Source organism: Aplidium turbinatum, chromosome 11 (assembly GCF_918807975.1).
Source record: "Aplidium turbinatum chromosome 11, kaAplTurb1.1, whole genome shotgun sequence".
NCBI lineage: Eukaryota > Metazoa > Chordata > Ascidiacea > Aplousobranchia > Polyclinidae > Aplidium > Aplidium turbinatum.
In genome coordinates this window covers 4,669,311-4,734,876 of record NC_137482.1, presented here as the reverse complement: position 1 = coordinate 4,734,876, position 65,566 = coordinate 4,669,311, and the positions used below count along the sequence as shown (strand labels likewise).

General features: G+C 38.1%; 1 protein-coding gene across 1 annotated transcript; it reads right to left on the bottom strand.

The window, feature by feature from the left end:
- Positions 1-7,419: 7,419 nt before the first annotated feature.
- On the bottom strand, positions 7,420-29,734 carry LOC145779740 (uncharacterized). The gene is made up of 5 exons (XM_082591379.1): positions 29,683-29,734; positions 28,911-28,979; positions 20,611-20,870; positions 17,364-17,549; positions 7,420-8,207 (listed from the first exon to the last, which is right to left on the bottom strand). Exons 1-5 carry the CDS (start codon positions 29,732-29,734, stop codon positions 8,142-8,144), a joined length of 633 nt encoding a protein of 210 aa, XP_082447505.1. The 3' UTR covers positions 7,420-8,141.
- Between the last annotated feature and the right edge of the window lie 35,832 nt (positions 29,735-65,566).

Sequence of the window (65,566 nt, the reverse complement as noted above, 5' to 3'; positions counted from 1 at the left end):
ATGAAAAGAAATTTAATGTGTGAATTCAAAAGGGCCCTCCAGTTTTTTTTCATTACACTATTTGTGCTTTCCAATTTCTTTCAATATCTTCTAAATGATATGCTTCTTACCAGTATGTTTAAGAATATAATCATTATTGAAGTTTCAACACAAAAGTAAATGACCAAAATAATTAAAACGGTTGTGAAAAAACACTTTGTGGCAAGTGGGCCCTTCTTGAATTCATATATTCAATTGCATCCCACCTGTTATATGTTAAATACATTTCTGCAGATCATGTTACTAATGTTATCGCATTTTAACTTTCTGTTAAGATAGTAATGGTGTTTTTAGAGATGTTTCAGTGTAGTAAGGGCCCAAATTTGAGATGTTTTAGTTTAATAAGACCTAAATCATCTTTTAAATGGATGAGTACACGCAGTAAACTTTAGCAGCTAAAAGCAACTTTACTGAAACGCAAAAGTCTATTATTTGTGGGCCCCCTGGGCCCGGGCCCCCCCCCCCTTAACACAGCACTGTGTGTGAAACGTAAGCAATATTACAAGCATAAGGTATAAGTAGGCCTACCATATTTTCATCATCAAAAAAGAGGACATGTTTTCTAAGCAAGTAATATACAAGTAGAACTTTGCGTTTAAACAATTTTTAGCCTACATCTTCTTGAATGATTAGGCTATCCAACGGTGTTCAACCTGCGGCCGTCGATGAATACGCGGACGTTAACACGTGATTTAATAAGCATGTGCTCATTGTGCTGGCATGCATTAATGGTTGTTAGGCTATCCTCAATGCAGATTGAGAAATTTTTACGACTTTAGGGAATGCAGTTAAATCAGTCAGCTAAGCTCTTTCGCTACATTCTCAGTGAACAAATTTCTCATGTTCGCTAAAATAAGTTGATTTCATTGATTGATTGATGCAAAAAGAAATCAGTGCAGAAGATGTGTAGGCCTAACAATCTGAGTGATGATGTCGCATAAAGATAAATTAGGAATTGATGATACATAATTAACGGCTGAGCAGGCATGTGTTATGCGAGTTGTGAATAGGATTTTTTATTTTTCCAGTTTCTCTTTTGTTACATTGCCGTTCATAACATGTTCGCGCCATCAATCAAAAATATAATTGAAAAGAAATTAAAAAAGTAAAAAATTTCCTGAACTGTTTATTTTGATAGTCTTCAAAGACATTTTGAAAATGAATTGTGATGTCACCAAAGACTTCGCAAGGTAAAAGATTACAGGAAACTGGCTCAGTGTGACCGCACGACTTTAAAAAAAAAGAAAGATAAAAACAAAGATACAATTGAGCACAATAAAGTACAAGGTAATTAGTGAATAATAGCCTATCTGTAATTGATGTACTTTTTATTCAAACAAACTTTGATCATTCAATTTCAGTAAACAATGGTATTAAAACAAATGAATTAAGTTAGGTTAAAATACCAACCAATTTAAAATAATATGCAGCTTTGAAAAGAAAATGCTGCCTGTTGTAGTTAATGGATCAAGTAGCCTAATTAAGAGATCAATTACTGTAAAATAAGAAAGCAAAATAGAAAAACAAGTATCTTTATCGATTTCAAAGATTTTGTGACTGAAATGACCACAATTAAATTCCTTTCTTAAATTTGTCTAAATTTAGCTCGTCTAGAAAAGAAAATTAAAGAAAAATTAAAATTGCAAAAAAGAGGACATTTGAGCATTTTCAAGAGTCCTCGGAGGACAATTCATTTTTTATGAAAAAAGAGGACAAATTCTCCTAAAAGAGGACATATGGTAGCCCTAGTATAAGTAATACCTGAAAATCTCCCTGGAATAATTTACAAGTGAAATATGACAACGATTTAATTTTGTTGTGCACAATCGTGTTGTGGCTTAGCATTTCTGAATTTCATTGTGCTCACATGAGTCACAAGTTACCTAATGTAATCAAGTATTTTCACTTTGGTGTATTGCAGTGGCGGCTGGTGGCCTCCTGAATTGGGGGGGCTGCAAGGCAGCATATCCAAGAATTGTTGGAGGGCGATATCAGGCGAACCTTGCGGGCGTGTCGCCGAAGGCGACACCCACGGCGGGGGGTCTGGGGGGCCTCCCCCAGAAAATTTTTTACAATTACATTTAATTTGGTGCATTTTGAGAGCATTTTCAAAAGAAATTTGGGAGTGGAATAACAGTCAAAAATGCTGCTGTAGAGCTTGAAAAATACTAATATTTCAAATTTTTATATTCAAAATCAGTGCTAAATACAAATCAAACTATGTTCTATGCACTTCGTCGTTTTCTCAATAGTTCGCTCAGTTTGTTGTCTGCAAATATTTATTGTCGATCGCCGGCATCGGACACGATTGTCCACATACGATCCACACAAAAAAATACACAGAAACAAAAGACAAACAGAAGTACATTCACAGGAATGACGCTGAAGTAAGCAATAAATTTATTAATCAATCGTCCATTTCAGATCATGCGATCCATATACACAAATTAAACATGCGAAACAAAAATCAATATTCAAAATGAAATATCATACTTAATCTGTTCAAACACCCAACTATAAAAAGAAATTTAAACTTTATCAATCGATGAATGTTGATATCACTGCTGTGCCATAGCAGCCATCAAGGCTAGGTAACGGCATAGCCTACATAGTGGTATTATAATGAAGGAGGTAGTTTGAGTTACGATAGCAGTCATACCTTATCAGGGAATCAACAATAGAGTTTGACGATGATTCACATTACCCAACAAAAAAAAGGCCCTTTTTCGTTGTAATGCATCAAATGTTATATGACATACAATGTTACACAAGACTTGATGTTCACGTAGCCTACGCTATAATGTTTGGGCAAATGGTGAATAATTCTAAATGCATTATTGAATGCAACACGCAAGCGATTAATTCACGTTGGTGATAATTTTCCCATGGTGACATGCATACATTGGGGTACAATATGAACGGAAGAGAACATTTTTAACTTCACTGGAGCTCTTGTAAAATTTTAATTTATTGGTAAAACAGTATAATGATCGTACTTGTCGGTTTATATCCTTGTCATCACACATTGCCGTGTCAAGAAATACACCCAAGTATCTGACGCTATCTACAGATTTGATTTGACTTCCGTTGAGCCGTGAAATTGGATTTAAATTTAAGTTTAAGTGATTAGTTAGAAAATACATAGCAAACGACTTTTTGCAGTTAAAAACGATCTCATTACAAAGTACATAATCTTCGCACACACACAGTATATTGCAGTATACATGTAGTATAACCGTAGCTACATCTTTTTTGGAGCACCCTGCATGTATGCACCCACTGCTCCAGAACTAAAAATGCTTGGAAGTTAACATTTTTTATTCTTTCCTACAAAAATTATCTTTTGCCAGCTGAAGCCAGCTAGCAACCCTGCATGTATCACAATACAGAAGGACAAAGACAAAATCTCAATTCTATCACAAGTATAAATGCCCACTGGATGGCAAGTATAATTCAGTTCAATTCAAATTATTTTTCTTTGACAGAATGCAAAAAAAATGATATTGTAAAAAAGAAATACAGTAACAAAACCAACAAAAGGAAAAGGTGGCAAAACCTTAATGGTTTAAGACGTGCATGAAAGGATCTAATATTGCGGTATATGCATCGATAAATATAGTTAAGCACGGCCACCAAACCTGACACTTTAAAACAAGTAGATGAATTAGTTAAGAATCAGTCGCCTCCTCATTCCAGAAACAATTGGAGCGCCAATTCTTAAAGCAATGAGAACACGACTGAACCTAACATTACAAAAACAAACAAATACACACACACATATTGTAATTATAACCATTGATCTCGCTCAAGCCATAGGTGCCACATTTACTCTTTGCTACACATTACTGAGCATCACATAAAAAGGACAGCGGACCTTTATTTATAGATGAATTCCATTCGGCGACTTTTTGCCATGGCAAAATGGTCAATTACCCTCTCGTTGAAATCTTTGGTTTCAGTTATTAAGCGATTTTCTATTGACACCATGGCTAATGCAGAAAGTCTTTCAGTACACATGGTGCTGCGGGAAAAGGTTTTAATCCTTTTCAGTGATGAAAAGCAACGTTCTGGTTCTGCTGTTGACATTGGAGTGGTAAGTAGAATTTTAGCTAGCTTTATTACTTCAGAAAAAGTTGATTGCATTCCTTCCAGGTTTAGCAACGAAAGCAGCTGCACAAGTCCACTCACTGAATGCATGTCATTTCTAGAATAGAGAACAGACAGCTCCGGTTTGAGCTTGTCTTTGATTAACATAGGGTATGCTTCACAACATTTTTCTAAAGCTTTTTCTGGAAACTGTCTTGCATATTGTGAAGCATTTTTCAAATTAAATAAAGTGCTTGCTTCAAGATGATTGGTGAACTTGAACCTTTCTTGACACTGCATTAAGACAACATCACATACTTCTTTAGCATCAATGATTTTGGATTCAGGCATTCTCCGTGCGGGTGAAGGTGACTCATTGTCTGCAGCAATGCCTTCCCTTATTCTTTGTATTGCTGACAGAAAATTATCCAGAGAGCACTGCACTTTGAATGACTCAAGCTCCACAGACTGCAGCTGAGCAAACAGTATGTCAACATGAGGCATGATTTTCGAAAAGAAATCTAACCAAAACACAAATTTTGGATCTATGAGCATTCGTTTTATACCAGCAGCAGCAAAGCCAGTCACCGAAGAGTTGCTTTGTTCCAAAGTTGAGCAGCATTCTATAAGTGCGTCTTTTACCTCCGATACAGCATTCACCGTCCTGCTTTTAAAATTCCATCGTGTTGCTGATGGGCGAGGAATACGCCTTTGAGCAACTTGGTCCAAAGCAGCCATTCTTTGAGGAGATTTGGAGAAAAAACTTGGGATTCCCGAAAGACTGTTAAAAAAGACCCTGACACTGGTATTCTGCGAAGTGGCTTTTTGTATAACCAAGTTTAGCTGGTGTGCATAACAATGGACAAAGTGTGCATTGCTATATACTTGCTTGATTCTTGATTGCACACCATTTCTTGCACCACTCATAGCAGCAGCACCATCATAAGTTTGTGCTACAAGTTTGGATGTATTGCTCCCAAGCAAAACTTTAAGTTCCTGAAATAGGATTGAAGACAGAGCTTCTGCTGTCTGGTTAGCAGGATTAAAAAAAAACCAAAATCTTTCAACAGGCTTCCCATGACTTTCATACCGTAGTACAATCACCATCTGTGTCTTCTCTGAGATGTCAGTAGTTTCATCACACATGATTGCTACAAATTCAGACTGTGATATTTCTTCTTTAATTTTGCTTTTGCAAAGCTCAAGAATCGTTTCCAAAAGCTCATTTTGAATAGTTTTGGATGTACCTTTGAATACCTTTGCAGAATTAAAATGATTTTGGAAGCGTGAGTCAAGATTGGAAGCAAAATCAATTAACCCCATGAACACACCAGGATTTTTTGAGCCTTGACTTTCATCATGTCCCCTTAATGGCAATTCAAATCTGCCACAAAATTTTATACAATCTATAATCTTTGACAATACTGTTCTGTTCTTCGTTACTTCTTCATTATGTTTAGTAATGGAGAGTTGATATCCAGAATCTATAAGTGTAGCAATATTAACTCTGCCAAGCACTGAAAGACTCAAAGTATTGTTCATGTGGAAAGTTGATCTACTATGCTTCTCTGTCTTTCTACTGAGATGTTTCAGGTCTTTCACACCTACTTTGGTCCAGGAATGTTCTTGATCTCCACCAAACAGTAAACAGGGAAAGCAAAAGAAAGCATTTTCACTGTTGCAGCCACACAGCCAGTCATGATCATCATACACATTTCTGTTAAACTTCCTTGCATAAGGGTTACCTCTACTGGTGGATGATTGGGAAATGTCAAGGTTTGGAGTGGGTCTTCCTTGTGCTTTGATGCTAAGTTTTTCTTGCAGAGACAACTGGGAAAACCTAATTTTTTTCAATGACATTACAGAATTATCCATTGTATATAAATTGCAAAATGTTCCAATTAAAGTGTAAATTATTATAGCATAAACCTGTTAAGACAAATGAAATCATTGTCAATTTTTTTAAATGAAGGTAGATTCAGAGTCAAAATAAGAGTATCCATATATATATGATATTTTTTTTTTATTTATTTGCATCAGACTCAAGATGAAAGTAGAAACAAAGCAGATACTTAACTCCGAAGAGCTGAGTCGTAATGTACCAAATACAAAGATTGAGTGTAACAGTCTGTTCGCATTAGTTCATATATCCATTGGTTGGAAGACAAGTTACAGCGGGTTACAAACTGATATAATTTTTTACAAATGAAAGCTTGAAAAATGGTGGTATTGTTATCAACGAATGCAGAGGTGATGCTGCATCGTCTCTGCAGATTAAACAACATTCTGTAACAATTATTGTATCCAACACGTAAGCGATTACTACTGGATAGAAGATAGTTACACCATAGTTGACAGGCATATAAAGGCATACAATAGGAACGAAACAACACATTTTTAACAGCAATCAAACGTTTGGAAAACCTTGCTTTTAACATGTTTTCAGAACAATACAATGACCGTAATTGTCGTTTCATGTCTTTATCATCAGGTAGAAGCGTTAATTATTACTCCAATATATTTCAAGGGTCTCAAAGCAGATACGATTTTTATTTAAATACCGTATTATATATGATCGGATTATAGCCAAATTTCAACATCTAGGCTTTATATAAAACACCAACAGTTTTGTTGCAATTAAATATAATGTCATGAGAAACTACATACATTTGACAAACATTGATGAGTTTCTGGAGTCCCTTGACACTTGATGCAAAACAACACAAGCCTTCAGCATACATTAAATGATTGAAGACAGGAGTTGCCAATGCAGCAGCCAACAGAAAGACCGTTTAATTCAGAAGATAAATCATTCATGTAGATGCACTTCTGCAGCATACCGGTACTAGACCTAGAGGGCAGACACTAGTGAAGCACCTAACTTAACTATCTATCACTCCTGACGGATCACTGAGTGGAAACAATTATCGTTCCTTGCCCTAGAAAATACTATACCAACCCTCAGCAGCATGGAGTCACATGCAAAGATCAAAACTGGGCAAAGATCAAAACCCTAACCTTATTCCTAACTCTAACCCTTACCTTAATTAACCCTACCTAACTTTAATCCTAACTCTGGCAACACCTGATTGTAACTATGGCAACAAGTGTGTAAAAATAGCCACTTTGTAATAACAATAATAGGATGGATAAAGAAAACCGGACATAAAAGAAACCCATCCTCAGGCAAAAGCAGGTTTCGATGTGGCCCAGGAGAGCAGGTGTTGAGCTCTTTTTATGGTCAGACTGCACATCACAGTCACACAGTAGCCTAAGACGATTGAGGTTCGAGATCCAGTGTAAGTTATTGTTTCTTGTCCTAGCACTATTGTTTCTTGTCCTAGCACTGTTGTTTTCTTGCCCTAGTACCGGTACATCCTATAACCTGTTGAATACCCTAATCCTACAGCTATCACATTTACAGTCATGTCTCATCGCTACTCTGCGAAACAAAACTTAACTTTAAAAAGTCTGTAGAATTATTCGGTTAGGGGGGGGGGGCTGTTTTCCATGCAGCCCCAACAGATTCAAAAATTGCTGTTATGTATTCTGTAAAATACCAAAAGAGGTGGAGCTTCAAGGATATTTTTTAGCCAATCAGAGCACTTGAAATCCAAAATCTGGGGCTGCAAAGAATGTTGTCCCAAAGCCATGTTTCCAAACAAATTTTTAAATATTTTAATTTTCAATCCGCAATCCATAAGTGAAAAAAGTAATCGGGTCGGACAAACACAGAGGAAAACATATCTTCCCTTTTTTCTCTTTCTTTCAGGGGGGGCTGCAGCCCTGCAGCCCCATGGCATGAGCCGCCACTGGTGTATTGTTGTATCTTCAGAACAATCAATTCGACCCAACAAAGTCACTAGTTATTCAAGTATAAAGTCAAATAAAAGAATGGCAAAATTTGTTATCGATGATCCCTGTGCTTGAGAATTTGTTTTGATTGTTCCACGATTATTTATGAATCAAATTAAAGACATCATCATTCATCAGTTATCAACGCCAGATTCGTAGGATTATGATTCCTTTGCAGCATCCTTGTGTGTGAGGGGAGGTTCGTAATCAACCAAGAGTTTCAAGTTCTGTGAGCAGCAAGGCAAATTATTAAACTCAATGAAGTAAAATACTTGAAAATTTTACCTTTTTTAGTCACCTGGTTTGATTATAAATAAAGGCACATCAGTTCTAATTTACATAAACATTTCCATATTTTTTATATTACAAATGACAAACAGTTTTTTGAAATATCCCTGTTTGCCCAATAGGCTAGTTGCAAATCCAATGAAATTAAATTTCCAAAACGTTTTTGAGTTGTAAACTTACTAGGCTATATAACAACTTAATGAGTAACCTAATTTTACTGCTACTTTGTATACATAGGACATTGTCTTTGCATTTCGATTATAAGCAAACTGAAACAAATTTTAATAGCCTACCAATAATAAGATTGCATGTGAGGGCATTAGGGAGCATTTTTGTCACACATTTCAATGATCGCTTGTCGCATTGTTGTACATGAGTATGATGAGTACATGACATTTGAAAACCATTCACCAAATCTGAAGCTAATCAACGTTGGTTTTGCCTAGTTTTGCCTACTACCGACTTTTGGACTGAAAATTGACACTTGACGCCATTTTATGAAACTACAATGAAGGAAGATACCTTATCATCTACGCCAGGGTTTCCCAAACTTTTTTGGGCCACGGACCACTATTTGTGAATCTGTTTATTCGCAGACCCCAATACAAAGGTAAAAATGAATAAAACCAAATTTTGTTTATTTAAAAAACTGACAACATCAATGGGACGGATGGGATTGCTTCTTATTACATAAGTCATCAATTATATCTCGGAGTTATTTGTGAAAGGCAAACTCGTAAGTCAGGGTCCACGGTAAGTCTGGACCTATATTTTATCTTCATGTTGACAAAAGCTGAAAATGCTGTCTCACACATGTAGGTCGTGGCAAAAATTAATCAAATTTTAGTTGCCTTTTGCGATAGCAATGGGTATTCCTCCACAACACTCAACCAGAAAGATGCAATAGCTGTTTGATTGAAACTAAGCATTAAAGTTCGATCAGATGATAATTCGGCTAATTCTTCTTCTTCGCGTCCTGACAGATCAGTCTTTGAAACAACAAAAGGGTTTAAAATCCAGTCAAAATTCCCATATTTCTCTTTTAAAAAGTACTTCTTGAAATGTGTAGAAAGCAATTCCAAATGTTGTGTAACGTCAGAGAAAATCAACTCTGTATTAATTAAGGATTTGTTGGTAATGTAGTCACACAGAACAAGAAACATATCAACAACATTATCATTTATCCTTGTTTTCCATATGTTGAGTTTCTTTATGAATGCTGATATTTTGCTTTGAGTAAGTAAAATGTTCGCATCTCTTCCCCGAATTAACAAGTTCATTTGGTTTAGAAGGTTAAAAATGCCTGCCAGGTAGGTATGCAAGTTTCTTAAGCCAAATTTCATCGGCTACTAGTGAAGCCAAGTCAGCATTGTGCGCTTGCAGGAAAACTAAAAGCTCCTCTCGCAGTTCAAATACGCCTTTTACAAGTTTTACTAGTAGTCCAGTTTTAATCCGGTGATGTCCCAGTTACCGAGGGTGGTCGGATTCACCTCCAAGTGCCGCAATCGCTTTCACACCCTGCCTCCACATCAATCTGTCTAACGCGTCCTCTCTTGTCAAGCCCACCTTGCTGTTTTCTTCCTCAACTTGCCTTTTCCACGTTTTCTTGGGTCTTCCTTGTTTTCTACGACCGTCCACTTGCAACTCCAGCGCTCTTCTCAAAACATCATCTTCATCCCTTCTCAAAACATGCCCATACCACCTCACACCAACAAGTTAAAATGAGAATGTTCAATACGAGAATTTTTCGTAAACAACTTTTTAACTGCAACGAAGGTGTAACAAGTAAGATTTACGATACTGGATAGCAAAAGCTTTCGAAATCATTTAAGTTGTAAAGAACTGCGCCAATTATCTTTCACAGGGTACGTACTGTACAACGTAGCCTATATGTGTGACTTTTTAATTTCTAGTCATATCGCCACGGACCACCTGTGCAGTCGTCACGGACCACCAGTGGTCCGCGGACCACAGTTTGGGAAACCCTGATCTACGCTCTTGGCTCAATGTTAATATGCAAGCGTTTGTTCACTGTGTGGTGCAATAATATCTATGACTGCTATAATAGTATTTGAGTTATCTCTTTCCGTTCCTTTGTTTCAGGCTGTTTTGTGAGATAGCCTTCAGTCAGTGGCGTATGCTGGGGTGAGGGGAATTGGGCTTTGCCTCCCGCTTTAAAGAAAATTTTCAGTAATTTAACAAAGTAAAAACGGCATTCAATATGTTTTGGATAGCATTGTCAAAGCAAATGACAATTTTGTTATAAACTAAGTAGGCCTACGGTAAACAGTAAATCCATTGCTCAATGAACCTCCTGCTCTCGGCATGCGACAACTCGGCAAGCAGTGGCTGATTCAGAAAGTAATTTATGGTTGGGCCTAGGAAATATCTTGGTGGACCTTCACCAGTAATGCAACGGCGGGCCAGCAGGGTTGCATTCCTGGGGGGGGCTCGGGGGAGCTCAGCCCCCCGAAATATGAAAAAGCTTGAAGTAGGGGGGGCTTCGGGGGGGCTCGTTCAAGCTTCCACTCTTCTGGCTGAACAACAACTTATCCACTGAACAAGCAACACTTTAACAGCTTTCTCACAACAGAGTTGCAAAAATACACGAATATAAGTTGGTAGCAATCGCTGTTTTCCGTGATTAGGTCCCGTGTAGTTAGCTTAATTTTATCATGCAATCTACATGTAGGCTACAGTAAATCAAGCCTTTTGCAAACAGGATAATAAAGAATGACGTAACAAATTTTGTGGCTCTTTTGACAGAGATGTCTGCGTGTGATGTGACTCTCGCATTGCCTTGTGACCTCTTGCATTGCCAGTGACTCTTGCATCTTGCCTTTCCCACTCATGTGCCTTAAAATTTAAAAAAGTGGGTAACATTTTCAGTGTGCGTTGTGTTGCGTCCTCACATCATGGTATCAATGCTCTGTGGAATAATTTCCCAGCATTGTATAAACACTTCACAGTAGGGTGGAGTGAAAAAAACTTTTTTTTGAAATTCAAAAAAAGGGGGGTCTAGATCCCTGACAAATTGGCAAAAAACAACAACAAAACTGGTTTCGGGGAGTTGCACCCCCTATTGGCCGTGCTACCCCCCATTTTATGGGAGAGTACCCCCAAATTTCTCAAATCGGCTGTAACTTTGGAACTGCTGGTGCTAGGAACATGAGTTTGGTATCAAATGATGCAGAATCATCATGTTTCTATCTGCTCTAAGAGGACTTTTGCCTTAATCTCACTAAAAAAAAATTTATGACAAAAAACGTATATTTTACCATGTTTTGGACAAAAACGGTATCGCAGGCAGAAGGTAATGGGTAAATGTGTGCTGCATAGTGCATATGCACTATGCAGGTTACAGATAACTTGGATACTTTTGCTTATTGAATTTGCAATAAATATACAGCATAGTATGCATAATATATGGTACACATGATGTAAAGAATACAAGGGTTAATTGAGAGCATGCTAGCAGTGGCAACCATGGTCTAACGGTACAGTAGTGTGACTGCTGACTGGTAATACAAAATAGTGCTCATGTCATGTATACAAACACTTGCAAGTAACAACTTTACTGCATGAGGTGGGGGTTGCTAACTGGACACCTGTTCAAAGTGTAGGTGCATAAAACATGACACAGCATATTCTGTAATTGGTGATGGGTAGACTGTGATCTGCCATGAAATCATTGTCAAGGAAATACCAGCACACAGATTGATATGATCCATACTGCTTCATGTGCTAGGCCACCAGTACTACATTGAGACTTCAACAACCAAAATGATGAACATGACAATCTAGTGCAGTGGGAATTCCTTCTTGCTGTTGAATTCTTTCATAAGTTGATGAGGTTGGACCTTCTGACGAATCAGCCAATACCTTCATCCAAAAGCTACAACAGATTCTTGCTTCAGTCACAAGCTTGACATGATGCTTCACCACTTGGATGTGGCATGGATAATCCAGCCGCAGAGGTTAGCCAATGACATTGTCAAGCTGTTGATCTGTCAGCGATCTCATGATAGGTGGCTCAGACTTATGAACTAAGCCAAGCTTCACAAGTTAGTGGTATGATTTTGCTTTAGTATTAAGCTGTGGCACAAGTAATCTGCATACTGCAGGTGGCACCGCTGGTGAAATTTCCTTTCTCAGCTTTTGATTTTCATCTTCTGCTTGTTGTGAGCAGCCAACATTATTCTTGCTTTGCTTTTTCTGTGCTTGTGAACGTAACAGATGGATTTGTTGGACGGCTTCTCTTTATAATTGGCAGTCTTCGTCACCTAGCATACCAACAATGACATTTTCAGGGTGATAAAAAATGCATTGCGTTCCAAAACCTTCCAGAAATCTCTTATACTTCTTGGTTTGGGAAGGACAGATTTCTTTGCAACATGTTGAAGAAGTTTTTTGACTCATCAGATAATGAATGGTGGTGTTTTATTTTAAACTAAGATGTGAAGAAAACCTTGGTGCAGTATTCAGACAAGATCATGAAACTTTTTAAAGGGTTGAGCGCAGATGTATTTACTAAGTACTAAGTAGCCTACAAGCAAGTGTTTGCCACCTTGAATGACATAATTACCCGACTGACAAAAAGTGCAAGTCTTCATCAACATGCCCAAGCAGAAGAGCTCAACATATTCTGTAGCCATAATACTAGTCAGAGCTAAGGTTATCGATCACACTGTTGGGCAACACAGAAAATTTGGAATTGATTTGATTTGGACAATTTTCCATGCAGAAACGCTGCCTGCCAATTCCTTTCCTATGATTCCAGAAAAAGATGATTTGTTGTCCCATCTAAGTTTGTAAATATATGTCGCAGAGGGAGATCGTTGCAATGCAGAAAGAAAATAACCCACTGCACTGGTCTTTTGAGTTGCTCTTTCAGATGACGAAGTGCTCCATGTTCATTTCCAGTCATTGCAGCAGTACTATCGTTTCCAACGAGTGCGAGCTTGTCATGAAGTTCAGTATCTGCAATTTCCTGCAGCACACTTTTGCTACAGATAAGCCAGTAGGCTACCATCCATTGCACAAGCAGCAGCATGGATCATATCAAATCTGTGTGCTGGTATTTCCTTGACAATGATTTCATGGCAGATCACAGTCTACCCATCACCAATTACGTCTACCAACTACAGTATATGCTCTATATGTCATGTTTTATGCACCTACACTTTGAATAGGTGTCCAGTTAGCAACCCCCACCTCATGCAGTAAAGTTATTACTTGCAAGTGTTTGTATACATGACATGAGCACTATTTTGTATTACCAGTCAGCAGTCACACTACTGTACCGTTAGACCATGGTTGCCACTGCCAACATGCTCTCAATTAACCCTTGTATTCTTTATGTCATGTGTATCATGCCATATATTATGCATACTATGCTGTATATTTATTGCAATTCAATAAGCAAAAGTATCCAAGTCATCTGTAACCTGCATAGTGCATATGCAGTACACATTTACCCATTACCTTCTGCCTGCGCTACCGTTTTCGTCCAAAACATGATCAAATATACATTTTTTGTTATAACTTTTTTTCTAGTGAGATTAAGGCAAAAAGTCCTCTTTGAGCAGATAGAAACATGATGATTCTGCATCATTTGATACCAAACTCATGTTCCTAGCACCAGCAGTTCCAAAGTTACAGCCGATTTGAGAAATTTGGGGGTACTCCCCCATAAAATGGGGGGTAGCACGGCCAATAGGGGGTGCAACTCCCCGAAACCAGTTTTGTTGTTGTTTTTTGCCAATTTGTCAGGGATCTAGACCCCCCTTTTTTTGAATTTCAAAAAAAAGTTTTTTTCACTCCACCCTACTTCACAGCCCTTGCAGAAAGAAAGAAGACGGTATTAGAGAAACAGATCGGGCCATGTTCAGAGGTCTCTGTATCAAAATGACCAATAAGTACGGTAATTCGTAGAAGATCTGGCGCTTACGATTGTCCGGCAATTATCGCTTTCGTCAGAAACTCTCCAGACTGAGAATATCAACTTCGTAGTATAGCTAATCGTCACTTGAAATGGAATGTTAATTCTCTATTTCAAATTAAAAAAAAAGCTGTTCAAAAAGGAAAGTATTTGTTTGATGAAGTTGTTAACATGAGTCCTGGAAGTACAAAAATACTCCTTTAAATGCATAACGTTGGACCAGTTCAAAGCTCGACGTAGAGACTATCCTTCTTTTGGTCGTAATCGGTTTATTCAAGCTTCAGTTGACAACATTGAAAACAAGATGGTGGACACCAACAATGAAAATTCTGTGAAGAGCTTGAAAATTATTGTACCAGAGTTATGGCCCGCTGTAATCGAAAGTCCATGGCAAGAAGGGGAGCAGATATTATGGGAAATAGAGAAGAGATTTCATGTCAGTGTCACCATCATTATTTTCGATTGTACTTTGACAATCCTTGCCATATACCAGATACGATAAAGTTGCTCAAGAATGTAGTACCGGTACTAAACATGATTGCTATAAGTTCTGCTATAGCCGAACGTAGATTTTCGCAAATGAACTTGGTCATCCTACCGCTACGATCAGGCTGACCAGATCACTTGTATCAGTAATGTTGTTCATCAGCATCAATGGACTACCTCCTCATATATGGAATGGCACTGCGGCAACTCAGAAGTGGTTGCGGACTCATCAATCGGCGGACACATTGAATGAATTCAGATCTGTGCAAAAACTGTATGCTGGCTAAAATCAGACTGTCGTGGTGATTATAACTTTGTCCATAAAACCAAACACCTGGCAGACAGGCTATTTGTTTTGTATAATTTCGTTTGCACCAACTTGGAATATGCTTTTGCTAAATTTGGAGATGTAGGCTACTGTTCGTTAATAGCTAAATGAGATTTTAGTGTAACTGTCACATTGGCAGCTTATTGGTTCTTACTCGCAAAGCTGCAAACACAAGCGCTCCTTTCAAGAAATGCATTTCCTCACTTTCCTACAGTCAATTTTTTTGCAAGTTTGCTTAGAATTGGCTCATTCAAATTAGCCTACGATTGAGTTTTAAAGAGATTGGAATTAGCTCATGCAAAGCGAGTTTCAAGTGTAAGCCTAGTTTGCAGTAAAGAAAAAGCAAAAGAGATTGCAGTGTAGCAACCAAGCCAAATTTCAAACTTATAATTTTCTTTCGGATTCAACCACGTTTTCACGTGTTGTTGCTTCTACCTTTTTCTGTAGCCTACTTCAAGCTATGTTTTAGCGTGGGTTGTTTTTCGATATGATTTTCAGAAATAAAAACAAACTGAGCAGTGTTTCTTTTTAAAAAAGGTAAAGATTGTTGGCTCACGTAGCCTACACCGATTACTTATAGCCTACATACTTTGTCTATAACAACACAACTAAGTGTTAATAGAGCCCCCCCAAATAAAATGCTAGGAATGCACCCCTGCGGGCCAGCATACAAAAACTTGGTATTACCGAATATCTCTTACAAATGCTGTAAAATAGTGATGCCACAGACAATTTAGTGCCACTTGGTTGTTCTAGTGTTAAACATTAATATGTTTTTTTCCCAAGAATCTGATTTTGGGTGGACCCACTGTCAATATGGGTGGGCCTGTACCAATCAGGCCCACCCGATAGATCCACCCCTGTCGGCAAGTGCTTCAACTCAGCAAGTACATTTCAGCTGCTTCCCATATCAGCAAACGAAATTTTCAGCTAGCATCGGACTTGCTTGGTCATCGCTTGCCAAACTGAATTTACTGATGATGTGACATGCCAAGTGTCGGCTTGCTCAGTTGTTAGGCTACTTGCTTAGGTTCAACAACTCATCATTTACCAATTTCAATCACTTGCTGAAATGTTGCTAGCTCAGTTGTCATTTGCTCAACTGCCATGTGCTGAGTTCACAACTGCTGACTTTTAGGAGATTCTCAGACATGGATTTCTAGAAGTTCGGGATGCGAATTGCGAAGACCCTTGCTCAGAATAGGGTGTGCAATGCAAAAGTGTTGCCAGATGTTTTTAGTTAAAACGCTGTTCTTGGTCAGCTCAAGAATGCACAAAGTTTTCATTTGAACCAAGCCCAAGACTTTTAAAAGTTTTAAAAAATTAATCCAAGGCCATTATTCATTAACCTTTCAACTAGTTGTAAGCCTGGAAACAACAAAAATAGCTTTTGGTGTTAATAACTTTTCACTACAGGCACGATGGCCTGTAGAAAGTACAGTATTTGAAATAAAATAGCAAGTTCTATAAAAAAAAAATTTACTCATGTAGGAATTTGAAAGCCACTTGTACTGTAGATAAACTGATTGTTTTTCCTTCAGTAGCTTATTTATTAAATCTGTACTTCAGGCTGCAACCCAATTGCTTCGAACAGCATTAATTTCTAAATCTTGTTACTGTTACATATTGTAAATAAACTAAATTTGTTGGATTTGACAAATTTTGGGATAGATTTAACTGGAACGCAACGGTTTACCTTTAAGATGACCAAGAACAGAAATTTTCCCTGAAAAAGCATCTGGCAACACTATTTTCTAAAGCACCCTTCTCTAAGCAAAAGCCGTCTCATCCCGTACTTCTAGAAATCCCTGCTCTCAGAGAAGCATCAACAATCTCAGTTGGTAAAAGGAAGCTTCAAGCCCCAGAGCGGTGGTGAAAATTTAGATTAAGTGAATGGAAAGACAAGGAAGCCAATCTTGGTGTCTACCTTCAGGCGACATGCCTTTAAGTGTCCTGCCAAAGACACAGTCGTGCACTCTTGAGCTGTGTCGAACCAGCTCAAGTTAACAAAAACAAATGACCAAATTGAATAAAATTATAACAAATTTTGTGACTTATATTTCTGATCTTCTAAAGACCTATTTTTGTTTTGAGCATTTTTTGCTATGTATATTTTTTCACGCTTGTAAATGTAGAATCATCGTAAAAAAACAAAAAAATTAATTTTATGACAACTGTAGATCAGGCTGATTTTGAAAAATGCAACACACTGTGAGACAAGAAGGCTGGTAAGCAATTTTATTCGGTGCTAAGCTTAATTTAAATTAGAATTGCTTAGACAGAGTTATATAGGTGTTAGATTAGGCAACATTAATAGCCTACAACGGAAATAAGTCTCACTTTATTTTGCGTCCTATCAAGAGCGACCTGCAACCTGGCTCGTTCCTCCATGTTCGGGCACCTTTGCGCTCCAAGACCGTCATCCAAACAATTTTGCATCGACACTAACTCCTCAACTTTGTGCAATATTGCGATGACATCAGCAACGTTTGATAAAGAGTTGCCATTGATATCCAACTCAACAATCTAACATGTACAATAAATATACTATCATCTCGACTGATGAACTTGATGCTGATTTTTGTTATTGTCTGTGACATTATTTAAGAAAAACAATACAAACTAGCAGATATTCCGTGAAAAACAATTAGATTTTAAGCACACTTGAATGTCATGATACATTAATTGTATAAATTATTTTTCAGCAGATAACCTAAGCATGCTTTGCGTTGAAAATATTCGACTTGTAATATCTAATTCAAGAACATTTCCGGTTTAGTAAACATCTCAAGCATAATAGGGCATCCCTGGTCTGACGACCTGGACCGGTAAACATTAGAACTTGATCATAGAATCGACAAGGGTGAAAGTATAGCATGAGCTGTGAGAAAAAAGTGTGGGTTTCGAAAAGGTAAACAATTACACAATTATTAAGGAAGAAAGAAAAGCATAAACTGTAAGAAAAAAAGTGTGGGTTTTGACAACTGGACATTAAAATTTCTTCCTTGTCGATTCTATGGTCAGGTTGTAGGCTACTATTTACGGAAGCCACTTTAACAAGTCGAAATTCCGCCACTAAACTTGATTAGAATGAAACCGCCAACCAATCATAAGCTACGGTTTAAGTGACGTAAAAAATGACGAAAAGAAGATGATAGAAAGCAAATTAAGAGATGGATTTTTTGTCAGCTGGTTGGCTTAGGGGTTAGGGGTAGGGTTAGAAAGTAGTCATTTCATTGACGCGGGTTCGATTCCCACCACTGCTATTGCTCTTTTTCTTCTGTAAACTACCAAATAAAGTTCAAAACAAGCATTAACTCTCTGGATCAGTGCTAGAAGGGTCACAATTGGACGGTAGCCTCTTATAACATGTTATGATTGGTTGGCGGTTGCATTGTAGTCATTCGCAGTGGCAGAATTTCGACTTGTTAAAGTGGCTACCACGATTTACCGCCTGGACTGCAAAGCAGAGCTTCCGTTTGTGAAAAAAAAACTTCTTGTTTAAAAATCTCTCACTTCAAAGCTTACAGCATAAAAGACATATTGTCAAAACGAGAAAATCAGGAAAATATACGAGAGAGTTTGCGATACAATTGGTTGCTAAAATGCAACATTCTTGGTCCTCATGCAGAAAACTCACATTTTAGTAGCTTCAAACATCAGCTTTTGCCTTTGTTGTTTTCACATTCTTTACACAGAATTCAATTTGGAACAAAAGTAAGATATCTCAACAATAAGAATTCCGCGACAACACAAAATGTCGCAGATATTTTTATTTGAACAACTCTATTGCTAGGTGCAGGCCTGTTGAAAGGATAATTTGGGCCCGGTACCAATAAGATTCGCGGGCTCCAAATCAAGGAACTTCTAAGAAACACTTACTATGTTCAAAGAATAAAAAATACGCAATGTTTTTTTCAAATTTCCGGGCTCCTCAGAAAGCTTCTGGGCCCCTAAAGTTATCCCCCGGGCTTGGGTTTAAAAGTACCCCCTGAACCCCCTGTCAACGTTACTGGCTAGGTGGCTGTATAAGAACAGCTTATTCCTCATCAAAGTATGGGGTATCAATAGAAATGACCTATTCGAGTAAGTAAGGCTACAACTACACCTCATCAGTACAGATAAGCTACTAGACATATAAAATTAGATTGATTGAGGAAATATTTACCTTCAGACTGAGAAAGCTTTTTGAAAGCTTATTCCTGACAGTTTCACATACTTTCAGAGACCTTGAACCACTGATGCAGGGTCGGTTACCGAGATTGACAGAGCGAAGTTTCCTCTTCTTGTTGAAGTTTTGTTGTCGGGAAATTATTACATCTACAAGGTACCGTTGAATGGAGAGCAGTCCTTATAATGCGTTGCTCAAGCGCACGCCCGGAAAGTCGAACCAGCGATGCTTGGTCTTGTGGTTTCTTATTATTTTTTGCGGTTTCTTATATTTTTATATTATAACTATTGTATTATGAAGCAGAGCTTGCTTCACAATATCAAGTTCGTAATATCCTTTTAACGTTTATAGTAGCCTATAGTCTAACATGGCCACCTAAAGATACGGCCTGATTTGTCACATTTTGGGAAAATTTTCAGATTTTGCTAACTTTGGGCGAATGTTTAAATAAAATTTTCTAAAAATTATATTTTTGCGCTTTCTTTACTGCTTTCCCCAGATGACACAATAGGTTTTAACATCCTCAGGTGTAAAACAAAGACAATTTAATTTTGAAGATTTCAGTCAGACTTAATTTTTCAATGACAGTCTGATTCAGCGTTTTTCAACTTACTTTTTTTCATTTGCTATTGCTTCTCCAAGGCAACAAAAAGCTTTCATATCATTAGGAGACAGCAAAAAGTAAAAAAATCTCAGAAAACGTCAGTCAAACACTAGTAGTAGCTGCAATCAAAACCTGCAAAATGTGACAAATCAGGCCGCATCTCCAGGTGGCCATGAGTCTAGTCATTTTCACATTTTTGTCTTGCATATTTCATTTATACGTTTAGTCGTTTAGTTAATCATGTCTCATTGCTGTGCTGAATAGTTTTTTGTTTTTTTTTGAAATCTTATAGCAAACAGTGGGAGTACTTTTATGATTTTGTTTAATGTTTAGTTATAAAAGCAATGTAGGCCTACAAGGCAAATTTTACAGAAAATTGTGTTGTGTGTGGGGAAATTTGGAAGGTATTTCGGTTTTAAATTACAATAAGGAAGAGGGAATAAATAATCATTTGAAGATGAGAAAGCAAAGTTTTTTGTGGAAGCCTTGCCGCTAGGCCGCTGTGGCTGTCAAAAAGTTGCTGCAATCGTTAAAGATTTTTAATTTTGAGTTAGTTTTGAGCAAAGTTGTACACTGTTACTAATGTTTCAGTCCCAACTGTCAATTCCACCACAAAGTCACGATGTTGGAAACACCATTACGCGTTCTCATCTAACAGCACTTTTTACCACAGATTTTGGTCTGGTTTAACTTCTGCAATGGTAAAATTAAGTTATTTTGATGTAATATAAAGTAATGTAATGTAACCGATCCCAGTGCAACAATAAATCAACGCAATAGAACATTGGTTTCAAAAATGAAACATCACTCACTGATCCAGGCATTGATTTGATTGCCTCGATCCATGGGAGAAATTCATTGGAAGTCATTGAGTATCCAGACAGAAAAAGCATTCCAATTTGAGACGGCATTAACTTGAGGAATGAAGCCACCGCCCGGATGTCATTTTGGGTGTCAAAAGGGTATATCCATATCCAACCTCCTTTATAACAACTTCCTGCTGTCTTGATTACTTCATCATTGTTAGTTTCGCGCAATATTTTGCTAATGAGGATGATAGGACCATTATGACCTGATCATTAATGGAAAAACAATATAAAAAATAGTATAACCTACTAGCTTGGCTAAACAAGGTTTAGCCTAAAAAGCGGTTTGATTTGTTTGGACCATAAAATAGTCTATTTGAGAAGAAGACAGTCTGAGAAGAAGACACGACTGTTTTCTTTACATAGATCCAATGTTTCTTTTATGTTCAGTCATTGAGAAGAAAGATAGGAATATATTGTTTTTGGTTGTGATGGTCAGAAAACAAAACTAAACTGAATTGCGGCTGCTGGACAGTAGGCTACGTTTTTTTACGCATGCTTTGCGTTTTCAATGACATTAGGCGACAATTTTGTATGTTTTCAAACTTTGGATCCTACAAATTTCCCCATTTTGTTCAATATGTTCCTGTGTTGTGTCATTTTGTTGCTAAACGGGTGTTTTTACTTGTCTCAGCCTCCCTCATAGTCAGTCTTGCTAATTGACGGAACGTCCGAAATAAAGCTAGTTAGCATTTTTAACATTCTGTAGTAGTCTAGTTTGCAGTCACCGGAAGAACGCAAGAATATATTTTATAATGTGATTTATTGTTGTTTTTTGTCTTTAATTTGTAAATCAAAGGTGATACTCATGTTTGAACGTTTTTCTTCGGTGTGATTTATTTTTTGTTTTAAATTCTCTTTGCATGAATTCTGCGGAAAAATGATGCAAAAAATGATTGCGGTAGGCAAAAAAATAAATTCAGAAATACTGGTCTGTGGTCCAAAACAGTTTGGAAAACTCTGGCCTAGAAGCAGGGATTTACAGAATTACGAGATGACTAACCAGTGCTTCCACTTTCACAAAGCTAGATTACCACTTGTATTACCACATTTGTCCTCAAATTACCACATTTTTTACTTTGATTTTCTTTCCGATTTTAACTGTATTTCGACTTACTTTTACATTAACAAAGTGGCTATTTTTACCCACTTTTTGCCATGGTTACAATCAGGTGTTGCCAGAGTTAGGATTAAAGTTAGGAAGGGTTAAGGTAATGGTTAGACTTAGGAATCAGGTTAGGGTTTTGATCTTTACCCAAAACTAAAAAAAAATTCCAAAATGCAAGTTTTTGTTTTCAACAGCTTTAAACTTTTCTCAAAATAGGACAGAATTCCTTATCTGGCAACGCTATTATTTGGCTATATATACACTACATAGTGTAAAATAAAGTCTAAAACAACTACTCAGTTTGTTAACAGTACCGGTTATTATCAGTTATTAAACGTCCGAAACAAGTAAGCAAAGTGGGTGCAACCTAATTCGTACCCTGAACAGTTCGTACCCTCAGTTCGTACCCTGTAAAGCAGGGTTGCCAGATCAAAATTGCAAAAAAAAGCCAAACTTGACTAAAACTCCAGCCAAAATGAAAATAAAAAAGCCAAATATCTTTTGAAAAGAGCCAAAAAAAAGCCAAACAAAGCATGACTATCAAGTATAATACTAAAAACAAGTTATCATCACATACTTGGTGTTATTAAATGGACGAATAAACAGTACAAAGCACTTTTTACTTCATATGGTGCACTGCAGAGAGCATAGCCAGAACAAAAGTATGTTTGGCTAAGAAAAGTCTCTTCAAAATATTCTTCAATTAAACAGTAAGAAATCTTGCACTCTTAAAAAGAGTGTGAAATATTGATTGAAGACCTAGAAACCTGTTGCACATTCAAAATAAACTTACAATTTAGGATGTGAGGGGCAATTACACTCTTCACCTTGCAAGGTGCACCCAAAAATATAAGCGGAAACATTAGGTGCTGGCATGAAATCATGAATCATATTTGAAAAAAACTACAAGTCATCAGTTGAGTCTTGCACGATTTCACTTTTCGTGTACATTAAGGTGGCTCTTAAAATGGAATTTTACTTAGGACACCCTTTTAAATGGTGAGATTGTCAGAAAAAATAACTCCTGCAAACTTTTTTTAAATTTGAAGTTGATTTAGGGGTGGCGGTGGCCTTCCCCCCTAAAGTAGGCTACTGTGCTCTCCCTCAAAATACCAAATCTGCGTATCTCAAAAACCACTTGAGCTAGAGATACTGTAGGCTACGGCTTTGTGTCAAAAGATGCAGAAAACATAGTTTCCTAGATCTGCTTTCTGAACATTAGGCCTAAATGCATACCATCTTAAGTAGAAAAGCAGTTATATATTTAGAAAAAACACATTTTAACACTAAAGGTATGATAGCATTACCTCTATAAAAAATATGTGACGATCAGTGACAGTGTTCCCTCTAAGAAATTAGGACTCGTGAAATCTGTCCAAATCTTGATTTCACAATCTTTTTTGTGACCACAGAACAGTCTACAGAATTTCGTTCATTTTCTCAATATTGGAACCTTAGGGAACACTGGTGACAATATTCATTTCAAAATGCAATTCTGGTCTGTACTACGAGAAGCGATATTATCGACAATATTGCTCTTGTTGCAATTTCGAAAACAGTTTCCTGTATTCAGTAACAACTTGCAAAAGAAACTGAAGTTGGACCTCATCTTTAGTTTGAGTTTGTTAAAATCCTAGATTACAGCAACTCCTCTCTCTGCTCTGTCATTGACTGCTGAAAGTCCTTTTGCTATGTGTAAAGCTTGAATAAATGCACCATATTCAGTCCAATGAGCAGGATCCTTCGAAAGTATTGCTTCATCTACACCCAACAGCTGGAAAAGCCGTTTTGAATTTAGAGTTGCAAAACTGTTCTAGACCTTTATTATTGCCAAGAAACGCATCTACTTTGAGGCTTCATCTCCTTGATGGACGTTCTGCTGTTTCATCTAACATGTTTGCCGTCAGTAGCTTTTTACTTTTCAGACAATCGAGAGACAAGGCTGGTCAATAGTCACCCAAGGGTACGTACATCCTAAACAGCAAAATCCTTCATTTTTACATCAATTTAACGTCTGCAGATGTTAAGTCAACATAAATATGGTGGATTTTGCTGTCTGGGATGTTCACACTTAGTCAGGATTTTACGGAATTACCAACGAGAAAAATTGCAGATGTACGGTAGCCTATATGTTCAGTACTTAAAAAGTTAAAAAAATCATTAACTTAACTGGTTAACAAGCCAAACTTAAAAAAAAGCCCAAAAAAAGCCAAATTACAAAAAAAGCCAAACCGTAAATCTTCCAGCCAAAGGCCTTAAAAAAGAGCCAAATTTGAGAAATTTGGCTTGAAAAAAGCCAACCTGGTCCCTGCTGTAAAGATCGAGAGAAAAAATTAAAAAAAGCCGAGGTCGCTGATCGGAGTTTCCGCAAACAAACTCGAGGGTTAGCGGAAACTGCGGAAAAATATTTGCGGAAACTGCGATCAGCGAGGCTTATGGTTAGAGAGCATAGATTACTCGATGGTTAGAGTTAGGGCAAGCGGAAACTGCGGTTAGCGGAAACTGCGGAAAAATGTTTGCAGAAACTGCAATCAGCGAGGGTTAGGGTTAGAGCATAGATTAAGTACTCTAAGGTTAGGGTAAGGGTTAGCGGAAACTACAGAAAAATGTTTGAGAAAACTGCGATCAGCGAGGGTTAGGGTTGAACATAGATTACTCTATAGTTCGAGTTAGGGTAAGCGGAAAGTGCAGAAAAATTTTTGCGGAAACTGCGATCAGCGAGGGTTAGCGTTAGGGTTACGGTTAGGGTTAGCAGAAACTGCGATCAGCGACTTCGGTTTTGTGCTTTCTTTTTCTCGATCTTTTTAGGGGGAAAATTTTAAAATGTTTGCTGAAACTGCAATCAGTGACTTCCGCTTTTTTTAATTTTTTCTCTCGATTATTTCAGGGTACGAACTGAGGGTACAAACTGTTCAGGGTACGAACTAGGTTGCATCCAAGCAAAGTACTGTATTTGACACCGCAGCTAGAATCTGAAAGACATCTTGACTATGAATCTGGTCACCCTACGTTCAAAGTCAAAAGTCCGGAAGCATTCCAAAATCAAACCGAAAACAGCAGAACATGCTAGTCACATGCTATTATAAGTAGTTTTTTGAATATCTGTTCGATTTCGGAAGACAACAGTTTAAATGCTCATATTTATTGATAGTATTTTATGTCAAATTTTCAAAATTTATAATTTCCACATTTCGGCAACATTTCCACACAAAATTTCCATATTAGGACCACTAAATTACCACAAATTTTTCATTACCACATTTTTACCACAAACATGATGAAAATTCCACAATTGTGGTAATTACCACAAAAGTGGAAGCGCTGTGACTAACTCGGTTGGGGTCCCACGAATTACCCATAAGCCCCATAAGTACCCATAAGTACCCATAAGCACCATAAGTCGTGTCGAATTACCCATAAGTCGCGTCGAATTACCCATAAGCCCCACAAGTCGCGTCGAATTACCCATAAGCCCCATAAGTCGCGTCGAATTACCCATAAGCCCCATAAGTCGCGTCGAATTACCCATAAGCCCCGTAAGTCGCGTCGAATTACCCATAAGCCCCATAAGTCGCGTTGAATTACCCATAAGCCTCATAAGTTGCGTCGAATTACCCATAGGCACCATAGCATTGAATTACATAGAAGTAACGTCGAATTACCCATAAGCCTGTAGAGTGTAGTCTATAGCCGTCTAGAAGCCTAGTAGTCGGCTGCATAGCCGAGTGGTGAGGAGCACGAGCTGGGCGTTCCAAAACATAGTTCGACACCGCTCAAGAGCAGGACACTTGAAGGCATGCCTAATGGTGGACATGAAGATTGGCTTCGTTGCCTTCCCGTCCGCTTATGTGTAATCTGCAGTTTGCTGCAGCAGATGGAGTGTTTTGTCCGATAAAACACCTTAACATTGGACAATTTTCCCCATGAACCAGGTGACTGCAGCATAGCAATCGTTCTCGCACTCAGCTAGAGACTTAATTCTTGCTTTGAACTTGATAATTAAAGAAAAACAAGAATAATGGCAAGGGTGGGAATCAAACCTGTGTCACCACATTCAATAGCCTTTGCCTTAACCACTCAGCCACGCAAGCGCTCGTGAAATCTTCGCTTAATTTGTTTATATGGGTACCGGTAATGTTTCGAGAACGCTCACAATATTATCAGTTTAGTTTGTTTTTATTTCTGACCATCACAACGAAAAAACAATACACGACAAACTTAGCACAGATCTATAAAAGGTAGAAGCGACAAAACGCGGACGTTATAACGTGCACAATGCCAAAGCCTGCAGATTACATATACGCTGACATGAGGCGTAAGTAATTCCACGTTGCTTATGGGTAATTCGACGCGACTTATGGGGCATTTGGGTAATTCGACTCGCGTCGAATTACCCATAAGTCGCGTCGAATTACCCATAAGCAACGTGGAATTACTTACGCCTTCATGTCAGCGTATATGTAATCTGCAAGTCGCTGTTGCGACTTGCGATCGTGTCACTTAAACTGATTGTCCTGCTTTGGTATCATGCACGTTATAACGTCCGCGTTTTGTCGCTTCTACCTTTTATAGACCTCTGAACCAGGTGACTGCAGCATAGCAATCGTTCTCGCACTCAGCTAGAGACTTAATTCTTGCTTTGAACTTGATAATTAAAGAAAAAAAGAATAATGGCAAAGGTGGGAATCAAACCTGTGTCACCAAACTCAATAGCCTTTGCCTTAACCACTCAGCCACGCAAGAGCTCGTAAAATTATCGCTTAATTTGGTTTATATCGGTAATGTTTCGAGAACGTTCACAATATTATCAGTTTAGTTTGTTTTTATTTCTGACCATCACAACGAAAAAACAATATACGACAAACTTAGCAGAGGTCTATAAAAGGTAGAAGCGACAAAACGCGGACGTTATAACGTGCATGATACCAAAGCAGGACAATCAGTTTAAGTGACACGATCGCAAGTCGCAACAGCGACTTGCAGATTACATATACGCTGACATGAAGGCGTAAGTAATTCCACGTTGCTTATGGGTAGTTCGACGTGAGTCGAATTACCCATAAGCCCCATAAGTCGCGTCGAATTACCCATAAGCCCCGTAAGTCGCGTCGAATTACCCAAATGCCCCATAAGTCGCGTCGAATTACCCATAAGCAACGTGGAATTACTTACGCCTCATGTCAGCGTATATGTAATCTGCAGGCTTTGGTATCGTGCACGTTATAACGTCCGCGTTTTGTCGCTTCTACCTTTTATAGATCTGTGCTAAGTTTGTCGTGTATTGTTTTTTCGTTGTGATGGTCAGAAATAAAAACAAACTAAACTGATAATATTGTGAGCGTTCTCGAAACATTAGTCATATAAACAAATTAAGCGAAGATTTCACGAGCGCTTGCGTGGCTGAATGGTTAAGGCAAAGGGTATTGAACTTGGTGACACAGGTTTGATTTCCACCCTTGCCATTATTCTTTTTTTTTCTTTAATTATCAAGTTTAAAGCAAGAATTAAGTCTTTGGCTGAGTGCGAGAACGATTGCTATGCTGCAGTCACCTGGTTCATAGGGAAAATTGTCCAATGTTAAGGTGTTTTATCGGACAAAACACTCCATCTGCTGCAGCAAACTGCAGATTACACATAAGCGGACGGGAAGGCAACGAAGCCAATCTTTGTGTCCACCTTTAGGCATGCCTTCAAGTGTCCTGTTCTTGAGCGGTGTCGAACTATATTTTGGAAGGCCCAGCCAGTGCTCCTCACCACTCGGCTATGCAACCGACTACTAGGCTTCTAGACGGCTATAGACTACACACTCTACACTATACAGGCTTATGGGTAATTCGACGTTACTTCTAGGTAATTCAATGCTACTTATGGTGCCTATGGGTAATTCGACGCGACTTATGGGGCTTATGGGTAATTCGACGCGACTTATGGGGCTTATGGGTAATTCGACGCGACTTATGGGGCTTATGGGTAATTCGACGCGACTTATGGGGCGTATGGGTAATTCGACGCGACTTATGGGTACTTATGGGTAATTCGACGCGACTTGTGGGGCTTATGGGTACTTATGGTGCTTATGGGTACTTATGGGTAATTCGTGGGACCGCTCGGTTGCGATATCTCACAAATAAAGGCAAAGTGCTGCCAGATGCTTTTTAAAATAAAAAAATTGTGGTGGCATTTTTAAAGTAGTGGCCGCCAAAAGCTTGTCCGTTTAAAACTAACCTGAAGTCTAAAATTACACAAGATTTTATTAAAGCAATTTGTAGTTGTGTTACTTTGTAATAAGAATGTGAATTTATGTACAAAACTTAAACTGAATAAAACTTACAGGTATAAAAAATATATTGCTTATTATTTAAGAACAAAAAAACTTGAGAAACTTAAAATACACCTCAGAAATATAAAACTTCACTTTTTAAGTGTTGAACCTGGTAATTATATTTCAATTTTCTGGAAACTTCCTTGGTTTCCTATTATCTAATGTGTGTTATGCTCAAGAAAGGTCAAACTTGCAAAAAGTATGACAGCTTGATAAGTGAATAATACAATTGCTTTAGGTTAGTTTTAGAATAGTTGTTAACGGGTGAGTTTTGGACGACCACTACTTTAAAAATGCCGTAATGATATTTTTACAAAAGTTAAAAAATATCTGGCAACACTTTTACCTCCACTTGTCGAATATCGCAGCCGAGTAACCCGAGTTGGCGATCTCCTGCTTTTTTGAATCGCTGCCTTGAGTATACGTGAAAGTCTATCAATTATAGATGAAGATATTGTTGAGCTATTAGCACAAGACACGGAATTCGCTGGCGAGACTTTTTGTGATGGAAGGCTTGAAAGCGTAATGATTTAAAATTCAGATAAAATAAAAAGTTTTTTTCTCTTCTCCAAAGTTGATCAGAAAAACACTTTTGCTTCAAATTTCTAAAAACAGAGCGACTTACAAGCTGATTTTACAATCATCCAAGGACAAAATCAATCTGCTAAGTTACGTTTGTAATAAAGTTGTAATCAAGCCGCTAAAAAAACAACTTTGAAAGCAAAATGAAACCACTTGCTTGTTATGTTTTCGATTATCCGATAATTATCGTATGAATTTTTATCGTTATTACTTTTCAGTTTGGCTTTTACTTACCTGCAGCAACCTCCCTGCTTTTTTTATGTAGTTCCGAAATAAATATTTGCTTCTTTTGCAGCTTTTCCTCTGAAAGAAATCATATCATCATTAGAATTCCGACTTGCGATCATCACTTTCATAACCCTGTAATAGGCTAAGCATTAGTTTTCTCAAATACTAGCAAAAAGAAGCATGCCATTGCCACGTTTGTACATGAAGACATGAACTGGACTTTTTTCAATCAATCTTCAACTGATGTAGAGTCTAGACCAGTGGTCTCAAACTTTTTTGTTCCATCGCTTCCTTATCACTTAGGAAAAATTATTTTAGTCTCCTTTTAAAAATGCATGGGCTATTTCACAAAATCATTACAAGATGGCATGGTTTGCAATATAACTTGATGCATATGCTTGGTGGTCTTTACAAGGGTTAAAAAAATTTGCATAATCTTAGTAAGGTATAATGCATGGGTAGCGAGAAGAGCATCGATCATAGCCTACTTGGTCAGTGGTTCAATATTTTTTCTCCTTAATCGCCCCTTTGGACTCTTTTGCCCCCCTTGATTTGAAAATTGCTCCAGAGAGGCGAATCGCCCACTTTGAGAACCACTGATGATCTAGACTACAAGATGTCAACTATTGCAAGCAACCACACTTTCAAATATTGACATTGTTCTTCCTGACATTTCTTTGCCCGGGTAACCTATATAATGTTGTTGCTGAAATCTTCAACTGCTAGTACACCACCGTGGCTACAATAATGCAAGTGCAACTGAAAAATCCTTACTGACTAGGCCCACTACGAAATAAGTTATCTGATCCCCTTGCATGGACCACCATCATTTTTAAAGGATGAAGAATAATCAGCAGCATCACTGGCCGTTCAACACACTCTGCTCATCAGTTCTCTGAAGAAAAAGCTTGTTCAAAACAGGGTCCATAAAATTACGGATTGCAATGCATCTCGTCTTGTAGCTAAAAAAATTGTCTTGTTTTGTGAAGAGAGGAAACACCACAAGATTGCAAAACATCTGGAAACTTCACTCCATAAGAAGTTACTACAGCCCTTCGCCTAATGACACCACATAGCTCTCCAGGGCCAGATAAATGTGACCTAAGCTTGCAATTCATGGTTACCCTGCCTTTAATTCCTGCTTGTGTACTTTAAATTCCTTGCCTCTTGTTTGCTCCATATCAAGACCCAAGCATCTGGAGAAAAGCTTTAGTTGTTGCAATCCCTAAACCTCACAAGCCACCAGCAGACCAAAGGAGCTCTAATCTGATCTAATGAGTAGGTTAGGCCTATAATATATATAGCCTATTTTTCGGGTTATTATTCTTTTGGTCGTTGGCATTGGTTGAAAGATTTGTACCGACTGCTGTCCCGTATTCGTCATCAGCCATATCTGCAGTGCAGTTATCATAATTCTACTGTTTAGTCTACTTTCAAGTTTTAATATTATTAGCATAATTCAACTGTTTCAAGTTTTATTAATTCATTTCCAATGCGCCTGGCAGCACTCGATTCTTGCATAAAACACGCTAGCATGGTAATATTAGTTCTTTTTCAAATTGACACAACTTGGCGTGACCTGTTCTTGTCTCGGCTATCTGATGACATCAACTTGTATGCTGGGTAATCAATAAAGAAACCCTTTTGAGAAGCAACAGTAGTGCTTTGTCTATGTATACAGAATGTTAGTTTAGCCACTTCTGTTACAATGGTGACCCCGAGTACATTTTTCGAACTCACGACCTGCAACAACGACATCCACGCCACCTGGTAATGTACTACGTTTTTTTCAAATATTTTTTTTTAAGTTTCTGAAATTATCTCTAACTGTAGTCTACATGCATAGTTTCTAACTTCTATTCCTAGATACCTTATCCTTGTGGTTGCCATAGAAACCACTGCATGCTAAATTTTTTTTTAATTTTCTGAAATTATCTCCTGTAGTCTACATGCATAGTTTCTAACTTCTATTTCTACGGTACCTTAACCTTGTGGTTGCCATACAAACCACTGCATGCTAAAATTTTTAACCTTATGTAATTATCTACGGTAGTCTTTATGCATCGTTTATAACTTCCATTTTTTTTTCTATGGTACCTTATCTTTACTGTTGCTATAGAAACCACTGCATAAACAATTTTTTTTCACACTTTTTGTGATCAACCATTGCCCACTGTACCCTACAGGCAGTTGCCAGCCATACTTTTTACTAATCTCCCCACTATGCCTCGATTCGTTTCAGTTCTTACTGACATACCGGTAACTCAACATTCCACTCCCGCTTGCGCTGCGGCCACACATTCCACCAATCTTTTTTCAAACTCTCAAATACCAATGCATTCCAACAATTCCTTTTACACTTTAGATAGTACAGCCTCCACCACCCCCATTATGACGTCCCACGCAGACGCAACCTTCACCACACCCATGTGCTCCTCCGCAACTGCGCCACACGATATCACTACAATAGGCTCCACTTCTACGCCTACCTACTATTCCCCTGTCAATATTAAACTTCCTGAATTCTGGACGGAGAATGTGCCCCTCTGGTTCAGCATGTGCGAATCTCTATTTAGGTCGCACAACCTCAACAATGAACAGATCCAGTTCGATCTTGTTCTAAATACTTTGTCCTATGCTCAATTGCGTGATGTTGACCACGCCGTCCTCACCGGTCAACACACCCATCAGCCTTATTCTACACTCAAACAGGCTCTCATCTCAGCCAATCAGCAGAGCTTCTCCGCGCGTCTATCCACCCTCTTCCACAAATGCACTCTAGGTGATAAAAGACCTACCGTCCTCCTAAATGAGATGCGTAAGCTGCTGGGCCATGACAATGCTCACAATCCCACGGCTAATGCCATTCTAAAAAAATTATTCCTGGAGCGCATGCCGTCACAAATACGACCCATTTTAGCTGCCTTCACGCATCTAGATCTTGACACCCTGGCCCTTCAGGCCAACAACATTTTAGACGCCTCCACTTCACAACATGACCCTCTCACATCCCACGATCATTCTTCTCAGTCTCTAATCAATCAGCTCTTAGAACAAAAAATCTCTTCACTTACGCATTCTCTCGAAACCTTCATGTCGCTGCCCGATCAGCAATCTGCACCTCTTCCAACGCGAAGTCATGGTCCACAATCACCCTCGCGCCCACGTTCTTATCCTCAGGCCATGCCGCCCTTCAACCCTCATCGCACCGATAACAGCACACGCTTCACCCCCCCACCTATCTGTTATTACCATCACAGGTTTGGACACCAGGCACGCAACTGCTCCCCTCCTTGCGCATTCTCCGGTCCACCAAAAAACGGCGCCGCCCCGCTGCCTCGTCAATAGGACTTACAGCACCGCTTAGCCTATGTACTTTTTACTTTTCTGGTTTGCTTCCATGGATGTCAAGTCCTATCTCTTCGGAGGCAGGACATGGACAGCCATGGACGCTTACCTGTTTGCATACATGCTTACTTTTTTCTCTAAAAACGCTTGTAAATATTTTTCTCTCATGGTTGATTTTACTGTTGCGCCCCAGTATTCAATTTCAGTTTCTAACCCTCAATCATAACTTAATTTGTTTTCGTCATTCACGACGTTTCATCTACGTTTCAACGTCGTTTTGACTGGGGCCAACGTATGTACCGACTGCTGTCTCGTATTCGTCATCAGCCATATCTGCAGTGCAGTTATCATAATTCTACTGTTTAATCTTGTTGGAAACAGCGGTCGCACATTGTATCTTTCTTTGTGTATTTACCGCCACCTAGTGTGTTTATCCTGTATTTGGCAACTCTGTTTCTCGTACATTTTATCTGCCATGAATTGTAATTGTCTTTTCGATCGTCGGTGTTGGATCGCTCGGATGTGTGGTCTGGTCAATATTTTTTTGTAAATTGTTTGGTGCAGAGTCACTTAAAGTAAATCCCTGATCTCAATGGTACGGTTGTAGATTCTCGGCTGGTACAGTGTTAGGAATTCGGTAGTACTAATCGCTGTGCCCCTGTAGATTCTCTAGTAGTCAGGTAGCTTTATTTTGGGTTTCTCTCGCATCGAACGATCAGCAAGACCCACCACACTAAGAAGAAATATTTGGTAGGTACAGAATATTTCTTACAAGTCTACTTTGAAGTTTTAATATTATTAGCATAATTCAACTGTTTCAAGTTTTATTAATTCATTTCCAATGCGCCTGGCAGCACTCGATTCTTGCATAAAACACGCTAGCATGGCAATATTAGTTCTTTTTCAAATTGACACAACTTGGCGTGACCTGGTCTTGTCTCGGCTATCTGATGACATCAACTTGTATGCTGGGTAATCAATAAAGAAACCCTTTTGAGAAGCAACAGTAGTGCTTTGTCTATGTATACAGAATGTTAGTTTAGCCACTTCTGTTACAGATTCGCTATAGCAAAACTTTCTTTTTGTGTTATGCAATAAAAGAATTCTTAGGAGAAAACAGTCTCTTTTTATCAGAGATAACTGCTGTCATCAGGAGCTCTTTTACACGTCTAAAAATCCTTGTACGGTTCAGTTACACATGTGTTGATCCGATTGTTGAGCCAATCTATTTGAAAAAGCAAAGCAGATTTTAGCACGGAAAAACAACCGTTGCCCTCTTGACCTAAGATTTTGAGAACTGCTTTGAAGCTGAAAGGAATTTTGGTGCTTATCTTTAGATTTAACAGCTGCCCATAATACTGCATGGCACTGTAACAAGACTGTAACCATACGCAAAACTTGCTTTGATTGTTTTCAGACAAGCATGTATTCCAAAAGATCATGAAGGTTGTCAACAACAGAAGCATTTCCTTCACCACTGGAAACTTACGGAAAAGTAGATTATAGGATACTAAAAAACGGTATTTTACAGAGATCAGTGGCAGTCCTAAACCTGACTACACTTAATTTGAACAACTACACACAAAACTCGACAAGTACTCGAACTGTTAGCTAAATAACAAAGTCGATGAAAAAGCATTGTCTTTCTGGTCTAGCCAAAATATCTTGGAGTAACACTGGCCAAATGTCATATTACCGCCACCAGTGGGTGTCATTTGTAAACGATCGTACTGGTCACAGTCAAATTGTACTTATAGGGCATATAGGCTATAAATTGTCTTGCACTACCGTACACTATTGAAACGTTTCTTAGCTTCTAACTGGGGAGCAGAGGCTGAAATACTGTAGCATACAGCAGCCATGGCATTTTCTATTTTTTAGCAGTGGCCTACTGCACACCACTGACCAGAAAGTTGGTCGAAGAACAACTTTAACGTGAAAAAATTATGACACGGGTGAAGCATAAACATGACATGTCAGTATAGAGATCAACTGAAGACAATTTCAACTGCATTATGTGTAGTTAGGTGTTTGCAAGAGTTTTTTCCAGCGCACTGTGGAGTAGCCAACAATCAAACGCTCCGCTCTCTGTCAACAAATCAGATCTCTATTAGGTGAAGGAAATTGGTTTGGTTTGGTTTGGTTTTGAATCTTTATCCTCGGACTGACAAAGCCTTGATAGGTTATTCCTGGTACTTGTTCGCATACTTGTAGAGGCACTTGACGCAGGGCCGGTTACCGAGATTGGCAGAGTGAAGTTTTTCCGATTGTTGAAGTCTTGTTGCCGAGAAATTATTCCATTCACTAGGTGCCGCTGAATGGAGAGCAGTCCTGAAATGCGTTGCTCAAGCGCACACCCCGAGAGTCGAACCAGCGCCGTGTGATCTTGAGCCCGGCGCGTAACCACTGGGTAAGTTGTCGTTGATACACTTGGCTAACTACATTCTGGTAAGATAACACAACAGTGATGTTTCATCGTTGCACTATCAGACCTAATGTTGAAGCTAAAATACTGCAGCTAATATTCGCAAGTGTAACATGACTCTGAGTCGGTTTCTCTGAGCATATTCTCAACTATTGATACAACACTTGGTCAAACAACAAATCACTCAATAAAAATTCATGGCAGAACAAAAGGATTGGTGATTTTAATGGATTAGAAGTTGGAGAACTTATTCTTCTTGGTGAAAATCGCCACGCAAAACCTCTTAAAATCCAATACCCCAACATTCCAATCATCTAAATTCTAAATCACCACGTAGTTTAATGAATAATCATTTGACCAGATGTCAGACCAACTGTTCTACGACTTCGACCTACTGTTGTCCAACTTACTGTCGCAGTAGGACCTGAATGCCTGTTTGGTGTCACAGTAGCCTAGTCATTGTCACAACATCGACATAGCTAGGTAGCTAACAATAATTCATGTGCACTGTGATCAATTGCCTGCGTCTCACACTCTCACACTACCGAACAATTTCAATACATACGCAGGCATTCAAACGCTAGGGTTTCCTTTTTACCTACTTCAAATCTATTTTTACAGTTTGCTTACAAATTGCTAAGCCAGGCCTACTCATGATTTCTTAAATAATTTTTGATATAATTTAAATATCAGAAGGCTTCATGAATAATCACAGAGCAATAATTTCAACATGAACGTGAAAACTATTTTTGTCAACATTCTGCTCTGAAAGCACAAGCTAATTCTTCTTCTTCTTCAACAGATTAATCATGTTTGATCAGCTGTGGCCTCCCATATGAACTCCCTCCATTTTGTTCTGTTTTTTGTTGTTGCTACTACTTCAGGCATAGCCTACTTTTTATTTTCGTAATTTGCTTGATATTGTCAAAATTTTTCATTTTTGTCGTCTTTTTGTTCGTTTGCCTTGCACCATCCCAGTCAACATTAAATGTTCCAACGATTTGCTTCTTGCTATATGTCCAAAATATCTTAATTTACTGATGTTCAAAGCACAACCTACACCCTGCTCACTAAAGTGTAGGCTACTCACACGTAGGCTACGCTACGCACTGTATTGCGAAGGTTAATTTTTGAATCTGTATGGTTGGTTGGTTGGTTTTGAATCTTTACCCTCGAACTGACAAGGCCTTGATAGGTTATTCCTGGTAGTTTCGCATACTTGTAGAGGGTTTTGACGCAGGGCCGATTACCGAGATTGACAGAGTGAAGTTTCTGATTGTTTTGAAGTGTTGTTGCCAGGGAATTATTCCATCCATTAGGTGCCGCTGAATGGACAGCAGTCCTTAGTATGCGTTGCTCAAGCGCACACCCTGAAAGTCGAACCAGCGCCGCTTGATCTTGAAGCTTCTTCGTTCACGAAGTCACGCGCCAACCAACTGAGCTATCGGGGCGGAATGTAGGCTATGCTGTAAGGCAATACTGTACCGTACTATAGTTACGCTTGTACATGGGTCACGCATTATCTGTAACTAAAAGTAGCCCTTATCATCGCATATTCAACTGATGGCTTGTTGAAAATTAAAATAGTAATATAATTTTTACTTTGAAATAGTGGAGGTTGCTGGACAGATGATCGTGGAAGTATTGAATCTGGGGTGAACTGTCTGGCTGCGGGAATAAAAAAAAGGTATACTGTAAAAGTGCAGATGTTGTACAACCACACCTTTACAGCACAAATTTTCAACAGGAATACTAATTTGCTTAATTAATTCATTGTAAACAATATGAAAATTATGTGCAATACGTGCACTGTAGTAGCCTATCGACCTAGGCGTAACATTAAAGCCGCTGAAATGTGGTTTTACAAAAGAAGAATGATCCGGATTTCATATACTGATCATATCACAAATGCAGAAGTTGAATCAAGATAAGGAACTATTGAACAGCATAACTTAAAAGCAATTTAAATTTATTGGTCACATCACCAGGAAAGAAGAGTTCGAAAGTCTCTGCCTGAGCGATCGCCTTCTCGGAAGCGTGCCCGTGGCAGACAACGAAGAACATTTTCGTCTAATTTTCAACAAAATAAACCAATTAGTCAACTAAGAACACTTTGGGACACTACACAACATTGGGAACCCTGGAAAATAATAGGGACTGAGCATCTACAGTAGTTTATCAAAGGCGGTATAGTTTACAATTAGCCTACTACGATTCTACTTTTAATGCAGGGTAGGACTCGACTAAATCAACAGAACATTCTCTTGGTCTTTGATTAATGATACTTTTTTAAAAATAGTACTTTTTAGTTCATTGTCATATAAAATTATTTTATTATCCTTGGTGCAAAGGTTTTTTGCTACAAAGAAAAGTCTATATTCAAAGTAAATGTAAGACAAAGATCAAAGTAAAGAGAAAGTAAGACAAAATCACTTTTGTACCAGGATGGCTTGCCGTCCCCCGAAACCCTTACTACTGTTTGTCACTCTGCTTTAAAATAATGTAGAAACTATTGTAAACGCACTCCAAAAAATACGCAGTGGTTTATTCAAGTTTCCTGGCCCCTTGAAAAGGTTACGGGCCTCATATCATCCTGGGCCGGGTTTAATAGTAGCCTATCCCCTGGTACTCCCAGTCAACGGCACAGGGCTTGACTGGGCGTGTAGTTGTTCTCTAATACGTTATATTGCCTATCCCATTTTTTTTTTATTTGAAGAAAAGTCTGGTTGCAATAATTTGACATCAAACAAGCAGATAGCATTTTTTGACATAAGGAAAGCATACAAAAAGGTGTTAAACGTCATTTCTACATACAACATATGTGGGTGTAGGCTATTGTAAACTTACAGTAGGCTACAGTCGTGGCCAAAAGTTTTGGACCACCATGCCAAAAGTAACATTTTTATTGCTGAACTCAATTATCGTAACTAAAGCTAATTTATTGTACCATAATGCACTATTCCTTTGCCAGATTATGGCAGTCACTTTTAAAATGCCCTTCAAGCAAAAAAAAAAAAACTGTCTATAACTGAGTTTATCTTGTTTTTGAATATTTGAACACCCCGAAAATAGGTCGAAAATCTCCATTTTTTGACGTTCAGCGTATTCAGATTATGGTTCTTCATGAAGAAGGATATTCAGAACGGGTAATTAGTGAAAGAGTAAGGTGTAGCAAGACTGCAGCTTACAATGCAGGCTTAAAATTTAAGAAAACTGGGTCTTATTCGGATGCTAAAAGGTCTGGTCGATCATAGAAAACCATGCCAATAAACGACCACGTCATGAGGAGGACAGCAGTTCAATCTCCAATGAGTTCTGCAAGCAAGATACAGTCAGTGCTGCTTGCTAAAAATGTTGATATCAGTCGCTAAACTGTCAGTCGACGTTTGGTGGATGATTTTGCTTTAAAAGTGCATAAACTTGCAAAAAAACTCCGACTTAAAAAAGCCATGAAGAGTAAGCGTTTGGCCTTGCTGAGAAACACATACAATGGACAATTCCATGGTGGCATCAGGTGCTTTTTTAGATGAAAGGGTACAGCAGTTTACTACACGACTCTATGTCTGTAAACCCTCTCAATATTAATTTTATAAACGAAACACCACGCAAGTTATCAATCACCCTCCTAGTATCATGATTTGGGGGCATCGGTAAATGGAAAGGCTGAATTGTTTTTCCTACCACCAGGAATGTTCAGGCCAGCAATACGTTAATGTCTTGAAAGACAAGTTGCAACTGCACATGGTTGTTCATAATTGCACAATTTTCATGTTCAATTGACCACCATGCCATCGCTCCAACATCGTAACTCAGTTCTTGAAATTGAAGAAGATGCAAGTCTTGGACTTGCCTGAAACAGTCCAGATTGGAAGCCAATGCAAAACTTGTTGACTATTACGAAAAACAAAATTTCAGAGAAACAGCCAGTTAGTGCTGAAGAATTGGAAAAAGCAATTAAAGAAGTTTAGGTACGTGAGTTATCAGCTGAATACTGCCGAAGTCTTGTGGAGAGCATGCTAAAATGTCTGGAGGATGTATTCAAATCTAATGGCGGACAAACAAAAGACTGAAGTTTCGGAAAATTGTAGTTCAAACATGTATTTTTTATATTTAAAACGATTTGTTATTTTCGCATGGAAATACACCAAGTACATAGGTTTAGTTCTGAGTAAATATGGTATTTGCTTTCTGATTCAAGAATTTTAGGAGTGATCCTAAACTTTTAGCCACGACTTAGCCTATGTGCATAAACAACTCTCTTAAGATCGATTGAAGTCTTTATCTAAACCCTGATCTAAACGCTAGAAATAGAGAAGTTCAATGCCATCTTGAATGCCCACAAGGACTGGCTGAAAAAAATGGCCTTGTCGTGCAGAAAACAAAGTTTACTTGCAACTGTTACAGGATACTCATTACAACACACTATGAAAAGTATATTTCTACAACATTTGGCAATATTCAGTATGAAAGTTGTGAATACGTAGCCGCAGCAGAGGTTTTTACAGTAAAATCGAAAATTTGTTCATGAGACATTGGTAGTGCTCATAAGACTATTGTCAATTTAAATTAATTTGGAAATAAAATTGTATTTTTACACATCTTTTTAAAGTCTGACTTACTTGTCAAAGCATTGGATTTGTAGAAATTCTTGGGTGAGTACCACGTCCAACTAATTGCACTGGTCCAAGTGTTAATCAAAGTCCATGTCCAACTCCATATCCGACACAAACTCTCACTTATTAACCAATGTGGTGACCGGCGAATCAAGACTTAAAAGCAACATAGGCTGCAACTTAAACTGGAGTTAAAAGAAAAAACATAAACAAAAAAATTGCCGAGGCTGCGCTCTATAGAGATCTTACTTACAACAGGCCCGTAGCCAAGGGGGGTTCTCAGGGTTCCCGGGAACCCCCCTTGAGCGGAAAAGGTCCACATTTTGGAGAAGGTGTAGTGTACATACGATCACAGGATCAGCTACCTATGATCAGCTGAAACCTTTTAGATAGTTCTGAATAAACATGTTAATATATTGTTGCTTGTTTAAAACAGGGGTCCGCAAATACTTGTTGGCGCGGACCAAATTTGTCTAAAAGAAACAACCAGTAACCACGCTATGGTAAAAAAGCAAAATTATGTAGAATCCTATGCAAAATTGATGTTGTGGCAGTGAGCACTGCAGCACCAAACAGGTGCACAGTACTCTGATGAAGAGTAGACAAGGGCTAAGGCTGCTATAGGCAAAGTTTCAGCTCTTGCCCCCCAGCTGGAGCAGGGTGGCCAGATTGGCCTTTTTTAAAGTCTGTTGGCCTTAGAAATTATACGTTTGGCCTTTTTCTGGATTTGGCTTTAAATTTGGCCTTTTTTAAAATTTACTCTTCAAAATGCATAATAATCAATATTTCTCATATATCGTAACCTTACCAGATGAAACCATATTCACCATTGTTCAATACATGTTCTATGCTTGTTTAATAGTCGTAATGTGACGCCGGCGGCGAGTCAGACTGCGCTCACTCGCTAAGGCAGCCAGTGGTGCCAGATGTCACCACTGTAGCGGATTAAGACTCATCCGCTACAATCCTTTTATACTTGCTATCTTTTGGGCTACCTACTTTCAGAATTACTTTTGCTACAATTTATTTAAATCCAGTAGCGTAGCCACATTGACGGTAGCGTAGCCAGGAATTTTGAAAGGGGGCGTTTTCTCCTAAGACGACACCCAGCGGCGGGGGGTCTGGGGGGCCTCCCCCAGAAAATGTTGAAAAATTACTTTGAATTTGGTGCATTCTGAGAGCATTTTCAACAAAAATGTGGGTATGAATATTCCTGTAAAATGGTGCTGTCAGGTGGCATAGCAAAAGGATAAGATCATGTTTTCTTCGGCATTTTTCGGAAATAAAGCTAAGTCTTTACGTTTTCTTGTTGCTAATTTCTGGCTGAGATGTTTGAATGTTTGGTATTGCCATTGGCAAAACTCGCTCTTTTAATGCAGTTTTGTTTAAAATTAGGCAAGTTTTTTTTAGACTGAAAGCATCATTCCCAAGCATAAAGAGACTGAAAGCATCATTCCCCTGCGTACGCTAGTGCATGCATCTATTCGCTCAATTGATCACATTGGTGATGTGGTGAAGTATCATGGTAATATTTTCACTAGTTACTGCTGTAAAAACAAAGCCTAGAAACAGAACACAAATTCAACTATTTGGGTTTTGTGGCCGTGCTAACTACTGATATATAGCCTACTACCGGTACATAATTTTTCATTCAGACACGTTTTAAACCTTTCAAGGTTTTGCCACCTTTTCCCGTTCGTTAACGTGCTGGTAGGTTTATATCGATTTTTGTAGTTAGTATCTTTTTCGTCCCGGACGCGTTAATGACGAAAAATAAAATGATTGATTGATTGATTGAAGTTGTCATAAGAATTCGTTCTCACCTGTTGGACCACAAAATGTGTTGCAAAGACTTCAAGTGCACCCCAAATATGAAATATGATTGAATTGCACAACAGTGCAGGGCCGTAGCCAGACCGCAGAGCAAGGGGGGCGAAAAAAGAAAAAAACGGGAAATACGGGCAAAATCATTATAATTGTAGCTGTTGCTCGAGAACGTTAGGATTTTGCCAAGGGGGGGCGAAATTTTTTTCAGGGCGGTCGAGGCCCCCCTGGCCCCCGGCTGGCTACGGCCCTGCAACAGTGAGTTTGTATATTTCATCAGAAAATGAATAAACCAACTATTTAGAAGAAATTCTTCAACAATCCAATAAAATATAAGTAAATTTGTTGAATATATGTAGATATATTTCATTATTTTTAATTTAAACAGGTAAATAGCCTATCCATTTGGCCTTTTGTATTATTTTGCATTAAGACCTTTTCATAGTCTGGCAACCGTGCTTACAATGCTTATTTTATCTTGTTTGAGTTTGGCTTATTTTTGGCCTTTTTTCTACCTATTTGGCCTTAAGTTGGCCTTTTTTCTTGGTGAGTTTGGCCTTTTTTACAAATTTCAGTCTGGCAACCCTGAGCTGGAGCCTGCCAGGCGCTTGAGTAGCCCAGCACGGAATGTCAGTTTCTTGCGCAGTGACACCAAATGGTGGTGGTATGTGAGCGATCTGTCTAGTGTCACCCCAAGATATTTTGGTTCGGGGCAGAAGGACAGAGGTTTTCCATTGTTCTGAACATGTAGGTCATGATCAGCTTCCCGATATTTTAGGTGAAAAGACGAAACTCAGTGCCTCAAAGAGTATATGATTGTATTTATTTTTGACATACAAGTTATATTTATGGCAAGTTTAAACCCTTTTGCGACCCACTGTGGATGGTCTCGCGATTCAAATTTGGGTCACAAGCCACAATTTGCGGATCCCTGGTTTAGAACCTCGCATATCGTAGACAATTTAGGCTAAAAGCGAATAGCAGAAATTGTTACATTGCAACATGTGCAGCAGCTTACATGACCTTAAAAGGGTATCCGCACCATCTACCCCCCACTTTCGGCGCCCATGTAGATATGCTATTGTTAATGGGAAAATTGTTTGTAGCCTATTTATTTATTTCGTTTTTGTAATGTTGACAATTTGAAGTTTGTTTTGTTTGTTGGCCTATATATTATTTACTGCCACTTCCTATGTTTTGATTGCTTGCTTGGGGACACGCAAAGAAGAAAGTGTTATCAAAAGGTCCATATTTTTGGATTTGGGACCCCCCCCCCCCCCCTTGAAAATGTCTGGCTACGGGCCTGTACAATGTCATTATAATAGAGTAGACTTCCACCTCTGGCATTACTTTTCGGTCAGATGTAATAAAAATTATTGTGTTATTCCTGGCGAGGACACAACATTGTGTCGAAAACGTTCATGTTATTTTTTTCGTTTCTGTTCTTAATATGTTTAATCTGATTGTTTTTTTATTAGGCTTTATATCGTTATCTTTTTTATACAACAAAGTTAACTCTCTAACAACATCATCGTCCATTTTGCTTCAAAGAAGCCTGGTCTTCATTCCAAAACGTCAGGGTCTAACAAACTTCCAGGGTCTAGAAAAGTTCTAATATTTGACTAGGCCTATTGTAAGTTTATTTCGTCCTTAGCACTATTTGAGAGAAAAACCTATGAGCGATTTATTCAAAAAATAAAGAGCCCAAAATATAGATACTAACTTGATGTTCAACAAATGTTTCAAAAGCTATAATGTGTTGTGAATCTTCAGTCCTATAAATGTAAGCAATCCCTGGTGACTACTTAGTTTTGAATTTGAATCACCAGGGATTGCTTACATTTATACTAAGTTAAGTTACTGAAGATAGCCAGATAGATAAGCCAGTAGGCTATAGTTTTCGAAACCCTTGCTGAACATGAGATTAGCATTTAGGCTACTTGCTGAACATGAGATTAGCATTTAGGCTACACCTTGGGCTTTTCATTTTTTTGATTAAGTTATGAGTAGTTTTATAGGCTATATTCTTACATAGTAGAGGTTGTGAAGATGTGTTTTGCTGAGAAGATGTGGGCATTAGTGTTGAAGTAGATTCATTAGAAGATTGTTGGCTGATTGCAGAGATTGAAGAAGCTGAAAAAATAACAATGGTAAACACAATTTTGGTTGAATTGAATTTGACAATTGAGTTTATCTAACTTGGGGGCGCTGATTTAGAATCTGGCATTAGTTTTTGCCCATCACATCAGGTTGTTCTCTTACAGCTTATTTTTTTCTGAAAAAGTGTTAATTTTTGGACTTTTTTGTTTTTTTGTATCAATTTCTTGGAGCCTATTTCAGAAAATGTTGTTAAAAAAACAGTTTTTTGTAATCCCTGTGTAATAATTTTGGTGTTTTCACTTATAGCCTACCAGTACAAAAACTATACGAATGTTCCAAAATACACACGTGTAAAACGAAACTAAATGGACAAAATATCTGCGTTTTGACACAACAAAGAACACATCACAGATCCCAGACAGTTCAAAGTAAAACACATCTATAGTTCCAGACAACTGTCAACACAAACAAGCTTTTACAATGAAGTAAAGCAGATGGTGCAGTTGACTTGACCCAAGTTGACAGGATAGGATCCAGAGGGGCACTTGGTCGTGTGCCTTCTCCACAAAAATTGGGATAAAACATGTAATATTTCTCCCTTTTTGCAAAGTTTTCTTGCTTGCTCAATGCTCATTCATAAGTTATTAACCAAGTCGGCATTGGGCATGCAGAGTTCAGACGTTGATTAAAAGGCTAGCAATTCTTTACGCTCCTCAAAATCTAAGAAAATTATGCAATACCTGAAATAAACACATCGCGTACTGAACTGGTTAACAATAATATAAAGTGACCTAATTCAATGTATGATGTGTGAGGTAAAATGTGCATTATACACTGTGGAGGAAGGTGGGGCTACCTACACAGATGTTGTCAGACTACAAAACGCCATACAAACACTCCATTCGACAAATAAATTACTGAAATCCTGCTGTGGTGGAGAATGAAAAAATACTTAAAACTTTAGTTAGACATTATTGGGTCTAAAATTGAACCCAAATCCACCAAAACAATGTTAAATTTGTAACAGTTTTCGGGAAGGAAAGCCCCCCAGGCCCGTTTTTACATTATTTTGCTTTTTTGAACGCAATGTTCACATTGTATTAACATTTCAGGTAGTGCAGTTTGATGCTTATATTGCATCCCAGGTAGCCTAATGATAACTTGAAAGTTAATCATCTTGATATTTACACAAATGATCCAATTGTTTTCGTTATAGCCTACTTCATCAGCTCTAAAACAAACTTGATGTTTTTGTAGTTTTTTTTAAGTTTTACAGAGTGTGCAATGGCTATACCCATGCTGACTCCAATTATATATTAGGAAACATGTTTGGCTTCTTTCGGAGTTATCAATAAAGAGTCTCCACTCTTCATGTTCATACTTTAATACATTCATTGCAAGTAGGAGCTCTTCAATGTTATGGCAATACACCTATCCAGCTGAAGTGAAGAATTGAAGAAACTCCTTTTGCCTGTTTTGGTAAAAAGTAATATTAGTTCCTGATTTCACAAGTTTTTTTTTCTTTCAATCTCGAAGCCAACAGCTTGTAAGAATGTTTGGAAAGGCTCAAGTCGCATATAATCATTCTGAATAATATGTTTGGTTAAATGGTGAAGACTTTAATGACACGGACACGCTAGAAATCGCTAGATCATCGCTAGCTTAACTCTAGAAATCGACATGTATTCCTCGTCTGATGATTGCCAAGTGGTGAGTGGTGAGAGCCCTAAAACGGCAATCGAAAGGGCGCCTGTTCGACACCGCTCAAGAGCATGCGGTTATGTCTTTGGCAAGACACTTAAAGGCATGCCTGAAGGTGGACACAAAGATTGGCTTCCTTGCCTTCCCGTCCACTTAATCTAAATTTTCAACCACCGGGTGTAAGCCTGGATACGACAAAAAAAAACAAAAAAACAGACAAATCATTGTTTTCAGATCAGGGAGTTTGGTCAATACTGGCTGAGGAATTGCGCTGCAATGAGCTACAGGTCTTTATAGCAGGATGGAGATTTGGATAGTTCAACAGTTGCTTTGTACGGGAATAAAAATCTGCAACTGACCAAATAGAATTGTTATAACAGCTGTGGCGATAACATATGATGAACAGCACAGATACTGTATAGTGCCATGCGCTCTCATTTGATCAACGATCGACTTCTCAGCTACTTTTTAGATAAGGGTGTAGGAAGTAACAGCTGCCAGCTGTAATAGGTTAGGACCTAAAATGGAATTATGTTACCTATCAATCTCTTTTTCCAGTACGATTAAGCAATGTTTTAATCAATCACAAAAAAGATGCAATGACAGATTGAAATTAATTTTTTTTAATAGAAGGTTTAGTGCAAGTAACTTGATGACGTCATTGGCGTGAAAAAGCTTACGGAAAATTAAATTCTAAAACTGCGAGAGAAAAACCTGATTTCAGTTTTGGATTCAGCGCCCTCAAGTTACACCAAAACCATTTTCAAAGTAAAATCAACTCGAAAAAATTTTTTTTTGTAGACCATGTAATTTGAAAGTCCAAAACGTCTTTACTGTAGTTGTAGTAAGAATTTTTTAAAAGATGCTTGCATTGATTTGTCTTTGTTTGTCGTTGTTGAATTGTGTGGTAAATTTATATGCCACTTTTAATACAACGAAAACAAACGTAACAATTATCGCTTATATTTGTGAAGCGGTAAACGTTTCCTGATTAAAGATACTGCAGAGTTACCTTTATTCATGTACTGGTCTACAAGGAGTCCAGATAAAAACTGAAAAACCACAGACCATTGATCACTCAGCAAATTATTTTGAACAAATGATGTAAAATCTTCTAATGGCATTTCACGACAGATGTATAAAGCAGTAAAGTATTCTTGGAAAGTTTGGTGACTAAAATACAATTGTCGTTTCCCTTCCAAGAGTGCGTATTCTTTGTTTGCTCCAAATAAAGTCACAACAAGATCTTGGACTTTTTCACTAGAGAGATTTTCAATTTGAAGATCTTCCGCTGTGATTAATACGGTTTCTTTTTTTGTTGCTTCATATGCTAGTTTCGACAACCTGATGACAATTGTATCAGATAGAGAAATCGCGTGTCCGGATGCTTTAAGATTTAGCAAAACAGTATGAAATATTCGAGTCAACGTGGAAATATCTGCAATTTTGTGTGATGAACAAAAAGAAGCTCTCAAGTAAAGTTGCAGCATTAGAGGGTTGTGGCACATGGACTTTAAGTGAGGAGTTTTGACAGAAAGATCGTTCCAAATGATCTCGGATTGTTGATGGTTGTTTATTAAGGCATCAAATAGTGCTTTCATGTTTTCAGGCGTCAAATCACGGATAAAATAAGTGCGTTTGGGTCGACATTTTTGCGGAATTTTAAGCATGGCATGTGGTCGAGAAGTAAATATTAAGTGGCATTTTTGAAGAAACTTTCCCAAACAAAGATTGGATAGAGTTTCCCAATCTTGGAGTAGAGTGTTGTAATTGGATTCTTTCAGATTTTCTTCCAGGTTCCAGCTCACCTGATCAAATCCATCTAAAATTATGAAGCAATTTTCCGGATTAGCTTTCATCCATTCAAAGACGACATTTCTTTCTTTTTTATTCAAGTTGTAATTACAATCTCCTAACAAAAACTCTTCTAACGTCGATCGTTTATCTTCGCAACTATTCATGTTCATAAAAAGCTTCCTTAAAACAAGAGAGTTTTTATCGTTAGAAAGAAATCTTGCTATTCGCTTTGACAAGGTCGTTTTTCCTACTCCGGGAAAACCGATAACTGAAATAAAACTGTTTTTTTTAATATCAGAAACTAATTGATCAATTGTTACAGCTCGGTCAAAGGTGGTTAACTTAATTCCTGGAGTTTTGGGATTATACTTGTCCTCGTTAGGAATGAACATTCCTTGGTAGAAGTCAACTTGAAACATTTCAGAATAAACTGCCGGAAAATCTTCTGGAAAAACGTCGAAAGTGGTCAGATCAACGTCATATTTCGGATGATACAGTTTGCGAATTGTTTTTTGCAAATTTTCAATTTCCTTTTTCAGACCTGAAAAGGAAAATACACATTTGCAACAACTTGTTTTTGGGGTATATGCATTCATGCACCTCTTAACGGCTTTGAAAATCCATTGTAACTAGGTTGTTAATCACTGTTTTGAAGTAAAACAGTGTTGATTTATCACTAAAACATCAGTGTATGTTCATTTATTTTGTGTATGATCGCAAAACGACGCCATAGCCTAAATACGTATGAGAAATTTTACATAGCCATATCATGACATCGTGGATACAATTACCCGGTTCGCTGCCGCAAAAGCTATAGTTACCGCAATGTATAATCTTAGTTCCTGAGATTATGGTGCTCGAAGTACTCAAGTTTGCAGTATTTATTTTTCATTGCTGGCGCAAACATGCAGAAATAGTATTTAAGAGTACATAATCTTGATACCAACAAAAGAATAACGCAGCAAAACCACAAAGTTAAAACTACGCATTGATAAAATGCTTCTATAGAGATCACTGCTCGTGTGCTTCCAGGGGAAAGAGCAGCGCGTGGCTGTCGCCCTTGGGTGAGAACCGTCGCTGGCCATGTATCTCGTGTTTAGTTTGGGGTGTGACGTAACCGAGGGAGTGGGCCTCACCCTCACCAGTCGTCTTCGAGCCTATGCGGCCGAACCAGACCAGTGAAAATTAGACGAAAACAAATTTTGACTGAGTGAACTAAAATAATGTTTTCCACACACCGGTCCAGTGCCGGTCTGCATTCTTAAATCCAAACTGGCAAGATCTGTTTGCGTTTTGTTAAAGTTGAAAGGCAGATTCATTCTACTGAAGTTAGACTATACAATTAGAGTATTTGATCGCGCACCTCATCTACATAACGGAATAGCCATTTGGAGCTTTATCTTTAAAACGCACGTCGACAAACTACAAAAATTACAAAACAAAGGTATGAAAACGGTTGTGTAAGGAAAATGATCCGAACATGTCACGCCTTACTTCAAGAAGATAAAGGTCCTTAAAATAAATGACATATAAACTAGCATGTGCTAAATTAATTTTTAAACACAATCATAATTCCTCAACCTTCAGCCTACGTTTACTGGCTACAAAACAATAAACATTTACAATATTTACAAACTACGCGCCAGACTCAAGACCAAGCAGCGCTGGTTCGACTCTCAGGGTGTGCGCTTAAGCAATGCATTTTCAAGAACTGCTCTCCATTCAGCGACACCTAGTGGATGGAATAATTTTTCAGCAACAATACTTCAACAATCGGAAAACTTCACTCAGCCAAATGGAAGACGTTTCTTCCATCTTCCATCCTGAGATATTTTTCTATCTCATTTACATTCCATCATAAAAATCTTTCATTTCATCTTCCATTCATGCGACATGGGAGTCGTAGTTTGCAGGTTTGAGTGGACCTTCGAGGTCAAATATGAAGGCGCCATATCAACCACCTACGCCCACGTTACGTCTCGCCGGAAGACAGGGATCCAGGTGAGGCTACCTCCACGTCGTCATCGACAGCCGACGAGGTTCCTCTTATATCGACGCCGATTGCAACCGAGAATCTATCAACGCCGATTGCAACCGAGGATAAATTATCGTCATCGGTCTTGCATCCGAGACTTATATTGAGGCGGTCACAGAGAAGGCACCAACCACCCCTTCGTTATGGGTATTCATAAGTTTATTGGAGAAGCGTCGTGTGTTTTGGTTTGTTTACGTTGAATTTATGTACATTGCTTTCGTTTCCCTTAGGTTTTCATGTTTCTTGTTTTAGTCTTCTTTTGGGTGTTTTGCAATATATCTTGGTTGTACGCTTTTTGAATACAAAAAAAACCTTAGTATAACTCGTTGAATGAGGTTAAAAATACAATGTCATATGGCTACTTTGCCGGTCACTACTAGACAATATCGACTCTTGACAGCGGCAGATTATTGATTATTGTTTGTGTACGATTGTTTTTATCGCATTTAGTTGAAATTGGATAATTTTCCACGACACAGCAGACAAATTTTATTCAACGAATTTTATGGGTGTGACAATCCAGAAATAATCAAAGCTGCAGAATCCACACTTAAAATTCTTTACAGTGCACCAAATCATACAATAAATTATTTTCAGTACCGGTGCATGAGTGGATAAGAGATGAAATTGTAGGCACACTTTGCAGATTTAGCGATTTAGGATGCATGGATTTAATTCAAACAAATTTAGTTACAATTTTTAGCTTGTTTTGATGTAAAATATTTCGAAGTAGTACAAACACAAAACAGTCTAAATTGGTAGATAACATAACATTGATAAATTAAAAAACAAACCACTTTTCTATGCTGCCTACTAATAGCCTATATAGCATTCACCATCATGTATCCTATCCACCGTAGGCTACCATCCATTGAACCTGTTTGGCTGATTTCTGATAACACAGGTGTAAAATATAAAGCATGGTCCATACAGATAGAGTGATAAAAAGATATCCTAGTTCCCAAAGGCTCAAACAAAATCGACGACGGTACAAACCTTTTTCATCTCCAAATGGAACATCACTCCGTTTTGGTTGGTTATTGATTACAGTTAGATTTGGTCTGTTATCTTGTTGGATCAGTTGTTGTCTAATCTGCTGATGGTGCAGAATGACGTTTAGATTGGCGACGTTGTGTACGTGAATCGGTGCTTGTTCTACGAAAACACAAACATCTTTGTCTGCTCAGCTTGCTTATAGTTTAATTGGATTAATGTTTGACTTTTGCTTCAACTGACGCTGGTTCAACTATTGGGTTGCGCGCAAAATACAGTTATAGATTGCTCTTCAATCGGCGGTACCCAGTGGATGGAATAATTCACAAACAACACTTCAACAATCATCGGAAATTTCACCGTACCAACCTGGGCGATCGAGCCTGGGTCAGTGACTGTAAAGCCTCTAGTCTGCAAGTTTATAAATCTATTAAGGTTAAGTTTCCAAAAAGGCTTCTTCTTCCTTAGACTGAGGATAAGCATTCCTACAGTCAATCCATACTGACAATTACGATGGGATCATAATGATTGTAAAGGTTTGCCATGTTTTATGAACATGTGTTTGTGTAGTCTATATTACACAATAAAAGTACGACTATGTATTATCAAAGTTAACTATAGTAGCCTGATAATAGTAACAATACAAAACTAACAAAAAAATTAAAACGTTAACTAAGATTTTCTGCCGACACTACCAATACAATCGTCCATGGCAATCTTGTTCAAAAAAAATAAAAGTGTATATGAATTATCATATATAGAATACTTATATCGAAAAAGTAACAGATACCAAAAGTAATTAGCACATTAAAGAAATCGCTCAATCAAAAGTACCAGAATTGGTTTGAAATTGTCGCCCAGTCTCACTTTCCTCATGTGGAACAATTGTGTTTTCCTCTTGATTCTGAGGGTGAGACATTTTATCTTGTACATTAAGATTGGTCACAGATATAATCAAACTAAAACGCAGTAGTTAGGTGCGGCAAAACACACCTGAAAATTAACAATTAAATGTAACGCTGTTCCCGTTACTTTTTTATCAAAAAAGCATAGCAATTCAGCATTTATAAAGTAAGATTAGACAAGCTCACGTTAATTTGAATAACATAGTTATAACAGCTTGTGTGCCGCTTATTAGGCTATACCCTCCTTGTTTTGTATGAACAAATAAACCATAGCCTACTGTTCAACCAGTGACAAGGTTACAGGTTTGTTTATTATTATTTTTTTTTTATTGCACACTGGAACTTTTTTGTTTCATTTTCTTATCGACCCTATAAGTTTGTACAAACAAAGTTTAATTATTTTTTTAAAAGTTACAAATTAAAACACTTGTCGTGGATGAAAGTTAAGATGGACAGGACTGTAACTTGGCAAATACATGAAGGATGGCGGTAATGAAGTGTACAGCATCGTAGCAACGTCACAAACGTGCTTAAAATTTTTCATCGGTCACTAGCTAACCAAAAAGGCTTTTAAGGGTTGAAGCGTAAGAAATCAAAATGTCTCTTTCAAACTGGCAGACTGTCACTCAACCAACCAAAACAAACATGGCTTATGTGTTGAGACAAACTACATCACAAGATAACAGCAAATGCATGTAAAACTTATTTTTTTTAAATGTCAAAGGTTGGGAAATTTTTTTTTAACTAATCTCTCTTTTCAACTATAGTCCAGTATCCGCGATATTCAACCATGCCGCCTTTTAGTGTGTCCGAAGATATACGTTTCCCTTCTTCTCTCCTTCTTTATCTATATGTGTTTAATATCCATACCTGTTTAATAATACGTATTTAGAAAACCGATGATTATAGCACGTTTTTGTTCTTACAGAGTTTACCTACTCTCTTGTAGCCTATTGCTGATATTGATAAGTAGCCCGATTACGCAAGATTCGTCATTCGGACGAAGCAGAAAGTTTGTGGTCAGCCGAATTGAAGGACTTGGAGCAAATTTTTCGTCAGATCTTTAAATGTGTGGCGGCCTGTTATTCCGTTGGAAATGAATACATGGGACACCTAAAGATAATGCGGTTGGCTGTTTGCTCCGTCGCACCGCACCGACACGCACCAGAGGCCCTCATGCCCCAACGTGTCAAGCAGGCATTGAAGCGGCCAACTCCCGTTCTTAATCGGTGCAGTGTCACCCACTCCCGTTTCTGAAGCTTAGATCCAAGTGGGAGTGAGGAGACAGAAGAGATATCAAATAGAACGAGGTGGGATTTTGTGTTAACTGTAGTGCGCAATTGCTCAGACCAGGCATCGGACATGCTAAAATTAGCGATCTGGAGTTTTGTAGCATGCTTTACATCTGTGACCTGCAGTTCTTGCAGTTTCTGCTTCTGGTTGTCGTCATTAGTCTGAGAAAGTTTCCAGTTATTGTGTCAGGATTCATCACGTGGAGGTAGACGACGCAAGATTAATAGCTTACCACCTGATCAGTTATCTGCTGTCATAACAAAACTTCACCTTTGTATTTATTTAATATCTTTTTTCACACTTTTGCTGTTCTTGTCTTTTGATCAATAAACAAATTGATTATTTCTTCCTAGATTGCAATCCGCATGCCATCGTCGCTCGCGCATGACAAAGCATTGATTGTAGCTTCGATAAGATAAGTGCTGCACTTGTTTGCTTATTGTCGCAAAGGTTGTTTAGAAACTATGTGTTTTTCAATTTAGTTCTAAAGAGAGCACACTATTACGTATTACCCCGACTTGTGTTCGCTTGTAACAAAAAATACTTAAGGTTTTCTGTCTGACGAGATCTGCACTCAATCAAGCCATGTTTGGAACAATGCCAGTAACCCTAACTAGCCCGGCATTTGCAACAAAGCTGATTTTCGTATGATTGATCACGTCTTATCACCTTTGGTTACGTGGTGTAGACAAGCCGTTCAACGTCTGCAGTCGTTGAACCAATGTAACAAGGGGGGATTTGTCAATCGAATAGATCAAAGAAAGGAAAACGAAACATGAAAAAGAAGAAATAGGCCTATTGAGATGATTTGAAAGAAACTCAATGTGTTGAAATATCAAGACAATGAAATATCTTTTCAATATTTTTCAAGAAAATGAAACATTTGTTGTTGAGGTATCAAGAATAAAACTTTTTTTAAACAGTTGAACACTTGCGAAAGATAAACGTATACAAGTGAATGGTACAAATAAAGTGAAACGTTAAGTAAAGTTACAATGCTACAAGTGAAGACATGTGTATTTGACTTAGATTTGAACGGTTGAAAACTGAAGTATTTAATTTCTATAATATCATATAATATCTATAATATCATTCAAAATAATGATTAATGATATATCATTACATAATACTACTGTATATAAATATCATTCAAATTAATTCATAATATTCGCTTTATTATACAAATATAAAAAAAAACAATAAAAGAGAGAAAACTAAAATGCTTCGGCGCAGCATTATGACGTCGCCCAAAAAACTAATCGGTCCCATCAGCTATTTGAGCGCTAAGCAAATTTGTATCTGAACTACAACGTAAACTACATCACAAATAATTTACAGCAGAAACAACAAAAAATGGATGACATAGTTTAGGAAGAGAAGATCGGCATCAACTTAATTGGAATGAATGGCATTACTAAAAAAAGAAACAATACAATGAACTAACAAAGTAACGTAACATATTAAATTCGAAAACTTTCGGCAATGCTCTCTGCCCTCATCAAACAATAACCTAATAGATCTAAACAAAAAACATATAACTGGGAATAATAATAACTGACTAATAAACAATTACAATTTGTATCTAGTTGAGTACAGACAGTGCCGGTCTTTGGGGTGTGCAAACAGTGCGATCGCACAGGGCCCGCAAATTAGGGGGCCCGTTATTTACTCAGAAAATGAAATTTTCAAAGCTTGTTTGACGGCCCTTCGTGATTATTTGTATGAATGTTGTCGACTTGGTATACAATTCAATGTCCATCATTTTCATTCCTTTTGTGTATCTAATGGTTGTATGTCAAGGGAGAGTATTATGCTTTACTTTTTTACATGTTGGGCTACTGTAGGCCTACAAATCAGTTATAATATGAATAGTATACCGTCCTTTGACTGCTGCACAGGCGATTCTTTTGTTTTGAATGATGTTATGAATGCTGATGATGGGTGTTGTGTTGCGCCAAATATCAAGCCTTTTCAAAAGTATGCCGTTTTCCCCGTCTATTGTATTAATTGCAGTAAAAGTGTTGGTGTTTTGTTTTCTTTGTATTTGTCCGTGTAAAAACACGAAAAAATTATTGCCTGGTTGTTTCATATCAATGTTTGAACTAAAATAAAGAAAAAACGGTGAAAAAACGCGTTTTATACAACCGGTCAAAAATGACCGCAATCGTCCTTATAGGTAGGCAAATATTTCAGGGCTTTTAGTGCTAAATCCAAGTTTAGATAACCTATGTAAAGCATAATAATTAACACTGATTATGAAGAAGTCATCAAATTGCAATTTAGAATAGATCACAGCGTTGGTCATGCATGATGTTTTTTTGAGGGATCTTGTTTTTTTAATTTTTGGGTCCCGGATTTTTACTTGGTATCGGGCCCAAATTATACTCTCAACGGCCCTGGCCATAGCATAGAAATAAAGCAAGTTCACTGTCTTAAAGCTTTTTGTCTGACACTCATCAAGATGTTTGACGTCTACGACGTTACATTTTCTAAACTTTGGGTTAACTTTAAAGCAGTGTTTCTCAACCTTTTTTGGTTCAATGCCCCCTTTATGAACTGGCAAATTTTTACCGCCCCCCCAACAAAAACAATTAATTACGAAAAGCGAATATAAAACAATAAATACTATTAATACTACAAAAAGTGCTCAATGCCAAGCAAAAAGCCAAGCAGAGCAAATTACAGTACATCAAATATAGGCTAGTTACCAGTCTTTAAATCCCTTACAGCCTGTTTTACCCTAAAAGGGGGATCATCAGAAGGTCCTTATTCAAATAGAATTCTATTTCTATTAGAATAAGGACCTTTTGATGATCTTCATTTTAGCGTGAAACAGGCTGTAAGGTTTTTGGAGACCAGTAACTATATTTGATGAGAAGCAAATATATATTGGTGAGCATGAAAACAGTATAGGCCTACTGGTAGTCAGAGTGAACCTTGGGCTTGGTGAGAAAGTGCCAGTTTCTTCACATCCGGTGTAAAGCCAGTGAGAAACATTCGAAGATCACCTCTTATGAATCACCTCTTATGTCAAGTGGTTTTCGCTGTTTGGTATGTAGCAAAACAACACAGCTGAATCCCTTTTCCACCATGTATGAGGTAGGAAATGCTACCACGAAGAGGCTACGAGCTCTTTGACGAAATCGTTACGCTGGGCGGTAGATATGTTAAATCAGAATGCCCCCTAATAATCAAAACGCCCCCCTTAATCCGAGGTAATCATACTGCCCCTCCTGCAAAATCAAAACGCCCCCCGGGGGGCGGTACCGCCCCCGTTGAGAACCACTGCTTTAAAGCATAAAAGTTAGTGACTTACCGGAATAAGATCGTTTTTTTGATCAACCAAAAGACAAAATTAATCAATAATAAAACTGTAATAATCTGGCAAAAAAAGCAAACAACCTATATGTCTCTAAAACAAAGTTTGCCTAATTTTAAACGAAACTACATTAAAAGAGCGAGTTTTGCCAATACCAAACATTCAAATATCTCAGCCAGGAAGTAAAAATGCCAAAGAAAACATGATCTTATATTTTTGCTATGCCACCGGACAGCACCATTTTACAGTAATATTCATACCCAAACTTTTGTTGAACATGCTCTCAGAATGCACAAATTTCAAAGTAGTTTTCAAAATTGTCAGGGGAGGGCCCCCAGACACCCCGCCGCTGGGTGTCGCCTTCGGCGAACACGCCGTCAGGCTTTGCCTGCCGGCCGTCAAACCCCCCCTCTCCTTTCAAAGTACCTAGCTACGCTACTAAATTGGATCATTGTCAATGGGGCCCGCGAAGCATATTCCGCACAGGGCCCGAAATACCCTAACACCGGCACTGAATACAGACAAACTCAAGAATCAGATGCCAAAGCTGCTCACATTCTATTACAGGGTATCTACTGAAGCAAAGGTTTCTAAACTGTGTGCAGCGACACACTGGTGTGCAGTGAGAAGCTTGCAAGTGTGCCGCGAAAGCCTGATAAATTACCATCGTAAGGATAAAGCTGCCAAGTGTTAATTTGGTTTTAGAAGGAAGCATATTTGCTTTCGTGTTACAGTAGACCAAGATAACTATCGACGATTAACTGCGAAAATCGCTTGATCATTGGACCACTCCCAATTCCCACCATATAATTCAGTAGTAAAAATTTTCATATTGCAGCTGCATGTCACTAGCTTGAAATTGGCAACATGACAAAGAGCAACAGTGTAAGAGCAATAACTTAGTTCAAATTAAGCATGGATAGCTTGTTACAGCTGAGACACAACACAATGTCATGGACGTTGATAGTTTTTGGATGACTATGCTTCAAGAGCATCCTGATGTTGCTCGACAAGCCATTTGTACTCTTATCATTTAGCCTCTAACAGCTTACATGTGCGAATAGGCATTTCTGCATTTACACTGGTCAAGCCCCAAATCAAGACTATTTGTGCACAAAAGTGTAGCCTATAAACCTTTCCATCACAGTAAAACTAAATGATTTTACTGCCATACATTGATTAAAGTAAAGATAACTTTAAGTGGGTTAACTTCTACCATGTGAAATTTACCAGGTTGGAGAACGGTGCTCATGAAGGGCCAGCGGTAAAGAAAAACAAGAACACCAACACCAAAACAAGAAGGTTTATCCTTATTTATTACGTCAATGTTTTTGGCCAAAAACATTGACATGATAAATCAATACGCCGCGGTAAATTTCAAAATTCTTTCGTGTGCCGTAGTCCAAAAAAGTTTAAAAACCACTGTTGCCTACAAGTACTCAAGTAGAGTGTAACTCACAAAATAGCCTACTAGTAGAGTGTGCCTTGCTAGATAGAGAGGAGCAACAATATTAGGACATCCAAGCAAACGACTTTAAAACTAGAAACAAACGGAATTCAGTATAACTTCAGCAGGAAATGTGCCCCTCCATCGAATAATTGTGTATTGAGCTTGGGGTTGCGTTCTGTTGTGCCTCGTGGATTTAGGTTTCAAATTCTGATTGACAATTTCGAATTATTTTAAATAAATCCAACGTAAAATTTACGTTACAACAACTGTTACAGTCATAAATATGGTCTTTGTTTGCACCTTTTGTACAAGAAAACATTGTTATTTGTTTTGCTGCTTTACGTAGCCTATTAGGCTACAATTGAAAAAAACAAACAAAGTAATTCTATGATAAAACTTCACCACAAACACGATCTTCTAAAACATACCAAGTTCTGTGAGGAGATGCTGGTACGATATTTGCTTTAAAACAATGATTGGCATTTGTTCTTACTTGTCCATGGATACCCATGTGTTTGGAAAGCAGACTAACAAACAAAGGTTGTGCCAATACTGAGCGTGAATTCTTTACACAATTGTATTGTATTCTGTACAGTATTGTACTGTATAACGTGTCATAAACAAAACCACTTCCACAATGTGAGGTTACTGTGGTTTCCAAAATCTACAATCGTAATTAAATGTTCTCTTCTAACCTTTACAAGAGGAACACAAAACAAAATATTAAGAAAACATTCTACGTCAGTAGACCTACATACGAATTTAAATATGAATGTCTTATAAATAATCGTAAGACATGGTAGACCTTTATTGCGAAAACTGAGAGTAACATTGTAGCGATCCATTGTTTGAAACAGCTGGAATGTAGTTTTACAGAATCTCCGGATTTCATATAGGTATCCTATACAGTTCATATTACAAATACGGAAGTTTTAAATTGTGTACAAGACAAGGAATTATAATGAATAGCAAAACTCAAAAACAACCAAAATTCCTTGGACATGTTATCAAGACTGAAGAATAGCGATCTCTGTTTAGGCAATCGCTTTCTTGAGAGGTGTGCCCGTGGCAGATAACGAACAACATTTTTATCAAATTTTCAGCAAAATAAACCAATTAGTCATCCAAAAACACTTTCGAACACTGCAAGACGTAGGAAACGCTGGCAAAATTTAAGAGCTCAGCATCTAGCGCATTAAAAGCGCATTAGCTATGGTATAGGCTATACAAATAGTGGGCGGGTGGGGCATCACTACCAAGACCTGCTTCTCGCTCTCACGACATGTACTTCAACTACGGGTTGTTTGCCGCGAACGTGTAAACAATAATGTCGTATCTCGTTCTCTTACCATTCAATTTACTACATCCAGTGCCGGATTTACCATAAGACTAGAAAGGCTGAAGCCTAGGGCCTTAAGATTTAGAGGCCTCAAAATTTAATATGTACTACGTATATTTAAAAACGTTTGAACATCATTGTAAAAACTTTCACCTGGTAATAAAGTGAAATTTTCTGGCAACCAGTTCTAATCTAATAAAACTTTTCTGTTTTTGTAAACCAACCCAGCAAACTGTCCACTTGAAGCGGTTGACTGTCTCTTGTCATTAGTCCTGTTACTCAACGCAACAAACAGTTTACCAGCCTCATTATTTAATTATAAATCGATTTCGCTATCACAGCAATGGTTTCAAGTTTAGGTATTGTGGCGTAATACTTGCATGTTGCGCTACCAAGAAAACAATTAAACAAATTATATCAATCAAGAAAATGAAATATCTTCTGACAGGTGTCAAACCCACAACAATGCTTGATATGAACGACTCGGTTACATGTCTTGTAATGCAAAAGAATTTATTCTCACACGAGTCAGTTTAATCATAAATAGCTAAAAATCGATTTCGATCAGCTAGTAGCTAGGTCATCTTCAGTTAAGCTGAAAGCAAACAGCACAAAAAATCAAATCATGATAGTGCGAAGGAATGAAAAACGTTTTACTATTGCTACGTCAATGAATTGATGGAAAAACTAACAATCGAAGGCGAAATAAAAGGAAATGAAACGAAGAAGTATGGTATAGAATAGTACCATCATAATTCATAAGCCTAACCAGGAACACATCAACAATACGAAAACATCGGTTAAAAGGACAAAAGTATGGTATAAAGTCTGCGCTTTAACTGATAAGGTGTATACTGTATATACTAGCAAATATACTATAGCGACGAAAAGAATTAACTGGATCAAACGATATCCATGAGGTTGTTCCGGACAATTGATCGTTCACCAAATTAAACGTCACATAAAACCGTTCAGGTCTACTGAATCTTGGCGTCTGACGTAATAGACTATTGCTAGAGATAAGCAAAGATTGCATCACCTTTGTCACACCTGTTGAAGCATTACATCATCGTTAAATCTTTAATTACGAGATATGGTATAAGCCAAATTGAACAGGTGCTTGAATGGCTTCATAATGCTTATCATTATTACGTCACAGAAGCTGCTTACGTGCGTTTGAAATATTGCAATCTATTCTCCTCTTTTTAAAGTTGTTGCTTGAAAAGTTGGTCGCATATTAAAACGGTTTTGCTTAGTGCTTTACCAACTAGACCAAATTTCTGTCTTTATCTCAGTAATTTGTATTGTAGTGACAAGTTTTAGTGGGTACGGTGTTTCCTCCATTCTTCGACAGCCTTGAGGCTATTTTTACAGAAATACAATTCTTGAACAAACGTTTTCAGAAGAGTGTTTCTTTCGGTCATTGCATACATACCAACGGATCCTGAAAATTTACGTTACAATTTTCCCACAAAGAGATTATGGTTTACCGTTGTGACCATAAATAATAAAGACGATCTTTGTGGTTGGTAGGCTACAGAAAAACTTAAAGCACAGGAAATAATAAAGACGTGGCTTTGTCAGTTGGGACAGCAGCACAAAGAAATAATAAAGACGATCTTGTTGGTTGGTAGGCTACAGAAGAACTTAAAGCACAAGAAATAATAAAGACGTGTTGTTGTCAGTCCCAGAAGCACAAAAGAAAATTAAAGACGTTTCTTCTCAGTTGGCACTGAAGAACTTCAAGCTAAAAATTAAAGACGTTTCTTTGTTGGCTGTGAAGAAAAACATCATTGACATTCATTGGCAAGAAAGAAGATTAAAGACAATCGATCTGTGCTTGAAGATTCAAGTGGACGAATCCAAGCAAGTTTTGTGGAACTTTCAATAGCCTAGATTGGAAGTCTCCAGAAGTGGTAGGACTTCATATAGCCTACCCCTACAACTACGATATTGTGCATTTAAATTCTTTTTGTATTTTTACGGTCTTTGCAGTTAAGTTTTTTATAACTACTGTCAGTGGCGCCGCCAGACCTTCAACAATGGGGGGGGCAAAAGTTTGGTAGTGCAAGACAGTAGCGTAGTCAAAAATTTTGAAAGGGGGGGTGTTGACAGCCGGCGGGCGAAGCCCAATGGCGTGTTCGCCAAAGGCGACACTTAGCGGCAGGGGGTTTGGGGGGCCTCCCCCAGAAAATTTTGAAAAATTACTTTCAGTCTGGTGCATTCTGAGAGCATTTTCAACAAAATTTTAGGAATGAATATTTCTGTAAAATGGTGCTGTCCGGTGGCATAGCAAAAGGATAAGATCATGTTTTCTTCGGCATTTTTCGGAAATAAAGCTAAGTCTCTACGTTTTCTTGTCGCTAATTCCAGACTGAGATATTTAAATGTTTGGTATTGGCAAAACAAAACTCGCTCTTTTAATGCAGTTTCGTTTAAAATTAGGCAAACTTTGTTTTAGAGACATAGGTTGATTGCTTTTTTTTTGCGAGATTATTACAGTTTTATTATTTATCAATTTTCTTCTTGGTTGATTGAAAAAGCGATCTTATTCCGGTAAGTCACTAACTTTTATGCTCTGAAGTCAACCCAAAGTTTAGAAAATGTAACGTCATAGAGGTCATACATCTTGATGAGTGTCAAACAAAAAGCTTTGAGACAATGAAGTTACTTTAGGCTATTTCTGATATAATCAAGTTTTGTATAACGAATAGCTGTTTAGATGTTAATCTAGATCGAACAAGCGATCTCAGCAGTTACAGATGGCTTGCATCCTTGCACAGTTTGACGAGAAATTACATCATAGGCTAAAGCTTTTCTTGTAAACAATGTATTAACATCCTTAAATTTAATTTGAAAGGTTGAAACCCCCGATCCCCCTTCCCTTGGCTACGCCACTGGTGCAAGACAGTGGTATATTATTCAATTTCTCTTGCTTTCTACCAGGGCTGGAAAAAATGTTTAGCTTCCCGGGAATCTGTTTTTTAGAGAAAAAATTTCCCGCGGCTTACAATCACGATAATAAGAACCTTATATTTTATTGATCTCCGGAGCTGACGTAAACCTTAAAAGTCATGTCGACATATTCTTGATGCCCCCCTTAGGGAACGTTCAAATATTACGTAACGCCTTCGAGGGGGAGGGGGGAGTTTATGCAAAGCGTTACGTTAGCGTCACATCGGGGGGGAGGGGGTTCAAGCAAAACGTTATGTAACGCTTTCGAGTACGGAATGGTAGTTTTTTGTGCTGAATTCGTAGTGAAAAAGCGTTACATGGGGGAGGGGGGGATTGAAAAAAGCGTTACGTTGGCGTTACATGGGGGAGGGGGGGGGTCAAAAATTCGGAAAAAAAGTGTTACGTAATATTTGAACGTTCCCTCATCGAAAATTGTTCTTTGTAATACCGCTTTGAAGGAGGATTACGACTATGAACAAAAGAATAAATTTTAAACTTCATTTTGAATTAAAAAGACATGACGTAATGTCTTCCAACCTTAGTTATATATTTTTTTATTACGTAACTTCTTGTAGGAATAAATTGAAAATCAGTATGATCACTCAAAATGAAAGCAATGGGACTACAAATCCTCACTATACCAATCAATCAATGGTCTTGTTGCACCGAAGATGACAACCTTATATTTTACTGATCTCCGGAGCTGACGTAAACCTTAAGGCATAGATCTGTTGACTTAATGCAAACCCTTTGAAGGTTGGGGTGGCTGTAAATTCAACTTTTTTGTATCAACAGTTGTATCTCTAAAACCACTGAGGCTGCGACTACAAGATTTTTTGACTTTTCCTAATTTTTATTCACCTCTATTGAGCTGAAATTTTGAGCGAATAAAGGTTATAAATTAAAAGATATAAGGCATTTCTCAGCACATCCTCTGAAATATTTCATATTCTATTGTGAAACATTTTTCCACCAGCTGGATGAAAGTAATTAATTTGGCCCATGTCTCGTTAATACTAACTGTTTCACAGCGTAAAGGGCATTGGCTGTATGTAAAATAATGTAAAAAAAAAATTAATTACAACATTACAATGCACGTTATTCATTACTCTACCAAAAAATAATGTGTAAACTCACACTACAAATTACACTCATAAGTGACCTCAACATTTCAACGTAGGCCTATATGAGCAGTTCTAAAATTCACATAGTTTGAATTTTCGGATATGCTCAGCGTGAATACTTTTACAAAGTGAATCCCAAATTTTGAAACCGTGCCAAAATAACAGAGATATCACTCCTAAAGCATAAGAAGAATTGACAGCCCCCCACCCAAACTGAGCAAGACTCCAGGAGCCCAACCTTCTAAGGGTTAAAAGTCATGTCGACTTATTCTTGATGCCCCCCTTATCGAAAATTATTCTTTGTAGTACCGCTTTGAAGGTGGATTACGACTATGAACAAAAGAATAAATTTTAAACTTTTGTATTGAAAATACATGACGTAATGTCTTTCAACCTTATCACATTTTTTTCATTACGTAATATTTACCACCACCAAACCACTTTTGACGATCGAATTTGTTAATTTATTATTTGATAAAATGTTTAGATGATGTCACGTCATTACGCCGATTTGAGATATAATTTCATTCATGACGTCGTATGGATAAAAACTTTTACAAGTTTTATACTCTGCTGAGATTAAAGAAAAAATATGAATGATAAATATTGGAGAAATTGAGTCTCCTTTACAACTTAAGAATCGAACAACTCAAAACTGCTGAAACAAAACGTTTTGTTTAAGTGAAAAAATCACTGCAAGCAACCAATGCCAAAATGCGCGCGGAAAAAGTCATGGGTGTGTGAGGTATCAAAAACTTAACAAGTTGTTATTTTTCTACATCAATGTGACCTTAGTTAAACCTTTAAAAAGTCTATATCTTTGCTTCTGTAGAAAATCTTTTTATCTATTGTACAATTTAGTCATCAAGGTTTTCCATACTTTTTTTTAAAGAGAGAGCTTTTACTCTGCCTGCCACGCCCGCCCCCCCCCCCCCCCCTGCCGGCGCCACTGACTACTGTAATATTTTGTGTGTTTGTGTAACTTAATTTTTAATTGTTAAATTTAGCCCCAACATTTAATATGTCTACACTCGGTGGCGACAATGACTCGACCGCCGTCGACTCGACTGAGTTTAAACCTGATGATGTTCTTTGTGGTCGGGGAGGCCATTCTGGGAAGGGACCCAGTAACGATGAGGCTAAGTCAGTTCGAGAGGCCCGGCATTTTAGAAGAGATATTTTGACTCAAATTGGGAAATTTCTGTAGCCCTAGGTTCTTTGAGTGATAAGAAAGAACTGTTAATTTTTCGATCTAACTTATCTACTTTAGAAGAGGAATCACGGCATTTCCATGCTCTTTTGAGTAAAATTTTTAACTCTGCAATTTTGGCAGAACTTAGGGATGCGAAACTTCATCCGCTTTTGGTTTATCCGCAACACTAGAAGGGTTACGTTTTTTTGTAATTTACAAAATATTTTACTTTTTATGGGTTATATAAGAAGAGTGAAGTTGGTTTTAAAGTAATTTAAGGTTTTTAATTGAAAGCAAGCCAGCAGTAAAGCGTAAAAATAATGTCAAATTGGAAATTGACCCTTCTAATGTTGAAGGAACAACGGAGTTGCGCGTCCCGTAATGTACCGTCCCTAGCAGAACTTCGTGATAGGGTAGATCCCGAATTTAACTCGTTAAAAAATAACTTCGAACAAAAAGAAAGTGAGTACTCAGATAGGTTGGATGCTGATATACATCCTGAGGATAGCACTTCAAATGTAAGCACTAGGATGTCTAGGAGTTTGTCTCGGATAGTGGCACAAATTAACCTACAGCTAAGACGAAAGGAGCTCCAAATCCAAGCCGAGGCCGAAGCGAGAGCTGCTGAGGCCGCCGCGAGAGCTGAAGCCATACGAGCTGAGGCCAAAGCAAAAGCTGTTGAGGCCGCCGCGAAAGCTGAGGCCGAAGTGAGAGCTGCTGAGGCCGTTGCGAGAGCTGAGGCCATACGAACTGAGGCCGAAGCGAGAGCTGCTGAGTTCGCACTTAAAGACGCCCAGTTGAGGGCTGAACAACGTAAGGAGGTAGCTTTAGCTGAATATCGATCAGAGGTTGGCTCCCGGCGTAGCTCTAAGAAGGGCTCTTCTAGGCACTCCAGAAGTGAACATCAATCGCGGTTAAATTTAGATAACCTTTTCCAGACACCTGTTCAATCCGTAAGTGGACCAGTACAATCCACATGTTTTCAAGCTGTTTCAGGAGGTCTCGGGGCCGCTGCTAAGGGTCTTCCGAAGGCTCTAGAGCCAAAGCCTGCGAATCATAGCCGAACTCCTCCCCCAGAGCGTACAGGTCACGGGGCCGCTATCAGAAGTAATGTTTTGCCCCTTCACAGTTTTCTGCGCCGCTAGGTTTTGATCGCCCAGCTACACGTAATTTGGGTGGTTGTGAGAGGCGTATCGCGTCTTCTGATTTTAACGTGTGTAAAGAGCGTGATCGGGTTGTGCATGTGACTGAGCCCCCTTAACCCCTTAAGGGATATAGCTTGACTTTTCACGCTCAATCGAGTTCTCAACAACAGGATTGCTTTTTTGAATACCAAAATAGTAGGACGTTTTTTGATAAGGCGGCCTTGATTGGTTACGATGGTAATAATATGCCATTTATCTTCTTTAAAAATCGTTTTACGGCCTTAATGGCAGCTTCGCCCTTTAAAGGAACTCGTTTGACTTTGTTACAAGCAGCTTGTGTTAGAACAGATGCTCAAACGATTGCTAATTTGGTTTCCGACACTCCTGGCTTGTCAGAGGAAGACAGGATAGAAATGTCGTTAGCTCGCTTGTCCCAACGTTTTGGAGTTCGTGGAGGTCTTTTTGCCGAACCAGGAATTAGAAAGTATCGCTATAGTAGCAAATTGACTTCAATCTCTTCTAGTGATTTGAAAGAGTTTAAAGATGAATTGTCGCAGTGTCTGCTTTACGCGCAAGCTTATGGTCAGCGAAATAAATTGGAAGGACGTTTTGTTTTGGATTTGGCTAAGCGACTCCCGTTTGACGCTAAGCAGCGTTATCTTGACTTTTTAGGTGATCAGTATGGTGGCACTAATGAGCCTACTTTTCAGAGTTTGTTCGATTTTGTAGTACGGGAGGAAACGCGCAAGTCGACTGATTTTAGCATTATGCTAATGGGCGATTCTGGTGAGTCGCAGCAATTTACAAAGTTTGGCAAAGGAAAATTGCCTTCATGTCCGGTTAGGCAGACGTTGGTAAAACCCCATGATAATGTGATTTCAGGGAGTTTGCAGTAGGCTACTCGACTGCTGTTGGCGCACCGTGCGGTGGTGAAGCTAGACGTAGAAACTAGGGATGCGAAACTTCATCCGCTTTTGGTTTATCCGCAACACTAGAAGGGTTACGTTTTTTTGTAGTTTACAAAATATTTTACTTTTTATGGGTTATATAAGAAGAGTGAAGTTGGTTTTAAAGTAATTTAAGGTTTCTAGTTGAAAGCAAGTC

Bases quoted from the DNA above. Each gene is read 5' to 3' on its own strand.
- LOC145779740 (XM_082591379.1), bottom strand. From the start codon at position 29,734: ATGATGGTGGTCCATGCAAGGGGATCAGATAACTTATTTCGTAGTGGG. The intron at 28,980-29,682 runs GTCAGTAAGGAT...GATTTCTTTCAG, and splicing joins CTTATTTCGTAGTGGGCCTA to AGGAAAAGCTGCAAAAGAAG. The intron at 20,871-28,910 runs GTAAGTAAAAGC...ATTAATGATCAG, and splicing joins AAGCAGGGAGGTTGCTGCAG to GTCATAATGGTCCTATCATC.